At 40.4% G+C, this 72,089-nt stretch overlaps 2 protein-coding genes and 1 pseudogene across 3 annotated transcripts; 2 read left to right on the top strand and 1 right to left on the bottom strand.

The window, feature by feature from the left end:
- Nucleotides 1-21,579: 21,579 nt before the first annotated feature.
- Nucleotides 21,580-22,862, top strand: LOC147449790 (uncharacterized; annotated as a pseudogene).
- Nucleotides 22,863-29,873: 7,011 nt separating this feature from the next.
- On the top strand, nt 29,874-32,025 carry LOC147449789 (uncharacterized). Its single transcript, XM_086522145.1, has 5 exons — nt 29,874-29,963; nt 30,081-30,123; nt 30,185-30,867; nt 30,972-31,130; nt 31,398-32,025. Exons 1-5 carry the CDS (start codon nt 29,889-29,891, stop codon nt 31,629-31,631), a joined length of 1,194 nt encoding a protein of 397 aa, XP_086378271.1. The 5' UTR covers nt 29,874-29,888; the 3' UTR covers nt 31,632-32,025.
- Nucleotides 32,026-44,521: 12,496 nt separating this feature from the next.
- LOC147449788 (protein ANTAGONIST OF LIKE HETEROCHROMATIN PROTEIN 1-like) lies at nt 44,522-46,872 on the bottom strand. Of its 2 annotated transcripts, XM_086522695.1 has the most exons (3): nt 46,783-46,872; nt 44,889-46,352; nt 44,522-44,798 (listed from the first exon to the last, which is right to left on the bottom strand). In XM_086522695.1, the coding sequence occupies exon 2, from the start codon at nt 45,680-45,682 to the stop codon at nt 44,897-44,899; it is 786 nt and encodes a 261-aa protein (XP_086378821.1). In that variant the 5' UTR covers nt 45,683-46,352; nt 46,783-46,872; the 3' UTR covers nt 44,522-44,798; nt 44,889-44,896. The 2 variants fall into 2 exon arrangements, with proteins under 2 accessions (XP_086378821.1, XP_086378822.1); XM_086522696.1 differs by lacking the exon at nt 46,783-46,872 and having other exon boundaries at nt 44,889-46,584.
- Between the last annotated feature and the right edge of the window lie 25,217 nt (nt 46,873-72,089).

Raw genomic sequence — 72,089 nt, 5'->3', positions numbered from 1 at the left:
GAAAAAAGGTATCCACATGCCTTCAACGGGTCTCATATTCTTGGATACAGGGAAGGCTAAGCAACCAGCTTTATCACAAATGGAGATTTCCTCGGTAAGCCCGATGGATCCTCCATATGGTGTTTCGCCAGGGGTCTCAATACAATTTGAGCCGACAAGTGATAGCTTTACCTTTCCAAGTTTAGTTCATCTTTCTCTTGAAGACACCATGAGCTTTACCTTTCCAAGTTTAGTTCATCTTTCTCTTGAAGACACCATGGCTACTAGGCCTACCCTAGCAATGGGCATGCCAAAAAACACGCCATGGACCTCATTTGCTAGTAAAGCACCACTACATGGTAGCCCAATGCCTGCAAAACAGTACCTACAAGTGTGTATCAATCATATGCACCTATAGGTCCTTATACTCATAAAGCTCCTACCCCTCCCATTGTTTCAACAACTTATGGTCCACAAGCACAACATCCAAGCTCTTATTTCAATGAGACCATACTAGATGGCATTAGCATGTCACATCCAACGTCTGCTATGCCTAGGGCCACACATATGAACTTTGGGCCACCACATGGCACAACACCGTACCAAACTTGGAACCCAAGGGCGGCATATACGCCAATCCCAATGCCAACTCCCATTCCACATGCAGTCTCAAGAGCGTATGTCCCCACTATACATGCTCACTTAGGTGACTTTGCAACCTTTGCTCAAGCTCTTGGTCGATCCATTGCTGAAAATATGTGTAACACGCTGGATAGAGAGCCTAGAAGTAAGGCAGTGCAAGCTTACACAAAAATTTAGTGGAGACGGGAATGTGACAAAGCATATCGAAGTATTTGAACAAATATGTGATTCCCTAGGAGAACACAATGACCTGCATAAGAGTAATGCTTTAAGCCTGACCTTGAGTGCAAAGGTGGGGATTGGTATAGAACCCTAAGGGTGGAAGAAAAAATGGTTTACCCTACTCTTAGGAGACTGTTCTTGAAAGAGTACATATGAGAGGGAGTACTTTGGGGTGTAGCATCTCAGCTCCAAAAAGCACAACGAGAGGAAGGAGAGTCGGTGAGGGACTTTATTAGTCGCTTGAAGCATTTGAATTCTTGTCGTTATCCAAATGAGCACTTCAATAATAACCAATTGCTCAATAGATTCATTAGGGGACTACAACATGAGGATATCTACAATGGCCTAGTCATCAGAGGTATCACCACTTGGAAAGCAGTCACCACCAATGCGATCCAATTGGAAGATAATTTAATGATTTAAGGAGAAAGAGTGTCTGTTGAGCCTAAATCTACTAGATCGCAAGCATCAGGACATGAGCCAATGACCATAAAACCTATTGCTAAAGAGCCAAAGATATCTAAGATGACTTTAGCAGATCTCACCAAGGCCATTCAAGAAAGTCTTTTAGACAATTGTGCTCCACAAAACAATCATATGTATCCAAGAAGGGAGCAACAATGGTGCTCAGTTTTCTATGGACCGCATAGTACCAATGAATGCTCTACGTTTAGAGTAAAATTTAATTGCAATTGCAATGCGTGTGGTAGGTATGGTCATCAATCCAAGGATTGCATAGTATTTAAATGCGCAATGGCCAATAGACCAACCTTAGCATGTATGGACACACCTTGAGTGCCTGCATTGATGTCGGACCCACCTCTTGAACAAATATCACAACACATGGTCCCTAGGGCCCAAAATGTTGTTCAAACAACACCCTTACCACCTCTAGTGCTAGGACCGCAACCCCCACATCCGAGAATCACTTCTGTGAATCAAGTGGATTGTGAGTCATCTATTGCTTGTTTGGAAGGCTGTGAGGAAGATATAGACCCTAATAATGCCTATGGGATTGATGCACTTGAAGAAATTCCACAATATTATATGGAGGACCATTGGGGACAAGTGAAACCTGTCTATCAAGTAGTTGCTCTTGCGGCAAGAGGCCAAAATATCAATTACACTGCCAAGAGACCACCTCTTCAACGTTATGAGTGTGAAGGTCCACATCGTGTAGTCGAGTGCCCTATTAAATTACAAAAGAATGCCACATTGATGCAAACCAATCAAGCGAGCACGTCTACAATGCCAATACTCATGTGTAATCGATGTGGCATAGATCCTTTGATTGCCCATTGTCCTAATAATCCTAATGCGCCAAAGATCACGCCATTGAATTTAATTGAGGTTACTGAGGAGCCAACACAAAGTACACATGTGGTACTAGTAAATTTAATCACACGATTGATGCTCCAAAACCAGAATTATATTCTTGAATAAAGAGACATAGCATCAATAAGAAGAAGAAGAAAACACAAAGGAAGAGATTGCAAAAAGAAGCGAAGTCAGACCCCAGTTCAAAGACCAACATAGGGACTGGTGACAACCCCGTATATATGAACGATGCAAAAGAGGATTTTGATTCAGGTGAAACCATGGAGACCAGAACGACCATTAGAAAAGAAAAAACAAGAAAAATTGTTATGACCAAAATGGCCAGGACCCAAAAAGAAAATAGGAACTTACCCAAACCCTACAAAGGAGATTGTCCAGCAATTAAGGAGTTTGGTAGAAGACACCCAAAAGGATCTAGCGCAAGTACCTGCAGGGATCCAAAGGAGGGAAAATAGGGATCCAAAGGGGGACAGTATGCAAAAGAGCAATGTGCTTCAATGGGGCTTAAAATACCTAAGGTTCGGCTCTATTAAGACTTCCATAGGCTAAGGTTCCTATTTTTTTATTCAATTGTTCAAATATTAATGTAAGGGAAAATTGGATGGTCATGGAAAGATTAAAAATTCTTCCTACATCCCTATCAAGAAGGGGGCGAGCCATGAGAGTAAGGGATGAGAGAGAAACACACACACACACTCCAAAGCTCCCCCTTTACACAAAGGGAATACTAGACACGTGTCAAGCTCTTAGGCCAGTTGCCCCCAGCTTCCCTCAAATCCTATTGGATGCTTATAGAGGTGGACCAATGAGAATTAGGCTACAGTAAATTTAGTCTAATCAATTTAAAAGTGCTTGATAAAAGAATCGATAGAAATTAAGCTCCCTAAAAGACTATTGACAGTCTATCAAGGGGTCCAATGAGAATTCATCAACCCAATGGCTTGCCCGATTCCTATTGGCCGGAAGACTAAGAGGTCCAATGAGAGTTTAATTGAATTATTTAATTATCTAAAGCTCTCACGAAAGGGGAAAGGGGGACACATGTCACAAGGCTAGCAATTATGCTTCTAAATTGTGATTGGTTAAGCTTTACAGGGGCCAATGGGATGCCAGCATGAGAAAATAGCAAGAGGGGTCAACCAAGATGAGAGAGAAGGCTTCATTTTACTCTAACTCGATGCTACACATACACACAACTCATATGTGCAAGAAGAACTCCATATCCTTCTCCAAGCATTGAGAAGTAGAGGCCTACACCAACAACTCTTGGCAATGGAATGAAAATCCAACCAAGAGCCAAGCTTCAATGGCATGCTCATCTCCTCTACCATGCTAATTACGAAGCTAAGCTATGCTATTAGAGTGATTAAGTGAGGAGAATACTTCTTTCTCATAAGATATCTCTTCTTCCTTTCAATCTATCCTCATTCCTTGCTAGCTCTCACCATTTTTTAAGGTGTGTGAGGTCTTGGGACTGAGGCTAGGGACACTAGGTGTGTTTTTCAAGCATAATTTGGTGTATGAAGCTTCCATCTTCATTACACCAACTAGTTTTATCAAGGAGCACAAAGATTGTATTGTACAAAAGTCTCCTTTGATGGGAGAAGCTATAATACAAAGCCTTTATGGAGGGGGGACCGGCTCCGTGTAAATCCGGTCCTCAACTATTGTCAATTTTTCTATTTCTCTCTCTTTTCAAGTATTGTCAATGACAAATTAGCTAGGTGTAAATTGCTATGTTGCTTTCTCAAATTAAGTACTCCATCTATGCTCATTAGGAACTTGTTCTTAATGAAATGCTCACTATGTCATCAATTTCCTCTACACACAAGTTATTAGTGCATTAGATGTTACAAGAAAACTAATGCATTAAACGATGCTTTTTTTCTCTTTGAGGCTGGTTCTACTCACAATTTCATATCCACAGAGTTGGCCACCAAGCTAGGAATCCAAGCCTATGAGATGGAAGATGTCCTACCTGCCGATGGTGCTTTCAAGGGACAAGAAGGCTCAGTCACTCCCTTAATTGGGATATTGAGGCTCCATGTACAAAGCTATGTGGACAAGGAGGATTTCTTTATCTCTCCTCTCAAGCACGAGGATGTAATCCTAGGGGCACCATGGTTTGATCGCATGGCTGCCAATGTTAAATTCCCTGAAAGGAAAATTTGCTTTAGGTTCAAGGAAAAAGATATGTACATAGATGCTAAGGGGTTGGGTAGTACCATACCTCTCGTACATAAGCAAGCTTTCAATAAGTCAATAAAGAGCTCTATTTCCGTGTACATGATTTTCATTCTCAAAATGAACCTAATGCTTTAGCAAAAGAAAATATAAACAATCAAAAGGAATTAGAGTTATCCAATTCTCTCAAGGGGTTCCAAGATGTTTTTATTGACGATATCCCTTGTGAACTACCTCCCAAACGAGGTAATGAAGACCATGTAATTGAAATTCTTCCAAGAAGTTCACCGCCTAATAAACCTCATTATAGGGTTTCCAAGCTCAACAAGAGGAGATTATGTGGCAAGTGCATGAGTTAGTTGAGAAAGGCATGGTTAGGCCTAGCTCATCTCCTTTTTGCTCACCAGTGTTATTAGTGCAAAAGAAAGATGGCACATATCATATGTGTATTGACTATAGAGCACTAAATAGGATCACTATCAAGAATACGTTTCCCGTTCCCACAGGTACAAGATCTATTTGATAAGCTACAAGGGTTGACCTACTTCAGTAGAATTGACCTAAAAAGTGGCTACCATCAAATAAGGATAGTTGATCAAGACATTGTAAAGACCGCAATTTGCACTACGTTTGGTCTTTACGAGTACATTGCCATGCCTTTTGGCTTGACCAATGCACCAGCCACATTTAACCGCTTGATGGAGAAGCTATTTAGGCCTCACCGAACCTTTATTGGAGTGTTCTTTGATGATATAATCATCTACTCTAATTCATTAGACGAACACAAGCAACACCTCCAGGTAATATTTCAAGTTTTATGAGATAGTAAACTTTATATTAGTTGAAAGAAAAGTGAATTTTTCTTACAAGAGATTCAATATTTAGGTCACATTATCTCTCAAAATGGCGTCCAAATGGATCCATCAAAGCTAGAGGTAATAAAAGGATGGCCTAAACAAAGGAATCTGCATGAACTAAGAAGCTTTATAGGTATGTGTGCATACTATAGACCCTTCATAGAAAAGTTCTCACAAATTGCAGGACCATTACATGGCTAACAAAGAAAAATGTTAGGTATATATGGTCCAACAAGGAGAACAATGCTCTCAAAAAGCCTAAAGAGAAGCTTATCACTCAACCTATGCTTACACTATCGGATCTCTCAAAGCCATTTGAGGTCCAATGCGACGCTTGTGGTGATTTCCTTGGAGCTGTTTTGCTTCAAGAAGGGCACGCCATAGCCTATGAAAGTCGAAGGCTCAACCCTGTTAAGCAAGTTCTAGGTATATATGAGAAGGAGCTCTTAGTAGTTCTACATGCTCTAGATTCGTGGAAGCACTATCTACTAGGGGGGACTCCTTTCATCTGCAAACGGATCACCAAAGCCTTAAGTACTTCATAACACAGACCAAGCTCTCTGACAAACAAATGAGGGGGGCAAATTTCCTTTTGCAATTTCATTTTCATATTTCTCACATTGCTGGCAAGCATAATCAAGTATTTGATGCACTCTCAAGACGGCCGAGAGTGAATGCGGTATCCATAGCAACTCACAATGATCTATCTTTTATGATAGATGAGTACACTATCGATCCCGATTTTAGAGATGTAATTTCAGCCCTTGCACTAGGGAAGAATGATGAACCATTTACCCTACAAGATGGTTATCTTCTCTATGGAAGTAGACTATGCGTTACTAACTCACTATGAGAGAAAGTAATGTATGAATATCATGCTCCTTCTTATGTGGGGCATAAAGGGATTCTGTCTACCCTAAAAGGGATAGAAACATATTTCTATTGGCCTGCCATGAAAGCAAACATACAAGAGTATGTTTCAAAATGTGTGGTATGCCAAAAAACAAATTTTGATAGAGGGAAGCAACCTGGATTGCTTCAACCTTTGCCAATCCCTAATTCACCATGGGAGAGCATATCCATGGATTTTATCTTTGGATTTCCCAAGTCTATCCATGGGAGTACATGAATATGGACGATAGTAGACATGTTTAGCAAACAAGCACATTTCATACCTATCAAAATGACTATTAAAGCCCATCAAATGGCAACTCTCTTTATATCACAAATTTTCAAATACCATGGCTTGCCGATGTCTATAGTATCGGATAGAGATCCTAGAATGACCAGTAATTTCTAGAAGGGTCTCTTTGAGAATTTAGGTACAAGGCTAAATTTCTCTTCGGCCTATCATCCCCAAACAGATGAACAACGTGAAATAGCTAACCTAAAAATTCTTGATCTACTAAAAACTTATGTCACAGAAGTAGATCAAAAGTCCCAATGGGAGAAGTACTTACCCTTAGTGGAGTATGCTTACAATAACATTGTACATAATTCCACGGGAAAAGAACCTTTTGAGGTGATAGAGGAAAGATCAAAAAGTCCCCTGCTACTCAAGGTACATGGGAAGACCTTCGTTGCAGATAAATATAGTCTAGACCTACAAGAATCTTTTCAAAAGATTAAGGATGCTATATTCATCTCACAGCAAAGGCAAAAGGATGTTGTTGATAAGCACAGAATAGACCTAGCCTTTAAACAAAATGATTGGGTCTTGCTCAAGTTTCCCAAGGCTTGATTAAGGTACACAACGGGCAAGAATCCTACAGAACACCAAAAGTACTATGCTAAGTTAGCAAAAAGGTACTATGGTCCCTTTCAAATTCTTAGGCCAATCAATGAGATGACATATCAACTCAAGTTGCCCAACCATTGGCTCATGCACAATGCTTTCCACGTGAGCCTATTAAAGCCTTACAAAGGAGAGCCACCTCAAGAAGCAATCATTGAAGACCCACCAGAGATCGAAGACCAATAAGAGGTGTTGCAACCCAATTCCATTCTCCGACACAAAGACAAGGTATTACGAGGCGGTAAGACTATCCAACGATACCTTATCAAGTTTAAAAATTATCCTTTTGAAGATGTTAGATGGATGCAAGGCATACAATCAAAGGATAATCTAAACCTTGGCAATGCTTACAATGACTCTCTACGGTAAGCAAATGTAAATACGTATAAATGAACAGAGTTTTTATCTTATAAGACTCTCTTTTTCTTTATTGTGCACACATGTTAATGAATATGCATTCTTAGGATCATGTTTGTGGAGACGACGTCTCTTGAACACCAAGTAGAGCTTGTCACTCTACTACGGAAGATTGATACGGACTAATGTACAGACATGCTTGTGGCAGCTAAGGCTCTCAAGCTGGTACCAATTGGACTAGTCATCCATTCTGGAACGGTGTCATACGGTAAAATAGGGATCCTCTACCCGCTAGCAAACAGACTAATGACTAGGCTTTATCTTCTCTACCTCATAGTCGAGGATGACTATGATTTCAAGAGAGAGCTAATGTCATAAAAACTAATATCTAAATTCTCCCAAATGATTTTCTTATGTTAAACTGATCATTTAATATGGGAAAGTACCAAGGGAGTAAAAGCTAGAATATTGGTAAGGCTGCCAGACCGCTCTCTGCAGGGATCCAAAGGAGGGAAAATAGGCAATGTGCTTCAATGGGGCTTAAAAGACCTAAGGTTCGGCTCCATTAAGACTTCCATAGGCTAAGGTTCCTAATTTTTTATTCAATTGTCCAAACATTAATGTAAGGGAAATTTGGATGGTCATGGAAAGATTAAAATTCTTCCCACATCCCTATCAAGAAGGGGACGAGCCATGAGAGTAGTGGATGAGAGAGAAACACAGACACACACACACACACTCCAAAGCTCCCCCTTTACACAAAGGGAATACTGGACACATGTCAAGCTCCTAGGTCAGTTGCCCCCAAGCTTCCCTCAAATCCTATTGGATGCTTATAGAGGTGGACCAATGAGAATTAGGCTAGAGTAAATTTAGTCTAATCAATTTAAAAGTGCTTGATAAAAGAATCGATAGAAATTAAGCTCCCTAAAAGACTATTGGACAGTCTATCAAGGGTCCAATGAGAATTCATCAACCCAATGGCTTGCCCGATTTCTATTGGCCGGAAGACTAAGAGGTCCAATGAGAGTTTAATTGAATTATTTAATTATCTAAAGCTCTCACAAAAGGGGAAAGGGGGACACATATCACAAGGCTAGCAATTATGCTTCTAAATTGTGATTGGTTAAGCTTTACAGGGGCCAATGGGATGCCAGCATGAGAAAATAGCAAGAGGGGTCGACCAAGATGAGAGAGAAGGCTTCATTTTACTCTAACTCGATGCGACACATACACACAACTCATATGTGCAAGAAGAACTCCATATCCTTCTCCAAGCATTGAGAAGTAGAGGCCTACACCAACAACTCTTGGCAATGGAATGAAAATCCAACCAAGAGCCAAGCTTCAATGGCATGCTCATCTCCTCTACCATGCTAATTACGAAGCTAAGCTATGCTATTAGAGTGATTAAGTGAGGAGAATACTTCTTTCTCATAAGATATCTCTTCTTCCTTTCAATCTATCCTCATTCCTTGCTAGCTCTCACCATTTTTTAAGGTGTGTGAGGTCTTGGGACTGAGGCTAGGGACACTAGGTGTGTTTTTCAAGCATAATTTGGTGTATGAAGCTTCCATCTTCATTACACCAACTAGTTTTATCAAGGAGCACAAAGATTGTATTGTAAAAAAGTCTCCTTTGATGGGAGAAGATATAATACAAAGCCTTTATGGAGGGGGGACCGGCTCCATGTAAAGCCGGTCCTCAACTATTGTCAATTGTTCTATTTCTCTCTCTTTTCAAGTATTGTCAATGACAAATTAGCTAGGTGTAAATTGCTATGTTGCTTTCTCAAATTAAGTACTCTATCTATGCTCATTAGGAACTTGTTCTTAATGAAATGCTCACTATGCTATCAATTTCCGCCACACACAAGTTATTAGTGCATTAAATGTTACAAGCAAACCTTTAGGAAAATTGGAGGCAAAACAGAGACATCAATCCTCCTCCAATAGCATCAATTGAAACGAAGCCTACATGGCTAGGTGGCATAGATCTACAAATTTTACTCCAACTTCATGATGGCTCCACCAAGCGTGCATTAGTGGACACTGGGGCACGAGAAAATGTCGTCAACTACTTAACATTTTTAAAATTGACAAGGGAACCTCTAACACCAAATACTATCGTGTTCAAGGTGGCCAACCAAGGAACAATGAACAACCTGGGACATGTCAATTTAGCAATAATTGTTGATGGAAATTCTTATCCTCATCAATTTGATGTAGTTGCAAATATAGACCTTAATGAGGCATCAATTCTGGGAGTGTTGTGGATGCGCACTTATAAAGCCACACCAAATTGGCAAAATGTTACCTTACAACTCATGCTAGATGACACATCTTTTGCCACACCATTCACACAATCAGATTACCTATGGGAACCTCTTCTACCATCCCCTGATCCGATATCACAATGTTCTACAAAGGTGTCCTAGATTCTTCACCACTTTATCAGGTGTGTTCATGAGAAGGGTAGATGACCCCAACACCTTGAGTCCATATTGCAAATACTCCTTGTGTGAAGGATCCATGACTTCTGATATCCACTGCTGAAATTCATCTTTTGCACTGTCAGAGGTTGATGTAGTGGTTGGATCTTCAAACTCGTGCATTGTTGTTTTTGTGCTTATACTTGGCATATTTTCATGGTGAGTTCCAACGTGAACTTTCCTTGTCCTTCTATTTGAGTGACTTTTACAGGGGATGGTTGGGCTTGCTTTGGCTGCATTGCGATCTGAGCAACCAAGTCTTCCTTTGCCTTGGCTAGTCGTTTCCATAGTTGTTCAATCTCTTCATCTATTAACTTTTTGTAAATCTCTATGCCCTGTTGTTAGGATTTTCCTATCATACTGCTCTTGAGCAAGGATAGTCTTTGTATCTTGTACCTCTTTTATTAACGAGGTTGGTTTAGCTAACATACTTGTTGAGCTTGTCATCTCTTTGGTTAACTCTTCCTCTAGTCGTTGCTGCTCTACCTGCAGAGTTGTGTTAGATTCATTGAATGCTTGTACTTCCTTGTAGTAATAGGCAGCATTCTCTTCTTCTCCAGTGTAGTTCTATCTAGAGTTGTAATTGAACTTTCTATAACTCTTTGATCTTGTTTTGCAGTTCCAGATTGTATTTGGCTGCTTTGGCTACCTCCTTCTTGGTGTCTTACAACTCTAATTTGTGCAGGTTGTAGAGTGCTCTTTGGCATTGAAATTGGAGCTTAATCTAGTCCAAATGTGCATCGATGTCAAAAGACCTGATCAATTGTGCCCCTTCATCTACCACAACCTACAAATGAGGCGACCTTGACTTTTATTGATCTTTTCAACCTTGATCAAAAGTGCCAGCCTCAATCATCATTGTTTCTTCTATTATCTGTGCTTCATGAGCCGCTGAAGTTGTGGTGATCTTTGGTATTAGTATCTCATCTTCTTGAACTATTTGCTTTGGTGACAACACTTTGTATGTTGTTTGTTCAGGAAGGTCCATGGTGCATTCCTTTCTCTCCTTTTCAACCTCTAGATTAGCTGACTCTTGAGTAGGGTAAGGTATTTTTTCCTCAGTTGGTGATGGCATGTTTTCTATTTGACCTTCAATATTGTCTAAATTACCTTCCACTTCTTGGCTTTCTGCTTTGTTAGTGTTGTCCTTCTCCTTTGCCTTGGTAGACTCCTCAGATGATTCAAGATCATCGACGTGTGGGCATTTTGATTCTTCTCTTTCTCTTTGTTCCATCTTGCATTTAAGCTCATTCTAAAATTTTTTGTCGCATCTCGCTGGCAATATTCATATTTTCCACTGCCTCTATTCTTTTCTGCTATTTGATTCTTTCTAGAGCTTCAGCTTTTTTGTGTTGTAGAGGCATGTTCTTCGTGTCCTCTATTTCATCGTCTGCCTCCATTTCAAGACTTAATATTTTGTCATTCTTTTGTTGGAAAAGTCTTTCCCTTTGCGCTTGAGCTTATTCCATCGTCCTTCCTTGAGCTTATTCCATCGTCCTTCGTGCTTTTGTAATGGGAATTGCCTCTGCTGCTCTGGTTGACCTCCTCTTTAGTCTTGTGTGTCTAATTGTAAACTCACATATCCCTCCTCTGAAGACTGATACTCTGAGGGAGTTTCTCTATCCTTTTATTTAGCTTCACCATTATTTGGCACATTTGATTCTATTGCCTTGGTATCAGTGTCATGTTAGGGTTGCAGGAAAACACACACAGCTTGGAGAAGATAAAAAGGAAGCTCAAGGCACACAACAGAGAGTATATTACTGAGTCTGCAATGGAAAGATAAATAGCCCTAGAATGATGGGCGTATATACAATGCATAGGGAAAAAACTCCTAAAGAGGGGAAAATTGCCCCGATGGTCCTAAGTGTTCACACACATCACTACCACATGTATATGGTAACAAATCCCCCCCTAAAGTGATGCGGTGAACAAGAGCTATCACATAGAGTAAAGGGAAGTGCCATGCCTTGAGGACATGATCAGTCCACAAAGGGGAGTAAGCCCAAAGCTTTGCGGAAAGCTTTGAACTTCTCATGAGACAATGCCTCTGTGAAAAGATCTGCAAGGTTTTCCTGTGTTGGCACATAAGCCAAGTTAATCTCTGTTGCTAAGAGCCTCTCCCTGACATAGTGGTAATGCACCTCAATGTGCTTTGTGCGAGCATGAAAAACTAGGTTCCTTGCAATTGCCAATGCGCTCTGACTGTCAATGTTGGTGTCCTGTCCAACACCCAAATCAGCCATAAGGTGTCTGAGCCATACACACTCAACCGTAGCTTTGAAGACTGCCCTGTACTCAGCTTCACAACTAGAAGTGGCCAAAGTAGGTTGCTTCTTTCTCAACCATGATATACATGAAATGCCAAGCATGAAACAAAAACCACTTATGGACACTTACGTGTCAAAACAACCAACCCAATTTGAGTCCAAAAAAGCATGTAGTCTGGCGGCAATGATCCCCCTTGGGATAAAACAAGCCAAGATGTAAAGTGCCACTCAAGTAGCGGCAAATCCTCTTGATAGCCTGCCAATGCTTAGACCTTGGGCTATGCATAAATTTACTGACATGTGAGACATCCGGCCTCGTATTGCATACATAAATGAGTCATCCAACAACCATTTGGTAAGGAGTGACATCTGCAGGATCACCGACATCATGAAGACTCAATTTCAAACCTGTTTCCATGGGAGTAGCAATAAGTTTGCAATCCTCAAGTCCAAACTTACATAGCAATGTTTCTATGTAGCTTTTATGACACAAGGCAATACCACCACCCCACTGCTTAAATTATATGTACCCAAGTAATGATACAACAACCCCAAATCTTTCATCTTGAAAGTAGAATTCAAATCAGCCTTAAATTCAACAATATGTCAATCATTTGGTCTACTGATCAGCAAATCATCTACATAAAGAACCACAATGAGAAGTACATTACCCTCACGCTTTACATACAATGTGCTTTCCGTTGGATTGTTACGAAAGCCTCGTTTGACCAAATGAGTGTCAGCCTTGTCATACCAAGCATGAGGAGATTGCTTCAAGCCATACAAAGCTTTGTTACATTTGCACACCTTATCCTCAAGTGTCCTTTCTTGAGAAAACCGCGAGGCTACATTACATAAACTTCCTCAAATATGTCAACATTCAAGAAAGCAGTAACAATGTCTGATTGATGTACATCCCAACCAAAATGAGTTGCCAATGCACATAGAAAACGCACAATAGTCATACGACAAGTGGGAGCAAAAGTCTCTTCATAGTCTATGCCCTTTTGCTGGGCATAATTCTTTGCAACAAGTCGAGCCTTATAGCAATCAATTTCAGCATCCGGCTTGCGTTTCAACTTGTGAACCCACTTTGTAGCAATGGCCTCTTTTGCCAGGAGGAAAATCACATAAAGTCCATGTGTCATTTTCTATAAGTGCATCAAATTCTGACTGCATGACAGCCATCCAATTTTTTGATTTTTTTGCTTCATCAAAAGACAGAGGTTCCTCAACATCATATAAGCTAGACACAACCAAAGAAAAACAATCTGATGCATAAGATGCATGGCGAGATCCTGAACGAGTGCAAATAGACAAAGGTGCATCCAATTTATTGTCATGCAATGTATGCACCATCCATTTTGGTATACCTCTAGCCTGCTCATTTTCAACCCTTTCCTCATCAAGTACATCATGTACATCTACATCAGTAATAGGCCGATCTGTAACATTTTCAAAAACCCCAATAGGCTGTACATTTTCCTCATTGGAATTTACATTCGTACTTCCACCACTGAAAAGAGGTAACAAAGTGTCATAAATGTCCTCTAAGCTTTCATTATTGTCTCTAGTACATGACAGGAAGGGCTGATTAGAATCTTCCACAAAGACAACATCCCATGAAACCAGAATACACTTTGTTTGTGGATGATACAACCTCTAACCTTTGCTTTCAGCTCTATAACCAACAAAAATACATTTGACATCCTTATCATCCAATTTTTTGCGCTATGTTTGTGGCACCAAAGCATATGCCAAACAGCCAAAAACACGCATGTGCCCAATAGAAGGCTTTCTATCATGCCATGCTTCATATGGAGTAGTAGACTGTAAAGCTTTTGCAGGGCACTGTTTAGTACATAAGTGGCACACATGATGGCCTCGAGCCAAAAAGAATGCGGCAAAGCTTGACTTTTGACCATACATCGTGCCATTTACGCAAGTGACGTGTTTTTCCTCTCAGAAACACCATTTTGTTGAGGGGTATAAGGAATTGTACATTGGTGGTTTATCCCATGACTAGCCATTAATGCATTAAATTCATGAGACATATACTACCCCCTTCGATCGGAACAGAGAGTACATTTTGTGACATTTTCAACCATAGTCAGAAATTGTTTGAAGCACATAAAAACTTTGGACTTTGCTTGAAGCGAAAATACCCATGCATTCTTGGAGTAATCATCAATGAAAATCACGAAGTAAAGGTAATTTCCCAAGGATGGAGTTTGCATGGGTCCACAAACATCACTATGCACAAGCAGCAACCTACATGTGGCCCTAACTGAACCATCCTTTGGAAACTTAGAACATTGCATCTTACCCAAAATACAGCCTTCACAAACATGTTTGACAGGTGCTTCAAGAGGCGGCAAAGAAGAAACCATATCAGATTTTTGCAAATGCAGCAAATTGTTGAAATTCAGAAGCCCAAAACGTGCATGCCAAAGTTTTGCATCTGAAATAGCCTTAGAATCCACAACTGCATTGCGAAATTCTACCCAAACTTGTCATACAAAGTGAGCTTATACATCCCACGACATAAAATGCCAGACGCAACAATTTCATCACCGAAACTGAGATCGTGTACTGTACAAGTGCAGATACAAACAAAAGATTCTTCTTGATCCTAGGTACATAAAGTGCATCAACAAGTGTGAAAGAACTTCCATTTGCAGCAGTAAGCACAATCTTTTCAACTGCCTGAACCGGAATTCCCATAAGGGACAGACGAGAGAGAGGTAAACAAATCATGATATGAGGTAATGTGTTTTGTAGCACAATTGTCAAAATACCACACATGTGAATCTACAGCAAACTGACATACATGCATCATGGACAACAGGATTATAGATACACTCTGCACTAAAATCCCATTTTGTGTCAACATCAACATCACAGTCTCCTTTCACATATGACTCAACAACAATTGCACTTGTAATGGAACCAGCATTTGCAATGGAACCACCCTCTTTCTTCTTAGCCTCTTTGGCCTTCAACTTAGGACACTCCTTGATCAAGTGATCATTAGCTTTACAATAATGGCAATGCATCTTCTTTTTGCCCTTATCACCAAAATTTCCAGAAAAATTGTTGCCAACAGAAGCATTAGGAACATGTGATTTTCCACTCGCAGAAGAACCATAAGAAGTGGCTGCATTGCTGTTACCACCCTTTTTTTGAGCATCAATAAAAGCTTGTTCAACTACATGTTGCGTCTAGTCTTGCTTTTTTTGGAAAGTGACTCTTGCAAACAGAAATGTGCACAATTCATCAAACTTGACAACTTCAGGATTTCCTTGGGTCATAAGTCTCCAAGTACTAGCAAAATTTTGGTAAGAGTCTGGCAAGGCATCAAGAACAGTCTGCATAAGGGAACTGTCTGAAATGACTTCACCTGCAAAAATAAGTTGCTCATTGATATCCTTGACACCAGCAAGGAAACGGTCCATATCATCTTCCTCATGCATAATCTTTGACTCCATCTCTTTACGGAGCAATGCAATTTTTGCCTCATTGCTGCTTACATAAAGACCAACCAAAATATCCCAAGCCTGTTTTGTAAATTTTGTTGAACGGATGTGAGGAGTAGTGGTGCGCTTCACAGAAACACAATCAAAGCGTGAGCCTGTGCATCCTTTACATCCCAACTATCTTGTTCTATCGTAGTAGGCAAAACAACTCTAACAGCAACAATCCTTGCAACAAGACCTGCAACATCCTCATCGCCTACATCCTCAGAACCAGGACGTACATCAATGCCTTGCACAATATTCTAAACGCCCTTTGACACAAGAACATGTTGCATCATGTAAGTACACATAGGATAATTTTCCCCATCCAATCTGTTCTCAGCCAGCAAACATCTTGAACACATCTGTGTTGTTGTCAGCCATGGTAAATGTTGCACCTGATGTGAAAACTGTTAGGTTTAATGGCCATGTGGTCGACTACCCATCGCTCTTTTTTCTATTAATCTAAGTGTACAAATATACACTTGTGTGAGCCATTGACACAAAGTAAAGTGTGTATTGTGCCTAAGTGCATAAAATAGAGAAGAAAGAAAGGGGGCACACAGTGTGTGTCGGCTCTCCCCCTCCAACTTGAGTGTGTGACTATGGTGGTGTGTATGAGTGTGTGTGTATATTCATCTTCCTTTTCCAATGTGCTCTCAGCTCCTTCCTTCTTCTGGTATCATAGATGTTTCATTCTCAAAATCACTTCCACGTGCGTGCACTTTCAAGAGTGCAAATAGGGTTCCAACTTCGGCATCGGCAAATTTAGCATTCCAAGAGCATTTCCAGCACTTGTCCTGGAAGTTTTACCCCCCTTTTGGAGCCATTTGTGCCATCAAAAACCTCATTCAAACTACGGTTTAGGAGATGCATTTTTCAACTCTCTTTTGGTAGTTTGTGTTGTAGAGCTTCCATAGCTATTACAAGTACTATTGTTGCAGTCTCTTCCATCTACGAGAGCCCATGGCTCATTTGGGAGTGTGTAGCCTCTTCGGACTGGTCTCATACACACACATAGAGTGGGAGTTTAATGGCATTGTCTTCTTTAATTATAGGTAGAGATACAGGTACATGTACAAGAACATAGAGAGAACGGCTTGGTTAGCTTCCTCTGTGCTTCTCGACCTCAATTTTGGCTTCATCTACGACATTGGCATTGACTCACAGGCTACAAGTTTCAGTGCTTGCGATATTCTGGATCGAGTGGGAGTAGTTTTTTATGCGTACATGCATGTGTTGGCACTTTTGATAGTGTTTGAGCTCTTTTGAGATCAGTTTGACTCCTTGCAAGGATATTTCTTTGCATGCACATGCTTTTGGCACATGTTTGAGCGTCGTGACAAACTTGTACGTCTTTGTGGATACTACCATTATACACTTTTGTGGAGCCATCTTTTAGCTAGTATGGCAGTCCTGCCATTTCTAAAACTTGGTTCATGATAGCCATTCTTGAGACTTGGCTATACATTTTGCTACATAACCTATGTTGTTGAGGGTCGATAGCGTGATGTTTTCATTGAGCTAGGGTATTCTCAAATGTGGAGATACCTTCGGTGATACAAGTAGCTGGAGCATCCCTTATGAGGCCTCGCCATAGGACGTGGATAGAGTGGTATAGGTGCTTTAGACGTCGAGTTGGTGGTCTATGGTCAATTTGACAGTTTATACACCTCAGTTGGTCTCTATACAATGTGCTTTTAAGAGGCATTCCCTCTTTTGCGCTTTGTAAGTGACATACTTGGTCATTTTGTCTCATATTTTGGTTGACATAGTCCCAAATACAAAGGAGACTTTGTCAAAATTTTCCTAGAATCTTTTGGTAGTTTTGTCACCATGTCTACTAGCAAAGACCGTGACATTTATGACATAAAGAAGTTTGATTGCACTAATTTTCAGCTTTGGAAGAACCAAATGCATGATGTGCTTGTCCAAAAGAAGCAAAAGTTGCCTATTGCCTATGCGGCTAGAACTGAAGATATACACATGACTCAGTTTCAGTGGGAGGAGCTTGATGAGCTATGCACGTCTACAATTAGAACACACCTTGGTGAATCGGTGTACTTTTCAGTGTTAGAATGAAAGACTGCTCATGCTTTATGGTAGAAATTATGCGACACTTATGAAAAGGATACGGCTAGCAATAAGGTTTTCATGATGCAAAAACTTTTCAACCTTCATATGAAGGAGTCAGCTAGCATTGCTAGCCATATCAATGATTTTGATTCTCTTTTTGCCCAAATTTGTGCATAGCGCATGACCATTAATGATGAGATGAAAGCAATCTTTTTTCTTTGTTCGTTGCCACCCTCTTGGAATATTTTTGCACAGCTATTAGTAACTCTGCTCCTAATGGTACGCTAAAATACGATGATATTACTAGTGCACTTTTGTCAAAGGAGATGCGTCAAAAGACCATGACTAGTTCACATTATGGTGTGCAAAGGGATGATAAGCAAGGTAGGGGATGCTCTTTGCAACATGAGTCCAAGAAAGAGGACAATAGAGATGCATCAAAGGGTAGATTAAAGTCTCGTGGTCGCCACAATGTTCAATGCCATTATTGTGATAAGTTTGGTCACATAAAGAAGGAATGTTATGCTTGGAAGCGTGACAAAGAGAAGGGCAAAGGTAAAGGGAAAGATCATGTTGATAAAGAGGAAAAACCAAAGAGTTTGGTTAAGATTGAAGAACTGAACAAAGTTTAGGATGACAGTGATGCACAAGACATTATTATGTTGATTGAAAATAATGATGTCTTTTATGATGTAGAGGAAACTCTATCTTTGCAGAGTTCTATGCCAGATGAACTCCTTGTTAGTGGTGAAGTATCCCATACATGGATTCTTGATTCGGGGGCTTTGTTGTATGTCACACCTCATAGGCATTGGTTTACTACATACGAGGAAACCATTGACTCTATTACACTTGGTCACAATTACTCTTGTGACATTGTTGGCGTAGGTGATATTGCCATGGTTATGGAAAATGGGGTGAAGTTTATCATCCATAATGTGTGTCATGTTCCATCCTTGACACACAATCTGATTTTGGTTGGACGTCTTGATGACTTGGGTTACAAAGTCACTTTTCATGAGCAGTCTTGGCGTGTTGCAAAGGCCCTCATCTTATTATAGCCCATGGTTCTAAAGTTGGTTCACTTTATCCTCTTTATGTCTCTAATAAAAACAGTGCTCTTTCTATAACTGAGCTGCCAACCGTTGCTTTGTGGCATAGCCGGTTAGGACATATGTCAAAGAAGGGAGTGGAGACACTCTTTTGTTTGGGCTCCTTACCGTCTTTGTCATTTTTTTATTTTCCCTTTTGTGAGCACTGTCAATATGGAAAGCAAATACAGACACATCATACACATTCTTTTGACAAAGAAAGAAAACCCTTAGATCTTGTGCACAGTGATTTATGTGGGCCTATGCCTTCTAAATCCCATGGACCTAGTGCGTCCTATTATGTTATATTCATTGATGATGCAACACGGCATGTTTTGGTCTATGCCATGAAGTCTAAAGATGAGACCTTTTCTTGCTCAAGAAGTTCTTGTCTAGTGTTGAAACTCAGTCTGAACATAATTTGAAAGCTTTGCGCTCAGACAATGGTAGAGCATATGTCTCCAAAGAGTTTATAGACTTTTGTTCAAGTAGGGGAACTAAGTGTGATTTTACAACTCCTTATACCCCTGCACAAAATGGTGTTGCGGAACAAATGAATAGGACCATCCAAGAGCGGCTTATGTCTATGCAATCACATGCTAATTTACTGCAAGCATTTTGGGCTAAAGCATTATATACAATCGTGTACTTGATCAATAGATCACCACATGCTTCATTACATTTTTGTGTACATTTGGAGTTATGGTCAGGACATAAATTGTCTTATGAAAAACTCCACACATTTGGCTGTGAAGCTTATGCACAAGTACCCAAGGAGTTGTGTGCTAAGCTAAATCCTAAGTCCAAGAAATGCATCTTCATTGGCTATGGTGTAGATAGTCAATATGGCTATCCTTTATGGGATCCAAAAATTCAATCAGTGATCCGTAGCAGTGATGTTGTCTTTAATGAGACTAAGATGCATAGACAGCCAATGAAAGAGGTTGAATTCCCAAAAGTGATGTTTTTTGATGTATCACCTCCTGTCCAGACAGCTCCCGAGACACTTACTACACAGGCTAGTACGAGTTTTGATCAGCTGCGGAGATCTCAAAGAGTCTCACATTCGCCAGAACGTTTTGTTCCAGGCATGGATTTTGCTTTGCTGACACATAGTGGTGAGTCTTTTTGTTACATAGAGGCTATGCTAGCCAATGATAAGGTTCAGTTGGAACATGCTATGAAGAGGGAACTGTCCACTATTGCAAAGAACAAAACATGGGAACTTATTCCATTGCCAAAAGGTAGGAAAGCATTGCCTTGTAAATGGGTTTACAAGAAGAAGATTAACAATTAAGAAGCTCATTTAGTGGCCAAAGGTTTCAAGCAAGAATACGGTGTCCATTTCCAAGAAATATTTTCTGTAGTGGTCGAGATGACCACGCTGAGAATGTTTCTTGCTTTGATTGCCATTGAAGATATGGAGCTTGATCAAATGGATGACATTACATCTTTCTTACATGGTGATATCGAGAAAGAGATTTGTATGCAGCAATCTGAAGGGCTTGTGCTAAAGGGCCAGGAGCATTTGGTCTGTAAGATTTTGAAAAGTCTCTAAGGCTTAAAGAAATCATCCAGACAATGGTATCAAAAGTTTGATGCATTTATGCGTTCCCTAGGCTATAAGCGCAATAATGAGGATCCATGTCTTTATGTGAAAAGACAACCCAATGGACAACTTATTATGATTATCCTTTATGTAGATGACATGCTTATTGCTAGTCATTCCAAGGACATTGATGACTTGAAAACCAAGCTGAAAAGTCAATTTGACATGAAAGATTTGGGTGAAGCCAATCACTTTTGGGTATGCGCATTACTCTGACCGTAAGAAGAGGTTGTTGTACCTTTCTCAAAAAGAGTATGCACAGGGTTCTTGATCGTTTCAACATGCAGAAGGGGGAGGCTTTGAGTACGCCATTGTCTGCATATTTGAAACTTAGCAAGAATGACTGTCCCAAATCTGCTGAGGAAAAAGATGCAATGGCTAAGGCTCCTTATGCTTAGCTTGTGGTAGTCTCATCTATGCCATGGTGGCTACAAGACCTGACATTGCACATGCATTGGGAGTTGTCAGCAAAATTATGTCTAACCCTGGTAAAAAGCATTAGGATGTTGTCAAGTTGATTCTTAGATACTTGAGTGGCGTTGTAGATAGACAATTATGCTATGGTCGTGGAGAGTCATCCATTCAGGGATTTTTAGACAATGATTATGCAGGTTGTGTTGACAATCAAAAATCAACAACAGGTTGGATTTACACATTTGTTGGTTCTGCTATTTTTGGAGATCCATTTTTCAAGACTGTACATGTGTGTGAGAGAGAGAGAGAGAGAGAGAGAGAGAGAGAGAGAGAGAGAGAGAGAGAGAGAGAAATTGGTTTTTACAGCAGCAGCTCCGTAAAAAGCTTTATGTGTGTGCTTGCTTAAAGCTTTATGTTCTTTTTTTGCTTTAGTTAGAGAGAGCACGCATACATGATGGCTTCGGTGAAAAATAGTGCGAGAGGTGCGGTCAATAGCGCGAGCGAAGAAGGCGTCCCCGTTACGAGGAGGGGGCGTCCTCAAATGACCGTAGAGGAGAGGTCCTCAAATGAGTCGAAGAGGCAAAAGAAGTTAATGGAGGCGAGTGTGATAATCTCCGTGAGAGGGGAGGACATTGATACATGTCTTCTTCCATGCGTTGACAAATTCTTGCAGAAGGAGACATTAGCGGGGATGTGTGCAGTGGAAAGAGAAGGCAGTGTATTCCAATTGCGTTTTCAGATGGGGGTTCTTATGCTGTCGTCGTCTCTTATTGGCATCAACAAGAAGCTGAAGTCATACTTGGGTTGGGACAAGGAAGGTCCGGCAGGTGCGAACATCCTATGCAGAGCTCTAAAGCAGAAAAATATGCATACCTTCCAGGGGATGGTAGGCTACTGCATGAAGGACGAAGGTGAGCCGCACTTCCAAAAGCTGACTCACAATGTCACTGTTGATGATATCAACAAGGGCGTAGAGTTGTATACCCTTTACGGTGTAGACGACCTCAAGAACAGGGTATGCCTAACTCCGAACAATATTTTTGACCGTGCTGCAATGTATTGGAAGTTCAAAATGCGGCACTCTCTAGGGAACGATTTCTTGTCCACCTTGCACATTATGGTGCGTACCGGAAAATACTACCCTTCATCGTCGTGGATCATTCCTTACCAAGGCCAAGGAATGTACCTGAAAAAGATAAGAGCGATGTGGCGCTTGATGGCTTTTCCCTCAACTGTGACTTACCAGGACATAGTGAGCATTTTTGTGGCCGATGACTTGTACGCCAATGCACAACCAAGAGCCGATTGGTTTAGGTCCCAATGGGAGGCTATAGAAAGGTTAGCATCATATTATTCTACTTTCTTTTCCATGCGTTCATTGCTTTAGGTACTTGTCACTGTCTTTGATTAGCAAGGAGCTTACCGATACGACCGCATTTAAAGAGATCAACGTGGACGATCCAAAAGCCAATGTTGTTATCATTGATGAAAGTGGTGATGACAACGATTGCACACAGATAGGCGATGATTTCATGCCTCTCGTGCATCGCACAGAGGCAATACTTGTTGCATCTTGAAGGTTTATAATTCATGACTATTTCTTTTCCTTGAACCACATTTTTTGCCGTTGGATTCTAACTTGTTGGGCTCATTCTTTGTTATGCAGATCGTAATGGAGGAGGGGGGTCATTTGAATGCTGTGGAGGCCATTGACACGCAAGACAAGTTCGAGGGAGTCAAGGAAGATCTTGTTGAAAGATTAAAGGCAATCCTGCTAAGATTTGGACTGAGGTCCATGGCCATGACAATGGAACCCTTAAGTTCTTCATAAAAGAGTCTGTAGAGTCAATAAAAAACGTAGTTCAAGATTGTCAAGTAAATGTAGCGGATATCCAAGTAGCTGAACTAGAGGAGCAAATAATGTCATTACGCAAAGAGGTTTCATCTTTAAAAGTGCAATTGAATAAACTGAATGCACTTGTGATAAGACTGAATAATGTAATCGGACGTTTCCGTTCATGAATTTAATGTCATTGCTTATCATTATCTATCGGATGTGTAATTGTCTTTTCTGTTTACTTGTCATTACAAAAGAACTTCAATTTATGCCTTACCAATTTTTATGAATTGTTGTTTGTTATGGCGTTCCTTCATAAGGTTGGATCTCATGTATCTGCTCCATGTGAAATTGTCGCAGATCATTACATTTCTTACTCAGATCTCGAATGACTAGTTTTAATGCCTGTTAATACTCTTGTTTAAATTGAATGGATTGTCACAAGCCCATCTCTCTCTCTCTCTCTCTCTCTCTCTCTCTCTCTCTCTCTCTCTCTCTCTCTCTCTTTCTCGCTTTTCACCTTCAAGATTCCTTGGCATCTTCAAAGAAATGAATTTATTTTCAAGTCTACCAATATGTACCAGTATGAGGAGCCTCTTTTTGAAGAAGTTCACACACACACACACACACACACACACACACGCGCATATATATATATATATATATATATATATATATATATATATATATATATATATATATATATATATGTGTGTATGTATGTATGTATGTATGTATGTATGTATGTATGTATGCATGCTCGCCTCTCCCCTTAAGCTTCTCTCATCACCATAACCCTGAGGGAGGCAAATTGATCACGGTGGTCGCTACACCAACACAACGCCCAGGGGCCTCATCAACGCTTCCGGGGGGGAGCGGAGGGAGGGAGGGAGGGATCTTGGGGGCACAACCTAGTTGGTATGTGGCTAGGACGCAAGAGAACTTGGATCGTGGGTGAGGTGAAGCAGGCTAGTGGTGATCAACATTGTGTCTCACAAAGATAAAAGTAACCAACCATAATATGTGTGCGGCATCGTGCACCAAGAGAGAAACCAGCAATCGATCAAAAGGATCTTGAAAATGCAAAATCGTGCAAGGAGAGAAGAACCCCTCAATGCCTCTTGCCACTTGGTGCATGGACAAGACACGTGATGCTAATGCATGGTGGTGAAACCGCTTCACAGACCAATGTGAAGGCTGTGCAAATGTGTCTGGTGCTAGCGAGCGAGAGAGAGAGAGAGAGAGAGAGAGAGAGAGAGAGAGAGAGAGAGAGAGAGAGAGAGAGAGAGAGAGAGAGAGGAATAACACCACAGCCATTTCATACTGCCGACCATGTCGCGGTTTGATGGTGACAGCATGTGGTCATATTTACATTCGTTTTGCAAGTGCTTCCGTATTGTGAATGGTGTTGATGTGGTACAATGGAACATGACGTTGTGTATAGATTGCGAGTGTGATGGCATAGTGTTATAGCATAGTATAATACCACAACCATTTCATATTGCCGGCAATGTTGCGGTTTGATGGTGACAGCATGTGGTCATATTTACATTCGTTTTGCAAGTGCTTCCGTATTGTGAATGGTGTTGATGTGGTACAATGGAACATGACGATGTGTATAGATTGTGAGTGTGATGGCATAGTGTTATAGCATAGTATCATTGATATACACCTTGTGTGGCATGTGATTTATTGAAAATGACTCTCTTCTCCCATTCTTGTGCTAGTGATTGTGGATTATGATACAACGATGTGCTATTTTTGTAGTGCTATCGTGCTCTTTGTTTCGCCTGAGAGTGACCTCTAGACCCCTTTATATAGCAAAAGAGACGGATTTAGAGATATTATTTTAGTGAAAATATTATCCAAGACATGTGGGACCAAGAACATGGCCCCGATGCGCACCAAAAGACCACTGTCCTCGCTTATTCGGAGAGGAGGTGCAACTAGATTCTCTCTCTAGTGTGTGGGTGGCCACCGAAGCTAGAGAGAGGAGGAGAACTTAAATTTTTTTTTCTTTAATTCCAAGAAAGAGTAGGAAAAAATAGGTAATTGCATGTTTACCTGCCATTTAATTGACTCCTAGGTGAAAAGGATGACTGATACTAGTGCCAAATGGTCGGATCTTCACAGATCGATGTTCTTTTGGTTTGGTGCTAGCTTGGGCATGCCTCCAGAACCGTCGTGCCATTGGGGACTTCTTGGATGCAATTTTGATGTTTCCTTTTTGCTATAGTAGTCGTCGTCCTTATTCTATGCATAAAGTGTGTGTGCATGTAGATAGTGAGGTGCATAATGCTTATATTGTGCACATGTGGGTAGGTGTATACATGTAAATTTTACAAGAGAGTTACCAATGTGCGTTTGTGAGTGTATACAAGAGAGAGGATGGCAGGGGGATGGCAGTTTGAGAAGGGAGAGATGCAACGGAGTTGAGAGCGAGAGGGTGAGAGATGGGATGAAAGTGTGGATATGTGTGTGTGAATCGGAGAGAGAGAGAGAGAGAGAGAGAGAGAGAGAGAGAGAGAGAGAGAGAGAGAGAGAGAGAGAGAGAGAGAGAGAGATGAATTTTACTTCTTGTTGCCGACACGCGCGCCTGCGCACGCACGCGCGCGCACACACACACACACACACACACACACACACACACACACACACACACACACACACACACACACACACACACACACACAGAGAGAGAGAGAGAGAGAGAGAGAGAGAGAGAGAGAGAGAGAGAGAGAGATTCTTGTGGTGCTATCTGAGAGAGGGAACAAGTAAGAGGGAGAGAGCTGGGGGGAGAGTGATGCATAGGGATTGGGGGGGGGGGAGGCCCCCCCCTCCTCTTGGCACTTTGGGAGGGTTCTTATCAATAATGTTCCCATGGGCTAGTTTCCATGGTCAAAGATGAAACAAAACTTCCAAGATCTCCTTAGTCCGAGGTTAATACCCGGATGCCTGTCATGCCTTGGACAACTTCTCAAACACGGATCTCGTCAAGCATTTGTGCTATCTTCCATTTTCAGCCTTCAAGTTCCATTTTCAGCCTCCAAGTTGCTCAAACTTCTAATTGCCGTCGAGACACAATCATAGGTGATTGCACTTGGAGGAAGAACCTTCCCTTGGTAAAAAAGGTCTCTTTGTGAATCCTTTTGCTTCTTAATTCGCCGTATTTAGTATACAATTCAACCAAAGAATTGCGGAAAACTTCTCCCCCAAAAGCCTTCCGACTAGTACAATTTGTTTCACCCACATTGGCACCTCAATAGTGTCACATTCCTTCAAGATGCAAGATAGAAATTTATTTTTTATGTTTTCATGTTTTTCCTCTTATCTATGTATAGGTGATGGCTTCTAGGGAGGGTGGTGAAAAGCACGCATTATATAGCCCTCCCCCGATGGCTGGAGACATTCATGTCTCTAGCATCTTGAATGTCTCCAACATTCGTTCCAATTTCAATAGTCATCCTTCAAGCATAGACTAGTGCCGGCACATTCCTCAATTTGTGGGTCCAATCTGCAGTTGTAGGGTTTAATCCACCATCCATTTATTGGGGTGTGATGCAACTCCTCATCCAATTCCCCCAACCTATAGCTACCATTTAGGAACTTTTATACTACCACAAAAGATCCTTTCTATTTCAACAAGAACTTACCATCCTTCCTATGGTCAAATCGATTGTCATACCTCAGCACAAGAGAGCCCTCTTTGATGCCTTTCTTTATCATCTGGATGTTGAACTTTCTTTGTCGCTTTTTTGCATGTGTAGCATAGTGTTGAATTGTTGATTCTCTGTCTCGTTCTAGCTGCTCCAAGTCAATGATTCGATACTCCACCTTCTTTTGATCATCCTCATGGTAGATCTTTAAAACTCAAAGACTTGCCAGTTCTACCTCTATGGGAAGAAGAGCCTCTTGTCCATACACTAAGTGAAAAGGGGTGTATCCCAAAGATGTCTTGAAGCCATTATGTACATTCTTTAACAATGTTTGGTGTGTGGGTGTGAGCAAAGTTGGTAATGCATGCTCACCTTCATCTACTAGTGCCACACGGGGGCAAACTAAGTGAGTCATCTGAGGTGAGAAAAAGTTGAGGAATCATATGGTGGTGGATGTACTAGGTTCACCTCTTACGAATCTTGTTGCCCAGGGTGGTCACTTATCAAAATCTCCCTATATCATGTGCGTTCAAGAGATGATTATTAATAATACCTATACTATATTTACATTATGGGCTTAGTTAAAAATCCCCCCCCTCCCTCTAATGTATACATAAAAGTATACATTTTGGATAATTAATGATCCTTTTCAGTTAACTCATGTGATATGATACATTTTTTGAAAAGTGATCGCCTTGGGTCTTGCTGTAGCTAAATTTTTAGGTATGACTCCTCTAATCCTCCATTAAGCTATGATTATCTAGATTTTTCTAAGCAACTAACCCTAGATGCAACAACACACATAATCCACATACAAGAACCCATTTATGTTTCTATGTATGGATCACACAATATAATATAACTAACCCTAGATGTTGTAGCTATTTTTTAACACGGCTAGATATAGTTATGATTTCTCTTACCTTCCATTAAGTTATGACCATCTTGATTTGTCTACGCAAACTAACCCTAGATGCAATAATACAACACACAACAACACACGGACCACATATACAAGAACCCATTTTATAAGTTTCTATGTGTGTAAAGTTGGATCACACAATACAATACAACTCTAAGAATGCAGGAGAGGAAAGGACATGTTACTAGCATGGGATGGAGGTTACCAAGCCACTATAAAAGGACAAGCACATATGTGATGCACTAAATACACCTTCCTTGTAGCCGTTGGCATGCCATTCACAAAATTTTCAACATACGTTAGCTCTAAGCTACATGGCTTCTTCTCCACCACAAGCATTCCCTCTTATATTAGTACTCATAATGTTAGTCGAATGATATTTTGTTTAAACTCTTATCTATCTAATGCAGTTTTGCTAAAATGATAAGTAAATGCAAAAATCCTTTTTTTTTTTTGGCTTGCTCAAATGACGAGGCCTTAGAGTTGCCTTTGGTTTTAATAACTTTTGTCCTTTTTTTTTTTTTTTTTTTTGAGAATTGCCTACAACTTCGACATTACAAAAAACACACACACACACTCGTACACGCACACGCATGCAAATCCCTTACGTGGAAGGAGCCTAACTCTTAAGGTGAATCTTTTCGACTGGATAAGGTTGGCCAACCCATCATATGGACTAGGGGAAGAGCCTCTAAGAGATACATGTCATACGAGCTTTCAAGGGGGTTTGAACCCAAGACCTTAGACACAAGGGGTTTAATGCTTTATTAATGAGAATCGAGAGAGATCCGCAAGTGGCGACTGACAGGGGAGGCAAGGAGAGGGACCTTTCAAGGCTTCAAAAGACAGGCGAGGAGGGGCGCAGGCTTCAAATCACGATAGGCAAGGAGAGGCAGCAGGTGTCTAGCTACAATGGCCACGTGTAGGGGAGGTGGTTGGTGGTGCAAGTTGTTTTTTTTTATAAAATGTGTGGCTTGAGATGCGAAGCAGCAATCGCCGGTTGTCAGGCTGGTTATGCGAATAATTTTATGGGTGTGACTCCTCCAATCCTTCTTTTAAAAGATGGGTTCCAACGTTGGCTATGAACCGTAAGGAGGGGGAGGAAGAAGGAATTCTTGAATATATGAATATAATAAAGAGGTTGTCAGTATGTCGTACCCATTTCGGAAAAGGAATTAATAACCCGAATCTTTCAAAATGCTCATTGCCAAGCTTGTCGCCGACTGCCTTGCCTCTCCAGAACATGATTCAGCCAACGCATTGGTTGAACGAGCAGGGTAGCCACAGTTGCGCGCGGCACCAGGGGCCTACTGCAGGGTAGCCATAGCAGCTACGTGCGACGCCAGGGGGCTACTTCATGATTTTTTTAAAAAATTATTTAGGGAAACGTGAATCATGCAAGCCAATCGCCCGCATGGCTTAGAGCAATGACTGCTGTTTGTGGCCGCCTCCGTTTGAGCCCTGCAATCTATCCCTTTTACAAATGGACTTCAGACGAGATGAAGAGGTAATAACCTTCGTGTGGAGATGCGAATATTCCTAACTATTGAATAAGTTGAAGAACCTACCAGCGTGGAGAGGTTGTCAGTATGGGGTACCCAATCCTAGAAAATGGGAAAATAGGTCATTAGTTGGAGCTAGAAAAGGGAAGGGAAGGGTGAGGGAGGGAAGAGGGGACAGGCCACGTGCAAGGCATGCCCCTCTCTTGCCCTTTTCATCTCTCTCTCTCTCTCTCTCTCTCTCTCATGCGTCTTGTCGCCCACGATTGCAACGTAGACCTGTCTCTCTCTTTCTCCCCCCCTCCCCCCCTGCGAGGTAGCTCCTCGACAGAGCCCTCTCTCTCTCTCTCTCTCTCCCTAGTGCTGTGTGCTACAAGCCTGCGGCCTCTCGCTCAAGAGTCTCTCTCTCTCTCTCTCTCTCTCTCTCTCTCTCTCTCTCTCTCTTTGTGGGGGCAGCGCCTCTGGAAGGCAACGCAGCCCTCTCTCTCACGCAGGCAGAGCTCTCTCTCTCTCTCTCTCTCTCTCTCTCTCTCTCTCTCTCTCTCGCAATTTACGATGAGGGCAGAGGCAATGGGGGAAGTAGGCTGGATTGCACGAGCAGGGAGCCCCAAGGAGGACTGAACTTTAGACGAGGCTGAGGAGAGGGGGGCAATCTTGTTAATGAATGATTTTAATATCATTCATCCAAGTAGGGAGAAACTTTATACAATTCGAGGTTGTTAGTAGGTCCCCAAAACGACTTTTTGAGAAACCATTAATTAGTTTTTTGGGAGGGGGGGGGGGGAAGAAAGGAAAAGGGAAGGGTGGAGGGGAGGGGGTTATTGTTTTTTTTTAGTTCTTATGGACACCTCCAAGGGTATCTTAGGTTTGTAGCCTAGTGGTTAAGGTTAAGTCTTAAGATTTTATGTAATGGAAAGTAAAAGTAGAGCCACTAGAGACTATTATAGCAGGTGAAAATTTAAACACGGTGCGTATATGTTCAGTGCCACTTTGGGTGATATTTGAAAATGTCTTTAGAGTTCAACTCTCCTCGTATTCTTCTTCTTCTCTTGTGTCGCCAGGTGTAGAGAGAGGTAGAGTCTCGTAGAGATGTCACCCCTTGCGTAAGCGCTCTAGAGCCTAGACTCAGGGGCGATGAAAACATCACTTTTGCCTCGTAAGTTTCATCGCCTCTCGCCCACCTCGTCCAGCAGCCCGCTCCTTCAGACTGTAAGTGTGTGTGTGTGAGTGAGTGAGTGAGAGAGAGAGAGAGAGAGAGAGAGAGAGAGGTGCGTTCTTTGTATTGCTCTGCATGCGCTTACTCTGCAGTATTTCTTGTGCTTGTAGGAATTAAATGGAAGCATTGAAGGGTTGTCTTGTTCTGCTATTTGTAAGCACACTTGCGACGACATTGCCCGCCTTTGCCACACACATATTTCCTAGTGTTGAAGGGGATGTGAAGACTGCCACATTCAGGTCTCCGGCCTTCACCCTTGCACCTGGCGAAGTGCAGAATACCTTCTATTTTGGATCTACTTTTGTGGAAGGGCACATTGGCATCAAAGCGTTCGACGCAGAAGTGATCGATGAGGATGGAAACTCGGTGCCTCTCAATGAAGTTTATTTGCATCATTGGGTTGTCTACAACTACTTGAACACTAGCGCTAGCTCAAGTAATGGCATGTCATCGTCAACAATCCTGGGTAATGATGGTGTTTGCCCTGACTATGCACTATGCCAGCTCTTTGGCCTCGGGTCGGAAACTCGCTTGACAAGTACATGGCTTCCTGGCCCCTATGCAATTGAAGTTGGACAGTATGATAATGAGGCATGGCTCTTGAATGTGCACGCCATCGACACACGCGGCACCGTGAATCCCCTTGGATGTTTAGAATGTCGCTGCGATCTTTACAATGTAACTGTTGGCGAAGATGGGAGACCCATAAAGGATGGATACCAAGGAGGCCTCCTTTGTTGTTATGATGGAGTGCACTGCCAACTAAAGGATGGATATGTGGGTGAGAGTCGGACTTATTATTTGCAGTATACGGTGCATTATCTGGATTGGAGCGATGCCATTTTGCCTGTGAAAATCTATATTTTTGATTCCACATATGAAGCCTCTCTATGCAAGGTAAACATGTTCTTTGTTGTTGATAGATTTTGTAGTACATCATATAGATGAGTCTTTCGTTGCTTGGTTGGGGTGTTGATGCATATTCTTTTTTGAATGCCCAGGTTGAGTATGATGTCCCTTCCTGCTCTTCACAAAATGGTGGCACATCCGAGTGTACGCATGTGCAGGAGTCGGTAATGGAGGTTCCTATTGGTGGGGATGTTGTATATGGGGTTTCACATCAGCACGCAGGAGGAATTGGTGGTGCCATGTATGGTCAGGTAATGTGTACAACTTGGTTGAAGGGCCTATAATGAGCTTTAGTGGCATTTTTGGTTGTATTTGGCATGTACAAGCATAGAACGTCTTCTCTTGTATGATGTGATCATCTCTTTGTATGAGTATAATTAGTGCATTTTGAGGTATATAAGCATGGAGCATATAAGCTACTGTATGTAGCTTATGCAGAAAAATGTATGTTTTTCCTGCCGTATATACCCCATGCATGTGCATTGCTGTAACCAGGAGCTCTTTTTGTTTTTTGATAGGATGGCCGAGAGATCTGCACTTCCATCCCACTCTATGGAAATGGGACTGAGGTGGGCAATGAAGCTGGTTATATTGTGGGAATGACGACATGCTATCCCGAGCCTGGATCTGTACAAGTCGTGAGCAGGGAAAGTATTCGAATGCTCTCCACTTATAGTAGGTCGATAAGCCATACTGGGGTTATGGGGCTCGGCTACATAGCTGTTTATCCTCATTCAGAAGCAAGCATTTAATAAGGGCAAGCAAAGCCTCATTTACATAAGGGTAGTAAGTACTCGGGTAGTAAACAGGAAAAAGTTATTGACGCTTTTGGAGACGAGTCTCTGAGTATTGAATAGTAGTGAAGTCATATCCATCTGTCGGGGTGCTTGCTTGAACAGTGGGTAATGTGTAAGTTTTGTGTATTGACCTGGTGATTCCCTTTTGGGGGGAAAATGTCGGCATGGATTGTTGCTCTTGTGAGTTGTAATATTACTACCTTCGAATATGGACATTGGAGCAAAAGGGTTGTAGATATTGATCAAAGATTTACAATCCGTGAGCCCTTTACTAGGCTTTGGTAATTTCGGAGTAGACATTACAGAGCATAGCTTCTCTCTTGAATAACAGGTCTTGAGTTCAACTCCTCGTCGGTTATATTTTTAAGGTCTCTTGGGATAGTTTCCTAAGACGTTAAAACTCTCTCTCTCTCTCTCTCTCTCTCTCTCTCTCTCTCTCTCTCTCTCTCTCTCTCACAGATGGCCGCACTATGTACGAGAGACCCACAAGCTCCTCTCTCTCTCTCCCTCCCCCCTCCCCCCCAACACAAGAGCCGAATTTAGAAGGGCTTGTTTCCTAATATAGGTATCGGTATTTCCCATTGGGAGGGGAGTACCTTGAGATGGCATCTGTGTTACATCTAATTCATATAACACGGATACCTTAATAGGCTATAACAATGAAACTACCAATTTAGGAGTCTTGTTTAATCTTTATGTATCTCCAACACTCTAGTTTGACCTACACAGACTTGTAAATAAAAAAATTCACTAATTTTATTTTCCAAACACGATGTTTTCATATATTCTTCATGAAACATTTCGCTATGTTATTGCAATCTACTTGTGATAGTTATGGTATTTGTCTAGAAGGGGCCCTTCCATAAGGAAGGGTAGTGCTTCCCACCATGCCCATCTTTAGAAAGAACCGGGGGAGGCCTTCAAGTCCTAACATTGGAACTTATAGCACTACTTGTCACAAGATTTTCTCCTTGTGTATGGCCCAGTTCTTGCAACCATGCATTGAAGGGAACCTACACTTTTGTGTGCCGTTACGTGATATTATCATCCTAAAAAGGGTTTTCATGGAAGACTAAATGAACTTGCATGGGAGGCAACCATCAACGAATCTTGGCAATATACTAAGATTCGATGGATGTGTTGCAAGAAGTGCTCACATCAGATTTTTTGTGCAATCTTCAAGAATCATAAAGGATATTATATACATGTAAATTATAACATAGGAAGACACACACACACACACACACACACACATGATATGCATAACCATGTCTTCGTAAGTTTGTAACTCAAAGATGAAGATAATTAGCCTTCGCTTGCGAGTACATCTTGAAAGCCTCTACAGTCCTTGTCAAGTGGTGGATTAAGGATACACTAGCTCTTTCCCAATTTGATTGAGTGGTGGATATAGGATTCACCCACGCTTACAAAACTTGTTGAGAATGGCCAGATGGTAGATTTTGGATGCATCCACAGCTTTTGAAAACTTCTCGAGAGTTGCCAATTTGTGGATGTGGGATGATCCTTCCTTACACTATTTGTTTAGAATGTGCAATTGCTAGATGTGGGATGTACTTACTTTTTCACAGCTTGTTTAGACTAGCGTAGTGGTGAATCTACAATGCATCTTCTATTCAATAAATTTTTTGAGTGGCCATGTCATGGATGTAGGATGCATTTGCTTTTTCAAGTGTGCTCAAAATGACCATGTGGTGGAGGTAAGATGTACTTGCTCTTCACAAAATGTTAAGAATGGTCGAGTGGTGCATCTTGCATGACGCCTTGCTTATTAAAGTGGCCAATTGATGGATTTAGGATTCACCCACCCTTTTAAGAATTTTTCTAGAATGGACAAGTAGCTGATATGTGATGCATACAAGCTTGCACATTACTTTTAGAATGTCCAAGTGGTGGATCTAGAATGCCTCCACCCTTTCATCACTTGTTGAGTGACACAATGATCAATTCGGATGCATTACCCTTCTATGAACTTGTTTAAAATGGCCTTGTTGTAGATTTAAGATAAACTTGAACTTCTATAGCTGGTTTAAAATGGCAAAGTAGTGGATTCAAGCTGCATCATCTATTCAACAACTTGTTGAGAATGCCCAAATGGTGGATCTAAGATACACTTACTCTTCCACAACTTTTTTTTTGTGAAAAAGGTGGTGGGTTTAGGATGCACACAATCTTCCATAATTTGTTTAGAATGGCCAAGTAGTGAATTTGGGATGCACCAACCTTTTCACAACTTGTTGAGAATGGCCAAGTGGCCGATCTAAATGCATCACCCTTGAAGGAGCTTGTTTAGAATTGCTATGTTGTGAATTGAGGAAACACTTAATCTTCCATAACTAGTTTAGAAAGGACAAGTGGTTGATTTAGGATGCACCATATATTCAACACCTTGTTGAGAATGACCCTAAGGTGGATTTAGGATACACATGCTCTTCTATATTTTATTTAGAATGGCTAAGTGGTGGATCTAAAATGCAAACACCCTTTCACAACTTATTGAAAATGGCCAAGTGGTAGATCTAAATGCATCACCATTTTAATAACTTATTTTACAATGGACATGTGGTGGATCTACAATACACTTGATCTTCCACAAGTGGTTCATAATAGCTAAGTGATGGATTTAAGATGCTTTGTCTATTCAAAAGCTTGTTGAAAATGTCTAAATTGTCAATTTAAGAGGCACTCAATCGTAAAAGAATTATTTAGAATGGCCAAGTAGTGGATCTGAAACATACCCAATCTTTCACATTTTGTTGAGAATGGCCAAATGGTTGATCTAAATGCATCACCCTTTTTAAAATTTTTTGGAGTGGCCATGTGGTGGATTTAAGATACACTTGATCTTCCATAGTTGGTTTAGAATGGCTAATGTGGACTTAAAATGATCCAACTAACCAACAACTTGTTGAGAATGACCAAATGGTGGATCTAAGATACACTTACTCTTACGCAACTTGATCTTCCATAGTTGGTTTAGAATGAGCAAATGGTGGATCTACGATATGATTACTCTAAACACCTTTCTGAGAACGGCCAAGTGGTGGGTTTGGAATGTACCCATCTTTCACAACTTATTGATAATGGAAAGGTGGTTAATTCTTGAAATAATGCATCACCCTTCTAAGAACTTGTTTAGAATGGCCATGTGGTGGATTTATGATGCGCTTGATCTTTAATAAATGCTTTAAAATTGCCAAGTGGTGGATTTTCTTTGTCTTGAGAATGGCCAAATGGTGGATCTAGAATGCAATCATTCTTATATAACTTGTTTTTAAATTGCAAAGTGGTGGATCCAAGGTGCACATGCTCTTTCACAACTTGTTTATATTAGCTAAGTGGTGAATTTCGGATGCATCCACCCTCTCACAACTTGTTAATTGTGACCAAGTGGTCGATCTAAATGCATCATTATTTTAGGAACTTGTTTAGATTGGCCATGTGGTGGATTTAGGATACACTTGATCTTCTATAGTTGGCTTAGAATGGCTAAGCAATGGATTTAGGATTCTCTATCGTCTATTTAACAACTTGTTGAGAATGGTCAAATGGAGGATTTAGGATACATTCACTCTTAAATGATTTGTTTAGAATTTCCAATAGGTGGATTTAGAATGTTCCCATCCTTTGCAACTCGTTGAGAAGGTCCAATTGGTCAATGTAAATGCATCATTCTTCTAGAAACTTATTAAGAAAGATCATGTGATGGATCTACTTCCATAGCTGATTTAGAATGGCTAAGGGATGGATTTAGGATGCTCAATCATCTTTTCAAAAACTTGTTGAGAATGGCCAAAGGGTGGGTTTAAGATTGGATCACTCTTACATAACTTGATTTTTATGGCAAAGTGGTGATCTAAGATGCATACACGCTTTCACACCTTGTTTAGAATGGTCAAGTGGAGGATCATGGATGTATCTACCCTTTCACAATTTGTTGAGAATGGAAAAGTGGTAGGTTTGGATGCGTCACCTTGACTTTAGCTATGGGCTCTACTAAGCATGTATATACACTCTATGCCCAACACTTGGTTCAAATGTTAGATTTGGGTCCACAAGTCTAGTATCGTGATGTTAGACTGAGCCCACATTTAGATCTAATGTCACACATTATTTTCATGTCAAGAGTTTCATTGGTCCATCCATTGACCCAATCTTGTGGTATCAAGTCATCAACTTCTCTGGCTTACGATGGATTATTGTGGAACCTCTCTCATTATGTGTGCTACCGATGAAAGCTTCTGAAATATCCACTTTTCCCTAAATTTGGGCTTATAGTGTTTCACCAAATATTCTTGATACAAAGTTTTCTCTATATCCTCCCAAGTAATGGATGTAAGCCCATTGTTTTTTTCATCCCAAAACCTAAAGACAAGCATAACTCCTTTATCTTTCATAAAGATGTACACTATGTTGCTATCTTGAAGTGGTATAGGTATTGCATTTTTTACCCATAACTCTTGTGTATTTCATAAAGATGTACACTATATTGCTATCTTGAAGTGGTATAGGTCTTGGATTTTTTACTCATAACTTTTCATTTGACTCTGTATTCTTCCAATAAAAGATTCCTAAGCTATGTTGTCCATTTCCAAGTGTCTCATGATCCTTGAGTTGTTTAACTTGAAATCTTATAGTCCGGTGGAAGGTGGTCCTTCTAGGATGTCCTCTTTTGGAATTTAATAACTTTCAGCCTTGTTTCCCCATTTGTCCACAATGCTTAGATTGTTTGTAATGTACATAGTCCCCTTATGGGTCCGTATAAGATCCTCCTTGTTTGTTAGTTATAACTTCTTGTTCAAACTCTATTTCATGGTCATCAATTTGCAAATAGGTTTTATGTTCTACATCAAATATATACACACCATTGTCATTTTTTTCCGAAAAGGTTAATATCTACTGATATTTGTTACCATCTACATCTTGATATGCATGTGTGAGCTTGGTCACATGCAATTGCTTGAACACTATGGTATTTGTCGGCTTTTGACTTTGACTTGTGGAGACCAGTTGAAACTTTTGTCCTTGATGATCTTCATAGAAGCATTTTTCATCAGATTCTGAGGAAATCTGGGTCAACGAGAAACTTCCAACAACCATATGATCTTTCAATAGTTTTTGTTTTGAAGGGGTCTATTGGCTAGAAGTTCTAGGGATCCTAAATGGTGCATTTCCTAGTACATGAGTTGAGATTGATGGATTTGCAGCTCCCCCCTTCTTAGGGTGATCACTAAAGCTTTCTCCATGAGATGGGCTCAAGATTGTTTGACTTTGGTTTGATGTCACCTTTTGAGACTGTGAAGGTACACCGTGGGACTTTTTATGAGGGTGAGGCTCTCCCTAGTCATTGTAACAGCATCCTGACAACCAAAATGATGGGGTGCTTCCCATGTAGAATTGTGTGAGAGAGGAAAGAAACTTGCCGAGGTATCCCATCATGCCCGTATATACTAAAAAAAGACTAGCCACTTGTATGGAATGTAATCAAATGCTAAAATGAGCTCAAGAGGAGCTGCACAAGTAGGATATACCTTTTTTTTGGGGGGGGGTTATCACCTCTTATAAGGGGAGTTTTTTTGGAATTGTAAGAAGCTTTTTTTCCAATAATATTTTTACCATTGGGGCATTTGGGCTATGTTTCTTTGTGGCACTAGTGAGGGCTGCTCGTGCAATTTCTTGAGCTCATCGATGTGTGTGCTGACGGATCTGAGTTGTAGCCAAATGTACATGGTTGTTTGGATCAAAGTGGAGTCGTCATTTCTACATTTTGGTGTCAATTCGTCCTTCTCTTCTTTACTGTTGTACGTGTGTTTCCAGGTGTGTGTTGGTAGGTGTGCCCCCCTGAGGGTGTGTTGTGCCTAGATTGTAAAGTCAGTCTGCAGACACAAACTTGTTGACAAATTGAACAAAGTTTATCCAAACTTGATGAAACTTGGCTAGGGAGCTTAAGTTGAGTTGCTTACCTTGGTTGTATCAACATTTTGGCAAAAAGTTGCAAAAAAAAATCCCATAAGTAAATAATTATGATTATTTACATCTGCTTCATAATTCAACATTTTTGCACAATTGAGTATACCACAAGCTCAAGGATATCAAGTAGAATCTAGAAATTAAATTTGGTGAAATTTGGATCACAAAGTGAGACTTAAGTCTTGAAAACCGAGTCTGCGAACACTAAACAATTGATAAATTGGTAAATCTTATTCAAATTAGAAGAAGAAATCAAAATAAACAAACAAGGAAAAATGTATATGAATAAAAATGAGACTCAGTACCATAAAGGTTGAAAATCCTGATGTGATAGACAAATGGGGGTTAGAAGTGAATACCATAATTCCAAATATGGTAGCAAAAGAGGATCCACCGACTTTAGAATTTGAGGGATATGATCAAGTTGATCTAAAACCTTTGAAATGGCTTAGCAGAGATAATCCTAGGATCGGAGTCTATTGTTGGGAGGATAGGAACGTCAAGGATCTTTTATAGACCTCTCATGCCAAACAGGGCAATTAACACCCATGAAGATCATCTATTTCTTCAAAATCAAAGATAAAGGTTCAACATATCTACCAACTTACCTATTTAGGGATTGTTATAAAAATAACTTTGTTATGATGAGTCATGAGGAAGTAGAATATACCAAATACCAAGGGTACTCTATAAGAGATTGGATATTGGGCCAAGGACCAGAAACTATTCCAAGAGAGGAACTCCGCGAGAGATCTTATGGGTGAAATGTTAAAAAACCCAAACCTACCTCATCACAAAGAAAACCAAGTGACATTAAAGCCAGTCCAGGACTACATGAGTCACTATTTCCACCAGATTGTTTTGAAGGACTCAAGACAGGACCAACTGCCAGAAGAGTTGGAGCTAAGCCAAACAGATGTGTCAGACCAGTTGATTTTAAAAAATGGGTCAAAAAACACAGTGGATTTGGGGATCCATATGACCACTTAGCAAGCTTCAAGCAAGTGCTAAGAGCAGAATGCATATTTGATTTTCACACTCAATTTGAGAGATTTGGAATGACTTTAGAAGGAAAATCTTTGACATGACTATAAAACATTCCACCAAGGTCAATCATGGATTTAAATACATTAGCTCAGGGATTTGCAGCTGCATGTTTCAAAATTGGGATCAAACATAATATGGTAGCTCAAATTTATAGCTTCAAATAGAAACAAGGTGAGTCTGTTAGGGATTGTGTAACTAGGATGAAGCAGTACATTGCAAGATGCTCAGAACTAGAAATACCAGTAGAAAAAATATTAGTGTCATTGTTTCTAGAGGGATTGCTAAACAAAGAACTTCGTGCTATATTGTATAGCAAGAAGCACATGACCTAGAAGAGTGTGTATCAGATGCTATTGACTTGGGAGACAATTGTGATATTTTCAATGAAGAAGATGTCCCTAAGGATACTCAGAGTGAGAAAACAGCATCCTCAAAACCCGCACAAGTGGGAACGGCTGTTGCAGCACCACTTGTAGCCATAGAAGACATGCTCAAAAGGATAATATGCAAAAAGCAGCTATGAGAGGACTAGGGTAAGGGATACCTCAACAGGGACAACCATTAGACCACAAAAATGGTGAGCTATTGAGGGTAAATGGACAAACCATGAGACCAATGAGTGCTATTATCGACCAAAGTATGATGGAAATGTTCAATATGTGCCCATGAGGCCACAAGGACAACCCATGTACAGATATCAACCGAATATGGCCCTAGCACAAAGACCACCGATGGGTATGGAAAGACCACAACCAGTTTTGGGTCAACAACCTCCATATCCTCAACATAATGCAGTACCTGTAAAGTACATGTATTCAGGAGGAGTCATGGATGAACAAGCACTAGTACTTGTTACACCTTATGTTGAGCCTAGTCCATCTACAGTAATGGTAGAAGGGGAGTGGTATAATTCACATCCACCTTCAATGAAAGAACCTATGACTTATACTACACCAGAGCTTACACCGATATACTATGTGGCTAATCGAGGTGTTAGACCTCCTATGGTAAGCCAAGGACTGGAAACTGTCATAGTTGTGGTGCAGATGATCATTCGAAAAATGAATGCCCAGAACCTGACAAGAACATTAAGCCAATTGAAGCTTTTTGTACACAATGTTGCAAAAAGGGTGGACACTTCCCTGAAGACCATCCAAAAAAATCCGTTAAATAAAGAAAAAACAGTGGTGAATATAGTCCAAGTGATGCCTAGTAGCTCTTTAGAGAGTGAACCTATTGTTCCAATTAAGGTGATCACTAGAGGCTAGGCTAAGAAATACAAACATAACTCCTCTGATGAATCGGAGAATATTAAAATTTCCTCTCAAAAGACCAAGAAAAGAAGAAGTCGAAAGTATGAGATGAGAAAACAGAAGCAAAAGGATGAAATTGAAGAAAAAGCCAAAAAACTATTCCAGGAAAAAGTGAAAGAAACTGGGAGTGAAATCAAAGAAACCACAATGAAATCTGGAGGATTAATTTTGGTAGATAGAATTTTTGAACCAATCAATGTAGCCTTGGAAGCTTTCCAAGCAAAACTTAAAGCAGGCCAAAATATGGAAAACAAATGGAAATACTATCCTTCTCCAGACATGGAGGCAGCCAAAGTTTGAAGCTTATCAAAATTTGGTAAGGATTACTCAAGAATTGCTGGAGAAACAAAAACCCAAGATTGAGAGTATAGCAAAACCCAAGGAGCTTGTGGTAGAAACCAATAAAGAGAAATCCAAAGTGGTGGTAGAACCCCACCTTGAAACTAAAGAGTCAAAACTCTTAGTGCCTGACAGTGAAGATGCTTTAGATGGAATTCTGTTTGTGGAGGAAGATTGGCCAAGACATTTATGGAAAAAAGTAAGAGAGATTAATAATGGGAGCATAAATTTGAATTTAGCCCCTATAGAGGAAGTTTGGTTAGACAATTTACTGCAACAAACGGAAGCGCGGAGAACCCTGCAAAATACGGAGAATCGTGCACTACAAATCATAAACAATAAATATGCATACCTGGAAGATCCACAAGCACATAACCCAAGCTATACGCTGTTGGGCGCATTTCTGACACCCCGTTTTTTGTAAATTTATACATACGGACATGAAGCTCGATGTCAAAAGTGTGTGTGGGATTTGTTTTTGTGGGGTTTTTAGATTTCTTTAGCAAGCACATGTACATGCACTGCAAGTCGCTAGTCTAGTGACAGCTGTTAGGCTACTGTAAGTGCCCGTGAGTGAGTTTTTTGAAGTGATCCTTGTATATAACTTAAACTCATGTACAAACTTAAAAAGTTCAGCCAAACATCAGAAATTTGCAGGTTTTGGATCGTTGTGGATGCTTTTGGATGCAGTTTTTTGCCCCGACTAGCCTTCTCTACGTGTAGTCGTGCTGGGACAGCTTTTTGTTTGCGTCAATTTTGCTCATGGTGGCGTATGGAATCAATTTTGGTCATCTTTATCTTTCTCGCCAGTCATTTTTCAAGCTTTCTCTCAAGCTTTAAAGTGTCCCAATTGGAGTTGTGCTCATCAGGTTACGGCTAGTTCTCTGCAGGGTTATGGCTATGGCAGCCTAGTGGCAAATTGTGATTCGGAGGGCATGTATCTATGAATTGTGGAATTGATGTTTGGTTTTGTGATGTTCAATGGTGAAAGGGGAGGCCCTTGTCTTCATATGCATTGGTCGGCGTGTGCTGTAAATCCGTGCTTTGACAGGGTTTTGCTCCTATGTGACATAGTCTCTTGGGTGGGCGACGGCTAGTAAATTCCCAAGGGTCTACTCTTAATGGACTTGTGGTGTTTCAAAGGGATTTTGCAAAGATTTTGGTGTCTTGTAATTCTCTTTCAACGCTCTCGGGTGACATCACTATAGAGGTGTTTCAGTTTGCTTGTTTCCCAACAACGGGAATAGAGAAAAGACAGCGAGCGACAGAGAGTAGGAGAACCACGTACAGGCGCACCTCCTAGAGCGGTGTGCTACGTCGGCACGCTGAGAGAGAAGAGAAGAGAGGAGCGAAGAATACACAGACACTGGGTGCAATCTCCCCCCGTGCAAGAGTGACCATTTCCCTCTTGCACGTATTTGTTTTATAGATTTCTTGAATGGTCAAATTGGTTACAAACTGGCCGGCCGGTCATAAATGGCCAAAGCTCATAAAAGAGCACTTGAATAATAAAATGTACAATGTATATGTTTTCATTCGCATAGGCCTAGCTCGGTCCAATCTTTTCCACCTATCACAGCTACAATAAATAATAAAATATCAATTCCATAACATACCTCTCCGTTGCAAAGCAATTGTCCTCAATTGCGAAGATAAAAATCTGCAAACAGTACTTGTCAAAAACAATGATTAGAAATCTGTAGCAAAAAGTAAAAGAAAAATCCATAAAATTGGACAACATTTCTTATGCTTGCCGTCATCCACATACTACCTATTCTAATGTCCCATACCACTAGAATAAGCAGTATATGTCATACCCTGATGAATTAGGATATCATTGGTCACACTCATAATCATCATAATCAATTCTCATCAATCTCAAATCCAATTTCATAAATAGTGTCGTGATAACCCACACAAAAAATCCGAGTCCAAATATCTGCCAACATATATCCATTTCAAATCCAAAATCCAAAATCCAAAAATCAAACTCCAAAATCCCTGGGTAACAAAATCATGCCAGTTACACTGGTGGCCAGCCACTGCAACATGATTCCATACGTGATACCCATTGTAGATAAATTGTAAAGGATCTCAATTTATCCCCCCACTCTCAAGCCCCCCCCCCCCCTCCCCCCCCCAACAAACCTCCCCAAGCCCCATGCATCAACGTAAGGGGCTGAGGAAATTCTTTATTTTTTAAAAAGGAGGGTGTGGGGAGCTACCCACATATTCTCTCTCTCTCTCTCTCTCTCTCTCTCTAGTTAAAAAAAGGCAGACCCTTTGAGGGAGATTTTTTTAAAAAAACACACATTGAAAAGTTTCAAGAACAAAAGTCTATTCATTTTTGGATTTGGTATAAAAAGGGAGAAAGAGATAAAAAGAAAGGTCTATTTATCTACTACAAAAAGAAAGAAAAAGAGAGAGAGAAAGAGAGAGAGAGAGAGAGAGAGAGAGAGAGAGAAAGTTTCACAAAAGTTTTTAAGGTATTCTATTAAGGAGAATCTAAATAGAACCTCTCATCTCTTTGAGGGACAGAGATTGTTTTTCTCTAAATGGTCTCACCATTGTGTAGGTAGGGGTGGAGGGCTACCATCACTACATTCATCTTGCACTACGACATGTGCAAGCCATTATGGAGACAAGATTGAAGGGCATGGGGTGAGAGCAGAGTCTCAACATTACAATGGTCTAGTGAATGATGTGCACTACTTGCATAGTGTCTTGAATTGCGGCCCTCCATCTCTACTTTATTCAAATGCCATTATCTAGATAGTGTCTTGCATCGCAATGTCTTACCCTTGGACCTTGGCGTGCGGTTTGGAAGTGCATGCTCTATTAGCCCGCGACGACAATTTCAAAGAATTGCATGCATATTAGCGAGCAAGAGGGCATGTGGTTTCTAGGACAAGTGGGGCTATAGAGCATGAGAAGATAAAGCGGGCAAGCACTGTGGACTGCGAGCGATGGTGAGGTGGGCTAGGGGTGCTGTGTAGAGCGTGTGATGGAAATGGGGCCAGTGAGTTTTATTTTCTAGTTCACGAATTGCTTTAGAATATTAAAAGAAAATATTTTGGTGATGGTTAAGTTGCCCCAAAAATAGGGCTAAACCCATTTCTTTTGACTAAGAATCAGCAAAGATCCCCTTTGGATAAGCAAAGCAAAATAAAATTGAGAGGGTAAAGTTAAGACAAGTGTCGTAACCCCCCCCCCCACACACACACACACACACACACACACACACACACACACACAGGGTTTTAAAAAAAGATTGCCTCAAAGGATCTGCATTGACGTAGATCCTTAGAGGGAGGTTTCTTTTGAAGGTCAACAAACTTAGCACTAGGGTAAAAGGACCAGTAGTGGAGAATCTAACAGGGTTCCCTTTTCCCTCTCTGTCTATTGCATGAAATTGACCAAGAATGGGTGCAATCAAAAGAGATTTTCCCTCTCTGTCTATTGCATGAAATTGACCAAGAATGGGTGCAATCAAAAGCTCTCGAGACAGGGACCTCACAACAATGGTCGTACCTCCATCAAAGGAGTATATACGAAATGCGAGTAGCTAATATTTTTCCTTTGTTAAAAAAACAGGCACCATTAGGAAGGTGAACCTAGGGAGTAAAGAAATGAGTAGGGCCAAAAAGGTTCGAATATCATTTTGATTAATCTACTAGTGATACGCCACTATCGAGATGACCAATATTTATGTAACCTCCTCTTGCTTTTGAGTCGCAAATAATATAGCTTATTGGGAGCATATCCGGTACATTTCAAGGGACCGACCACTTAATGGCCCCTTTTCCCGAAACTGAATAAACCTTTCTTTCTTTGAGTAAAAAGAAGAGAGAGAGCGTTTTTGTTGGTTAATTAATTTAGAGCTAAAGTGACCTTTCTTTCTTTGAGTAAAAGAAAAGAGAGATGTAGTGCGCACATGTGCGCACACGTTCGTTCAAAAAGTGCTGTGAACGTTTCGATCGAAAAGTAAGGTTCACGCACATGCTCCACGTTCGTTCGAACTACGAACGATTTTCGTCCGTTTGTGTTTCGTGCACATGCATTTCGATCGAACAGTCCGATCAACCCAAAATACAACATTGTCAAAAGAATTCCACACATAATCAACGTAACATATATACACATTTGTCCCTGCAAATAAGTACTTTCAATTACCATAGTAAAAGAATTTTGTTGGAAAAAAACATCGCATCACAACACAACATGAAAGTATGTGTGACGCGCAAGAAATAAACAACAGCTACATGCTAAATAATTGATACAAATTGCCATAAATATCGATGACGATAATAAAATAATGTGAATCAACCACTGAATACAAAATACAATAATCTCAATATGGTAGCTGCCCATCATAATGTCCTCCAGCAAAAAACGCAGCAGAATCCTCCATGACCGCACTCCCTCTTACGAACACCTACAAAAAACATAAATAGTAATCAAACGCACACTTCATAAAAGAACCCTCCTAAGAACATACTTAATGTGTGTATAGTGTAAAAATTACATGATCCATCACCCTCGCTGATTTCGAGCAGCTTGAAGGCTACTATATCGAAATATAGTAGCTCTTACTCGTGAAGCTAAATCGCGATGGTCGAGAGGGCCATCCTCATGCAATGGCTCCTCGTCATTAGGATGTGGATCGTCTTGCTCTTGCGGTTCAACCTCTCCACATAATTGGACATAGTTATGGAGAAGACAACATGCTCCTACTACAGTCGGGGCAAAAGTAATGTCGACATTCAAATCCCGCAAGATCCGCCATCGATTTTTCAAGAGACCAAAAGCATTTTCAACCTTCACCCTACCTTTTGAGAGTATTCTGTCAAACTCTCTCTTTTGTCTGATGAATTGTCCCGCCTTAATGCGAAAAGGTTTCACTAGGAATGTCTTTGCTTTGTATGCGGAATCTCCTAGAAGATATGGCCGAATTACTTCACCTTGCAACAATATGCGAGGACCATCAAGCGCATCACCACGCTTCAATTTTCCGTATAGCATGTTGTCCTTGAAGTGAGTAGAATCATGCACTCCACCTGCTGCCTTGCAGACTACACTCCAGAACAACTTATTCAAATCCACCACACCTTGCAGAAGGATGCTTGGAAAACCATGTCGACTAATATACTGGAAAGGATGAGGGATCCACTTGCGGATTTTGAGATGAGGCTCCACCCTCTTGGTTCTCACCATCAATCGGAGTGTCCATGGGTGTAGCTGTGGATGTAGCCCCACGACTGTCACTATCAAAGGCACCTGCAATCCCAGTCGCTTTTGGAGTCCTTCCCCATAGCGCATCACACATATTGAATAGTGGCCAAGAACTAGGAGATGCCCCAGAGGAATTCTGCTTGTTAAGCTCTTTCTTGTGCGTTTTTTTCAAAATGTCAATGCGATTCCGGGCATGCTCTGGATTGTAGTTGCCGCTGACATCCCTGTTTAGTGCAAAGGTAAGGTCCTCCCAATCTTTGGAGCGGAAGTTCCCTTTCTTTATGTGTGTCCAAGTCTCTTCATACACTCGCAAAAGAGTGTGTGTACTCTTGTCATCCCAATGGACAACAGCTGCTCTTGGCCGCTTAGAGCCTTCGCAGTTGCTGTGGCTCCTTGGGTGTCTCCCATAGGTGTAGAAGCATTCCCAACTGGTGTAGTCATGTCCTCCTGTATACTATCATGTAAACCGTCCTGAAGCATAGAGTCAGATGGATGGTCATCCTCAACTTGGGAGAGGTTAGCCTTGATGCTTGATTTCGGAGGAGTGGCCATTGCTTCATCCATCATCCCGATGAAAGAGAACTTATCAAGCGAGATGTTCTCTTGTGAAAGAGGAACATACTCCTCAAGATCATCATGGAGACCTGTTTGCAACGTTGTTTGGTGGATTGCCCAACTAGGTAGAGAGGAGGTGGACTTCCGCCCTTGCCTCGCTCTACGCAAGCCCGCAGTAACAACGACTGGTGGTGTCGACATCCTGGTGTAGTCACAAAATCATCGACAAACGTTGATTAATTTTGATATGAAATTTTTGATCGACTGCATATCTGATTATGTGTGTGTGCAAACGATTGTGTATATTTTTGTTGGTGTGTGTGTGAACGTACTAATATTTTGCTAAAGTTTAACATAAAGGGACTGTTCAATTCCATCTTCCAAAGCATTTACACAGTATGTGTGAACTGAATTTCTATGTAAATTGAATGAAAAAGCAAAGGTTTGAAGAAGCACCATCGTTTTCAAAAGTAAGGCCTTTCTTTTTGTATTTGATTTGACACTTCTTTCTCACAGGTTTGCTACAAACAAATTATTCTCAAAAGCCTTGTGCTTCCTTCCTGTGCGCATGCTTCGTTATGTGTGTGTGTGTGTTGTGGGTGGGGGGGGCGGGGGGGGCGGGGGAGGAATACCTGGTTTAGGGGGCTTCTTGCGTTACTTCAGAGTGGGCTGAGAGCTCCTATCCTCGCATGCGTTCTAAACGAGCGACTCTTGGAGAGCCACAAAGTTTCACTCGTTGACAACGATAAACGTTTAAAGTGAAGACAAATTAGTGGCGGGCTCATGTGCAAAACAAACGAAAAGTTGAACGAATGCACATCATGTGCGCACCCTAAGAGAGTTCTAAAAAAAAAAAACCTCCCTCGAAGGATTGGGTCGATGCATATCTTAAGGGAGGTTTTCTTTCTTTTAAAACTCTCTCTCTTTTTCCTTTTACTCAACTTATTACCAAGAATCTCCACGGATTCCACTTGAATCATTGAGTTAAAGTAAACTCACTTTCTCAAAGTGAGCTACATGCAACAATCAAACTTTCAATGTCGATGTCGTCCTAAATCATCATTTTTTGTTGTCGAGCTCATTGTGGTTGCAAGGCTCCCCTATATTTATAATTAAAAAATAAGAAAATTACCAAAATATCATTCTAATTTGTGAAAATTCCCAAAATACCTTTCAAATTTCAAAAATTCCCAAAATACTCTTGTATCTATTTTGGTTGGATTATTCAAGCTTAACAGTTCTTTATTCTTTTCTGACAATCAAGATCCAGCTTTGAGTGCTTAGCATGTAATTTTTCACAAATTACCTCGCAAAAAAGGGCAATTATATCTAAAAATAAGGAAGCAATTATATCTAAACAAACGCAATTATATCTAAAAATAAGGCCGACGTAACCTACTCAAATTCTAGTTTTAGTATCTTGTATTGATAGATAATCAGTCTTCTTATGAATGGTACAAATTTTTTTATCTTTGGAAAAATTTAATCTCACAACCAGGGGTATTTTGGGAATTTTGAAAAATTTGAGGGGCATTTTGGGAAATTATGACAAAATATCGGGGGTATTTTAGGAATTTTTGAAATTTGAAGGGTATTTTGGGAATTTCCTCAAATTAGAAGTGTATTTTGAAATTTTCCCTTAAAAAATCTATTGGTCACCTACGTTGCTTGTCTCTTGAGATAGCACTTTCAACTATCACTCAGAGTTTGTCTCCCATCCACTTGCATTTTTGTTTCATTTCCACGATAGCCTCTTCCTTTTCATTTTCTTACCCTCCTTCGTTTTGTGTCTTCATATTCACCATTGTTTCCTCTCCCTATTTCTCTCCCCTTCGTGTGCCACTTCACCCTTTTTCCCTTAAAAGCCATGGAAGGCTTCTCATATGATTCCCCCTCAAAAGAACGTTGTGACACCCTACTCGCTCCACAGAGTCCTTTTGGCTTCCCTTGTCTAGCTGCCCCGCATCCAAGCAGAGGTCTTCCCTGCTGCGTACCTACCGTTTTGCCTTTTCCTTTCTTTGCTTCTCCTTTTCCCGTTCCAAGGCATGAAGGTATCTATCTACCTTAGAGCGTGTTGACCTCCTATTGGTCTTGCCAAAGCCTCAGGAATCTCATGATTGTAGTTCATTTAACAAGTCTAGTAGTTTATTTATGGTCTAGCCTAGGTACTTAATAAGAAATGGTGGATATTCTTGCCAACGTTCCATGAAAATCAATTTCACAAACATACAAAACTCCCATTAGGATAGATTCAAATAGGAAACTTTCTAAATAATCGGTATATTTTCTTATATTTACCAAGTGGATTTTGTGCTTCTCCCCCTCCCTTCAACCAACTGTTTTGAATTTTCAACCCGCTCAAGGCTAAAGTGAGGCACACTTTTCTCGAACAATGATTCTTGTGACTAAACTTTGGGGAAGCATTTGTGTGAATTTTTTTAATGTTTGTTTTTCCCATACAAATAGTGAGTGGAGAAGGTATTGATAATCAAAAAATTTACAAGAGAAGCCCTACTCAATCCTAGCCAAGGCAACTGAAGACCACATCACAAGAGACTGCTGACAAGGACTACCTTGCCACTTCAACAACCACAACCAAGGGCTAATAAGGGAGACCCTTACTGAGAAAAGACTAATTTATATAAGAGCCACCTGTAGAGAGCACACAACAAAAAGAAAAGTTGAGCAAAGGATGTCAATCAGCTAGGAATGTTATCACCCCACCCTAGAATGTCCGTTGATTGACCACAAAGGCATCAATAGATAATTCCGAGAAGATCTTGATCATCAAAAGGGACAAAAAAAAAATCTGACACAGATCCTTGCACCTGACTAGAACATGCACATGAGGCCCATCAATAGATATCGAACCCTCCATAAAACTACCATGTGCGAGCAACCTGCCACCATAGGGGCCAATTGCTCGCACTCTCCATAAAACTACCATGTTCAAGGAACTGGCCATAGGGGCCTTCTATCAGATTTGTGAGGCCCTACACCCTGTGGATAACTTTTCCCATGGCCAATGAGTAGAGGCGTGTTGGAGATGAGCCTTGTCCGAGAGGAGGGGGTGTGGATAGAAATATTCCCCTTTGTAATAAACTCCCCATTGAAATTCCTGGCACCATCCCCATCTCTTCCACCCTGAACTAGAGCTTTCCTTGCTCTCTGCGCATTAGCTCACTTTGAGATACATAAGGTTTCCCTCCCAATAGGAGGAGATTGCCAAGCAACCTCGGTTCCAAAAAAAGGGACCTACAAAGGAAGAGACACAATGGCCATTATATTGAAAATAGTCTTGGTTCTAAACCCATGAAAACATTACAGCGAAAACATTCTTGGCTCTAAAATTCATGAAAATGTTCTTGGTTCCGTTTTCCCTTTTCTTTCACTTTTTCTTTCATCCACTAAGCTTACAAAGAATCTACAAAATGGGCTCAATAGTTAGGCTTTTGATACATGGCGCTTCTCAAGCCCTCATTCTCCCTCTTCTCAATGCCCTCATTACCTATCTCTCTCAATTATAAGAGTTAGATACTATAAATATTATAAAGATTCTCTTCTTCTCAATTTTTTTCTCAACAAATAACCCTCACTCACACATACGCCTTGCCTAGTTTGTGTAACATTGCACCTTGGGCCTTGGCCTACTCCCCTAATAGCTTCCACGTAAACCTACATTCATGAGCACATGTGCAGATATGAGAGAGAGAGAGAGAGAGAGAGAGAGAGAGAGAGAGAGAGAGAGAGAGAGAGAGAGAAAATACATAGTCTTCTGTACTATGATCAGAAGGAGAAAGAAGGTGCACTTGTAGCAGGAGAGAAAGAATGAGGGCATGCGAGAGGAGAGACAAAGAACATGTGGCATGTATGTTATTAGGTTTGATTTGGTTTCTCTATTAGACAGGAGACTGCTCTATTAGGCTTCAAGGGTGGTTTTTCATACTCTATGGAGAGAGAGAGAGAGAGAGAGAGAGAGAGAATAGAGGAAAACTATAGACATGGTCCCTAGGTGGCATGCTCCCCTCTAATTCATCCTTGATGGTGAGGATGGGACCCTAATAATGCTGAGTAGAGAAGTGGCCCAACTGAAATTACTACATATAGGACAACATGGGCCCATGCTATATAAATATTCACTCAGATTTTGGTTCGCTCGAAAAATGTTGCTCGGTGTATGGTAAGACTCACAAGAAATATACTCTCCAAGATCGCAAAATCATAGTCGAACAACCTGTAAGGGAATTAAGAAAACAGGGTAAGTCATATGAAGGACCTGAAAATGCAAAGAAAATAGATCTAGCCAAATCGAAAGAAGAGCTTAGACCTGCCTACATTGCAATGACTTTACGGAAGAAGAAGAAGAGCTTTTGCTAAGCTTACTGAAAGAATACCAAGATATATTTGCTGCTTATAAAGATCTCAAGGGTGTTGATCCAGAAATTTGTCAACATACCATACTCATGAGAGATGATGCAAAACCAAGTAGACAAAGGCCATATACTTATAATGAAACATTTTTCAAAAAGATCAAAGAAGATATAGAGAAGCTCAAGGAAGCCAAATTCATTTATGAAATTGAACACACAGATTGGGTGTCTCCGATTATGGTGGTACCCAAGAAAAATGGGAAATTACTCTTTGTATGGACTGATGAGTGTGAAGAATCCTTCATGAAGCTTAAACAAGCTCTCACTTTAGTTCCAATATCAAAAGCATCAGATTGGAATAAGATATTCCATATACATGTTGATGCTTCCAATATTTCCATTGTATATAAGCTCAACCAGGAGACGAAAAATTTGATTTTTCCGTTTATTATGCTAGTAGACAGCTGAATATGGCAGAGAAGAATTATACAACCACCAAAAGAGAAGGATTAGGGATGATCTATGCCATAAAAAAGTATAGACATTACCAGCTAGCCAACAAATTTGTGTTCTTTGTAGACCACCAAGATTTATTGTACTTGGTCAACAAGCCACACAACACATGCAGGATAATGAGATGATTCATCATTCCTCTGGAATTTGATTTCACTGTAGTTGTTAAAAAGGGTACCACACATCAAAGAGTAGATCATTTATCAAGGATTATTTCAGGAGAACCACGAAAAGGGGTAGACGATGATCTACCAAATGCATATCTGTTCTCTGTGGAAATGATACCCCGTTGGTCTAAAAATATGGTTTCATTGATGACCATAGCTCAAGTGGACTCTCAAATACCGCTTCCTATTACACCAAGATTAACTGAGCAATTGGCTATGTGTCAATTACTAGGTGGAAGACTATACAAAAGAAATCAAGACGTAATATTGATTTTGTGTATTAATTTTAAGGATAAAACCCAATACTTAAGTCAAGCACACATTACCATAGTAGGACTTTACTTTATAGAAGATCAAACTATGCAACGGATCTTGAGACTTGGAGTATTTTGGCCAACCATGAGGAGTGATGTTCACTCATTTGTAAAATATTATCTTCAATGCCAGAAACAAATACCCATACCTCATGTGACAATATTTCAAATATCACTCATTCCTAAGTGGAGTAACTATCTAGTTACTTACTTAGCAAGCATAACATTTTCGGAGGATATGAGTAAACTCCGCCAAAGAGCTATTGAAATTGAAGCAAGAGACTATGCTCTTATTGGAAACCAATTGCATCGGAGAGGAAAGGATCAACATTTGCGTCTTTGTGCAAATGAAGATGAATATATACCCACTCTAGAACAAGCACATGCTGGATTAGCTGGAGGTCACTTTTCTAGTGAAACCACCGCTTGAGCAATTTTAATGGCAGGCATATGGTGGCCAACAACACTTTTTGCAAATACCAAAGAATATGTTCGAAGGTGTGATACATTCCAACGAGCAAAAATGCCAACAAGGGTAGATAGCATGCCTTTAAGACCAATGATAGGGGCTAGAGATTTTTCAAAATGGGGCGTAGATTTTGTCGGTCCAATACAACCACCTACTTATAGAACTCAAGCTCAATATATCATTGTAGCTACAGGCTATTTGACCAAGTGGACGGAGGCTAAGGCAACCAGGAAGAATGATGCTAGAACCATAGTTGCATTCTTGTATGAGAATATATTCACAAGATATGGACTTCCAAAAGAAATTGTCAGTGATAGGGGAACTCATTTCCTCAATGAGGTAATTGAGTATCTGCTGAATGAATTTATGGTCATCCATAACAAATCCGCCTATATCATCCACAAGCAAATAGACAAGTTGAGCACACAAATAAAATTCTTAGCTCGGTATTGACTAAAGTGGTTAGTTCAGGACAAACTGATTGGGAAATGAATCTGCATGCCACTCTATGGGCTTATAGAGTTTCATTGAAGACAGCTTTGAATGCTACACCCTTTAATCTTGTTTATAGTCTTGATACCATACTACCGATAGAATTTCTATTGTTGACACTAAGGGTAGCTAAAGATCTTAAATGAATCGGACATGAATTGTCAGAGAGGCTTGAATATTTAGAAAAGCTTGATGAGCAAAGGCTAACAACAACTGTAGCTCACATCTATGCACAAAAACAAAAGCAAAAACAATTTTTTTATTCATATCTAGTCACAAAAATCTTCAAAAAGGGGACTTAGTCTTAGTTTATTCACTTAAGCAACACATTCCCAAGTTCAAGAAAAAGGGAAATGGACCGTTTATCATTGAAGACGTATCTCCAAGTAGAGCAGTTAAGTTGTCCACCCTAGATGGTGAACCAATGGATAACTGGATTAGTGGATGCTGCTTCAAGAAGTACCATTTGCCGCTAACCAATGAATTGCTAGAGAAAGTGCATGCAGCAAAGCAAGAAAAGATTAAACGATAGCAAGTTATTGATGAGGCTCAACGATTTTGATTACTGAAGAGGAAAGCTTCTTTCAAAAATAAAAAAAACACCTATTGCTATCAACACTTTGGAATAAGATGACAGACTATGGGAATTAAGAATGATGCAGTATCAACGGATGATGAATGGTTGGATGGAATGGACCTTCGCATCACGATACAACTGAACAATCATAGCACAAATGCATTAGTAGATACCAGAGCTCGAATGAATGCAGTCAATTATTACACTTACAAGAAAGCTATGAATCAGTATTTAGCATTGGGAATATCTGCTATCAAGGGATGCAACAAAAATCCAACACCGGCATTGGAGTAGTCAACTTGAATGTGATAGTAGATGGATTCTCATGCCCACATCAATTTGTATGTATACCAAACGAACATATGAATGAAACGATGATTCTTGGAATCTCATGGATGCAGACATACAAAGCAGTGCCAGATTGGGACGCCAATCAACTCAAGCTATCACTTAAAGGAGGACAACTCTAACAATTGCACCGAGTAAAGAGGAATGGAAAAGAGGTCGCCCACAAAATAAACCAGGGAACAATCAATCTAAGTCAACCTCTAGACAAGAAAATGCTACAAGTAGCATGCATGGAGTCAGGTAAATTTGGGTACCAAAATCACAAATCAAGGACAATCCGTCTCAAATTTGGGTGCTCAAAAACTCAACTGTCATACTGAAGAAAGTTTCACATCTGACAACTCAGAGAAAAACATCTTTCAGAAGAGACACTAGCACTCGATGGGTTTGGAAACCAAAGGAGCATTTATCTTCTCCACCAACTGTAAAGCCAATGAATCAGTGGAGGGTTAAATTTTAAAAAACTCAACCACAACAATTCACCACCGGAAAACCAAATTATGCATGGAGAGTTAAAGCTTAGAAAACGTCATCATTGATACCTACAGCTCAAGAAATCAGTGTGGCAAAGCATCCATATGGTACAATTAGGCAAAGAGTACACAAATTACAAAATCTGCTATTTAGAAAACAACAACAAGAAACCTCGACCACGGAAACCCTTGAGTTAACTACTCAAGACCCAACTCTTGCACCCCATACTGGTTTGAATTGCATTGACCTTCAAAGCATGGTAGAGCCAACCACCGCTATGCATAGACACAATTGTTCAACCCATGCACACAATCGTCCCGGAGTACTTCATCTAGGAGAGGTGGATGGAAACTTCAGTAAATAATGGCACATTAGGAGAAAGTTGGACTCAATTTTGGACCCTGTAAGAAAGCCAACTCAGCATAGAGAGAGGTAATCCTGAAAAATACAAAAGTAGTTTTTTTGGAATTCTATTTCTCATAGTACATATGTAAAAGTTTGCTCGATCACTTAAATGCATGTTCATACAAAATGCTTTTCAAGAGCCCAACTCAAGTGTGCACCAAAATCCATGTCCGTGAATCTTAATGAGTGATGTGATGTGCAATGAGAGAAAACACATAAGAGATGTTTTCAAAATACAAAAAGAACACCATGGATGCATTCGAAACATCCAAAAACCTTAGGATAGCACTTTAAAACACTGAAATCCGGTGTCTCTAGCTCAAGATACAGCTGTTTTAAGCCTAAGGCCTCATGAGGTCAGAACCAAGCGAATAGAGGCCCCCAAGACCCCTCATGGGCCTTTATTCGCTTGGTTCTGACCCTTTCACAGTCTTAAATAGTACCTATCAATCAATATCAAGTACAACCCGTTCGAATTTGAATTGCGAGTACCTCATAAAAAGGTGATTGATGCTTGTGTGAGATAGCAAAAGGCGCTCGACGCTTGTGCAAGATGTCACTATCAAGCGCCTCACTTTTCTCATGATAATGATATTTTCACCAAATGTTTTTCATGGATATTTTCAAAAATGAAACAAAAGGCTTTTCAATGTAACGTTAGCCTTCTTCCTATTGGCTAAGGAGCATTCTCTCACTAGAGCTGGCCCAAAAATGAGTCCATTTCTTTCCTAATGATGCTTGAAGAGAGAGGAAAAGTTGGATGTTAACCTGTGGTTTTTTGCAAATTACCTAATAATGTCCTTAAACATCATCAACAACCGAATTCCAACTGATAACATCTCCTTGATGAGTGTAAATAGTGTATGTACTATCAAAAAAATACATCAAACATTAGCTTTTTTTTGCTTATTTTCATCAACTTTTCTTGATATTGGAGCTTAAAAATGGAAAAATTTACCAAAAAGGAATAAAATAGTGCTCTTCAATGGATTTTGTTAATTGTTGATTTTTCAATTTTCTCTTTAGTGCATTTTGTTATTTTCTTTGATTTTTTTAATAAATAGGTCAAAAATTAATAATATATAGCCTTTTTTGCTTATTTTCATCAACTTTTCTTGATATTGGAGCTTAAGAATGAAAAAATGCACCAAAATGCAATAAAATTGTGTTCTTCAATAGATTTTCTTAACTGTTGATTTTTCAATTTTCTTTTTAGTGCATTTTATTATTTTCTTTGATTTTTTCAATAAACATGTTAAAAATTAATAATAAATAGCAAATGAGCTCATATGGAGAAATTGAAGATATGCTGATGATCAAAAGAACAAGACGGACAGGCACACAAAATTTCAATTAAAAAAACAAACGAAAGCGGGAAGCCTAAATTAGGCCTCCAAGGCCTGTTTTTGCAAATTCTTGCAGAATGAGCTAACGGAGTCCGATTGAAGAAATTTTTTAGTCTGACGTAGATTTCACGGCCTAGTAGGACTAACAGGGGAATCTAGGGAAAATAGTTTGGGGAGTCCAAGTATAGATATCCAAGGTAGGCCAAAATCACCTCATTTCCACTAGTCAGTCTTGGAGAAGAGAGCTCTCTACCTCTTCGCACTTGATTTTTGGAGTTCACAGTCGCCCATTTTCAGCGGCGTCTCACACGAGACATGAGGGGTAAATTCTAAACTTATCAAAGATACGGTCACAAAAACCCAAAATACCTTCATATCTACTGTTTCAAAGTCTGAAGCCTAAATCTGGCACGATTTCCACCCAGTGCACTCAAATGAGCCCACACTTCACTCACCTAAATCACATATGTTTCAAGCCTGCGGTGTCAAAAATGCAAAAAGTTGGAAAAATTTCCTAGTTGTAAATAATTGTGATTATTTACTTTGGTTGAAAATTTTGCCTGGATTGCATGGTTTTGATCTTTACATGTTTTTAAGCATTCATGTATTCATCTTTACATGTTTTTAAGCATTCATGTATGCTCCAAAATTGATTTGAAGCAAAATGGACATCATTTGCCTACAATTCAGACATAGGACATTTCAGAGCGAAAATTTGTGGAATTTTCTAACTACAAACTGTAATCTCCTAATATATGCAATGCAAACGGCTCAAAAGGCAAAGAAGAGGATGACTCAGAAAGAAAAGTTGCAAGAATTTCCACCATACCAGTTGGAGCCGAGTTCACTGAAAACAGGCAAGGTAACCTATCTATCAAAGGAACAGCTTGAAGAACACAATACAACAGTCTTCATCGGTAGGTTCAAGAGTGAAGATGGAAATCAGGTAGAGTTGCAGATGCTACCAAAATAAATCTATGATGTAGCCATGAAGCCAGCCACAAAAGAAGAAAACATAAGTTTAGGGCTTCGAGAATTCTATGATCAAGAGCCTAGTGGAGTAGATTTCTAGCGAGCTTATGATTTGTTGTCCACAATCAAAGAGGATGGATCAGCTCAGATCACGGATCAGCAAGCCCAAAAAGTCAAAGTGGTCATTAACAAGGACATAGTGGCCGAGTCATTAAAGCTGCCAACTGAAGGAATGACAATGAGGGTCAGAGATAGGAAAACAACGGGTACATTCACTAAGAATACAGCTACTGCCACCTTCTCTGACCTAATACTGAAGCAAGTAGAGGATCCCGCCCGTCTTTATCACACCAACACTTCCATTTCCTTTTAAAGAGACTGCCAAGGTACACTCTTTTGAATTGTGCGGTTGCAACTACTTTCATGCAAGTGTTGAAGTCAACAACAAGGAAAACAATAGATCACGTGCAGTACGTGCTTACAACACTCAAGAGCACAAAGAAGGAAGGAAAGATCACATATCTAGGCCCTCCAAAAGTTCTAACACGAATCACATACCATGCTACTGGAATGGCCGACAACTTGCCATCAGCCCCGGATCAGAATACATGAATAGTATGAACTCAAACTTCTCCACGAACTACTAGATCAAAGAAGAAAGTGTATATAAATTAGATGAAGAATTAGCAGAAAGCTCACGTGAAGCCCACGATAGTGAAAGCTTTGACAATGAAGAAAAGAGGGCAAGGAGAGAAGCAGTGGTAGCACATCAAGAAGAACCACAACAAAAAAAGGAAGATTTAAAAGAGAGAAAGAATATTTGAAAGAAGTCACCAAGCTACAAGAGAAAACCTGGAGTCATGGAGCCTCAGGGAAATCAAGGGTCCTAGGACCAATAAACCCACAAAGAAGATATGAAGGATCTGCTTGAGTGAATGTATGCAGAAGTCGAAGCCTTGAAGGTACAAGAAGCTCCAGAAGTACAAAGGAAAGCTAGAGAAGAGTTGGCTACACAACAAAGGCAAGAAAAATCCGCACAACAAAGTGAACCACAATATGAACAAGGAGAGATGTCTCCAAGACCCACTTCACCTACTACGGAACTACAAGACCATCCAATGCCGAGTCCAAGCCCTTCACCAACTGGAAAATACAATGAAGGCATGGAAGCAAAAGGAAAAGAGAAACAACAAGAGGAAATCAGTTTTGAATAGCCCAAGGAAGCAAACAAAGATGAACTTGGACCTTCTACAAACACACGTGTAGAATCAATTGAAGCATCAACAAAGCCTCAAGAAGATTCAATTGAACCATCTACCAAGCCACAAGCAAAATCTGTTGCACCGCCGAAAGAGCCACATGCCAAATCTGTTGGGACTTCTAAGCAGCCTGAGGTAGACGCCAAAGAATGGGAAACAATGGATGTAATGATCATCCAGGTTAATGAGTATACAAAGCAGATGCAGCTAATGACAAAGAAAATGCGAACAACAGCTCTTAGCCGTAGTGCTAAAGCTAAGGAGTTGGAATAGGTAATTGATGCTCTGCAAGATGAGCTTGAAGACAGGATGAACATCATCAAGAATCTTCGAGAACAGATCAAAGAGCTCAAAAACAAAGTAGAGCAACACTAAAGTGTCATGGAGAAGCAACAAAAAGACATGGAAGATTTAGGAGAGCTTCTCACAAAGCTGTCAGATGCATGCAAAAGCAAGGATCAACAATTGACTGCAGTAACCAATAAACTTTTAAGAGTCACTACTCAGTCATTACAGAAGCTCCAAGTGCAATTAAATGTAGAAAATGCTTCATTGCAATACTCAGAGCAGAGAATCAATGACCAAGCGGAATTCCTAAAGCTAGGAAAAACCCAGTCGTAGTTTCACTCAAGGGAAGAGATGAAGTCTACAAGACTTTGGAAAAGAGAAACAAGGACCTAGAACTTGAGTTAAAGTTGGAACAGACACAAAGTCGAGACCTCGCCTTAATGCGGGTACAAAGAGAAGAGCAATTGCTAAAGGAGATAGAAGATATAAAGAGATGAATTCTACAAGACTTTGGAAAAGAGAAACAAGGACCTAGAACTTGAGTTAAAGTTGGAACAGACACAAAGTCGAGACCTCGCCTTAATGCAGGTACAAAGAGAAGAGCAATTGCTAAAGGAGATAGAAGATATAAAGAGAGCCAACCAGTTGCTGAGAGAAGGGCATACGGAAGCTCAAGAGGAGGCAGGTACCTCTAAACAACCAAATATATACATACCATCAGTCTCCTTTGCAGATATGAAAACACAGCCAACAGAAGGGCAGATAGGAGAGTCTGAATTCCAAGTACCAACAATCACTGAAGAGGAACAAGTGCCAATGGTCCAACTAGCTGAAGAAGATTCACTTAAAGAACAGATTGTCCATGAAGTGGATGATGAATGGAAAGAGGCAATGGATTGAGAGTTGAGAGTTCTTCACTCAGTCAATGTAACAAAGCTCGCTCCCAACCAAATCACTGCTTAATGGCATTAATAGTCGTTGCCCTACACTGTGATAAAGGTGAAGCTACTGTAAGTCAAAGAAAGGCTGTATAGAGATATGCAAGAAGAAGGGTCAGATGCTCTCCATCGCATTGAGAAAGAATTGGATCAACAAAAACCCAAGATACCTCATTCTGTTTACAAGAGCACATGCAACAATCTAGAAAGACCCTACATCCTGTCATGTACCAAGGGTAAGGACATGGCAGGCACACGAAGCCTTAAAGAAGAAGATGCCGACTTGGCTCAATTACCCTAGACTGCGAGCTCCAGAGCAAGGATTGGCAAACTGATAGATACATGGTGAAAACCCTAACGGGCACCATGAACTTCTTCAAGAGCCTCTCTGACCTCTCATATGCAATGCTATATAAAAGCTGTAGAATGCTACTCACATGCATTCAAGTTTTTCATGAGCCTGAGCAAGCAGGAACCCCCTAGATGTCTTTCTTAGAAGGTAACAAAGGCTTGTGCTACGATTTGAGTGGACAACCTTCATAAGAAGTCTTCTATGACTTCTACGCCAGATGTATGTTCTTGCCATAAAGCAATATGTTGGCATTCGAAGAGGCTTTTTACATAGGATTATTCACATGGCGTACAAAGATATTTGGGCCAGTGATCAACAATCTAACAGCAAGATTTGTTGGCTATTATTCCATCAAACTTAAAAACAAAATCACTATTCAGTTTTTGCAAGTCCCTTAGAAAGAACGTCGCATCAGATATCAAAAAGCTCTACAAGCACTTAAAGATCGCCTCACCAGCCGTCAATCCAAAGCCTATTTCAGTCCATGAAACTGTGTCAAAGGACGACACAGTCGAGGAGGGGGGGAATGTTAGCAGCAAGCTAACCCATGTAACATTTTTTGAGAGCTTTTATTGTAAAAACACTTATTATTCTTTTGATAAATCGAGAATATTGTAACTCCTATTTTCCAAGTGGATATTGTAATCAATGAGCTGGGCCTATAAATTTCCAGATTGTATCAATTTATCCTTAGTTAGAACTCCCACATTATTAGTTTTTGACCAAAGAAACCTTGGCTAAGGTATAAAAGCCAATTTTTGTAAGTTATTGTCAAGTTTTGGATAAGAAATACACAGCATGAACTAACGGCGCTCACTTCTCTCCTTCTAAATTCTTCGTACTCCCGTGTCGGTTGTCACATTGAAGTGCCGTCTGTTGTGTTGCAACCGCAGGTAAGAGCTCTATGCGTTGACGTAAATGTATCATGGTAAATTGTAGCTTTTGGCATAGCTAACCCGCGGGTAACCCGCGGCCCAATTTCATCATAAGTAGGAATTTAAGCTAGGAAATCACAAAGTAAGCATAGGTGGGGTATTGGGGCGTCATTGCTAAGCATTTAGATGCATTCGGGGTAAAAAATGACTAGGTCAAAATCTCGTTACTGTTAATAATTGTGTTTTTTGCACGTCATCAAAAGTAAGGTTTGATACCATAAGCATGTGTGCTTAGGTCTTATATACTTGTCCTAGAAGTTTCATAACATTTGGATGTCGTTTGATGCTGTAACGGTCATGTTTTGTTTGCCGATTAGTGACTAGCTTTTGATGACTTTGGTCATTTGAGTGTAGATTGAGTTAGATGCAAGTTGCATGTTGTTTTCCAAGATATTGACACCCTCTTGTAGCCTATATGCACTAGTCAAGTCAGCTTTGTCCCATGGATTAACAATTTGTTCATGGTTCTCGCTATGTCTGCAATAAGATAGAAGTGAGGTAGAAAACCCATCCAACACAATGGAAGTTCTTGCTTTTCCTTTTTACTTTTTCTTTTTTTCACATTGATTCAAAGTCATTTGAGTTGTGTGCCTATTTTTTATGCCGTGGGCTTTTTGCTTCTCAAGGAAAAGAGCCCAAAGTGGGAACCTCTGATTTTACATTTGTGGCACTTTTGTTTTTTTTTCTTCCATTTCCTTTATATTCTCACTATTGTCCTTTGTTGTTTAAGTGAGCAAGCCTCTCTATGCCTAAAACACTCCTAAGGTCTTAAACACTCAAATAATTTTACCAACTAGGACTAGCAGTCCAGTAAATGAGTTAACCTAAAGTCACTGCCTCCTAACCTCAAGGCTCATCTATAAGACTAAAATCTAGGTCAATTAACTAAAGTAAGGACAAATTTATACATCTATAATGACAGATAACAAAACATAACTAAATGCACTCAATCTAACAGAGGATATGTCTAGCAAGGGCTGGACAAGAATCTTTGTATTTTTTTCAATGTATGCAACAAGAGTCCATTTCCTAGATACACTTACTTTTGTTAATATGATTGATTCATGTAATCCCCAAGGTCTAGTGGATAAGGTCCTTTGATTTTAAATCACATGAAAACAAAATATACAAGTACACCAAACAAAAAAAAAATAGCACTTGCATGGTTGACTTTGTTGGATGTGTAGGGCTCTTTGACAAATGTGTAGGGCTCTTTGACAAATGTATAAGAGAAATTATAGGATCATTTTATCATCTCTTCTTTGGTTTACTATTCAGGGCTCTTATCAAAGATGGATCTTGGAAGGTTTTCCTACTATGACCTTGTTGTATATGTAACACAGTAGCATTTGTCTAATTGAATAATATTTCTACAGCTCTATTGGCATTCAATGCAAAAAACAAGACATGCCTATTTAGTATGTTTTTCATGATTCAAGGAGCAACAGGGAGAGTATCTATTTCAATTCCTTTCAAGATCACAGACCTACAAGATAACACACAAGAGTACACTAAGATAACACACTAGAAGATATAGAGTATATAGAAAAGTTTAGTTGAATAGAAATATGAGGTACCTTACTAACTCCTCAAATTTGAAAATAACTTCCCCCACTTTCTTGTCCTAGCACACGCACATACTCACCGGATCAAAAGATTAAAATATCATATGATTTTAGTCTTGCACAAAATTCAATATCTAAACAAAACGAGGGAGAGGATGGATAAGGAAGGTAGAATTACACGTAACATCATGTGCCAATCATGGGTCGTCAACCCATACAATTGGACTCTTTCATCTTTCTTTGCTTTTGTGAAAGCTCCCTTTAGTGACCTCATGTGCCGTGTGGGTGTGCAAATAGATACAATGGAAACTTACCTCAAGCTAGCTCAACTTTGTTTAGAATCCATGGAGCTTTATGAAGCACAATCTTCCCATTTTGTGCTTGATGTGGAGTGGAGGAGACGGGAAGACGTTTCAAGGCCCTCAAATTCTCCCTAGCACCCAAAGATCCCTTTTTACCTGCAATGTGGTTCCATAGGGCATGAGAAACATTCTTGAATATGTGCATAGGATCCAAGAGATGTTGTATTTTGAAGTCCTTCCAATATGGAAGCCTTAAAAATATGGATTACCTTGACATACCTTTTGGTGGAGTAGACGGGGGTGGATCACTATTGTAGTGCTCTTCCCAAATGGTCACCCAATTTACCATTTTAAGCTTTAGAGGTGTCTTTCCATTTGTTGGAGCCTTACATTTGTTGTGACTTTGGGGCTCGGGGGGGTCACTTAATAATTATGTGACTATCATGTGAGTGCAGTAGAAGGGATCATTAAAATTTATTTTTTCTTACATTTTCACATACAGAAGGGTACGATAAAATGGAGTTGGGAAAAGAATTTACAGATTGATTAGGAAAAGGGTGTTTTTTATCTATCAAAAATTCACAAATAATGAGTTTTAAAAATATTCCTTCAACGCGCATGATATAAACAATCTATACATAGTGACCCCCCTGAGCTTTGGGACATGAAATGATGTGTATTTGGATAGATTACCTTGTGTAAGGCATCTAGCCGCTCCGTCACCAATGATGGCCCACAATTAGTATAGGCATTGTTACTCAATGTGGACAACCTTGTAGTCATATCATCTCGTCAGAGAAACACTTCAAACATCAAATGGTAAAGAGAGAGAGAGAGAGAGAGAGAGAGAGAGAGAGAGAGAGAAGAATCAAGAAAACATACCAGAAGTCTCTCCAACTCGAGGATAGTCGTACATGGTCCACATAAGGATACCTTTAACAATGGCCTCTCTCATTTCCTTTGGAGTTGAAATGTTGACAGCACAATGAGATGCTCAAGGTAGACGTCCATATTTTTCACTTTGTACTTCCGTGGCACAAGGAAAGAGAGAATTATATTTCCCTTCTTGGTAGTCTCCCATGGTGGAGTATTGTAGTTCATGATCACCACGAGCCAAGTGCTCCATCATGTTGACTTGGTGCCAAAGGGATTGACACCATCACCTGCCAATCAAAGCCTCAAGTGTCAAGTCTCTAGCTTGAATTCAGGCCAATGAGTCTCGATGTGCCTCCATGCAAGTGATAGAGGGATATATAGATTTAGAGAGGGAGATTGATATATATATATATATATATATATATATATATATATATATATAGAGAGAGAGAGAGAGAGAGAGAGAGAGAGAGAGAGAGAGAGAGAGAGAGGGGGGGGGGGAGATAGAGGGATAGAAATAGAGAGAGATAGAGAGGGAGAGAGATAGAGGGAAAGAGAGGAAGTGATATATAGAGGGAAAGAGAGATATAGAGGGGGATAGAGAGGGAAAAGAGGGAGATAGAGAGACAGAGGGAGAGATAGAGGTGGAAGAGTGGAAAAGAGAGATAGAGAGGGAGAGGGGGAGAGACAAGGGAAAGAGAGGGAAAGGTAGGGAGAGGGAGAGAAGAGAGAAAGAGGGAGAGAGGGAAAGAGATAGAGGGAGAGGGAGAGAGAGGGAGAGAGCTAAAGGGAAGAGAGGGAAAGAGAGAGATAGAGATAGAGATAGAGGGAAAGAGAGGGATAAATAGAGAGGGATAGAGAAGAGAGATAGAGGGATAAAAAGAGAGGGAGAGATAGAGTTGGGAGAGACATAGAGGGATAGAGAGGGAGAAACAAAAAGAGTGAGAGGGAAAGAGAGGGAGAGAGATAGAGAGGAAGATGGAGATAGAGGTGAGAGAGAGGGAAAGAGAGATAGAGAGGTAGAGAGGGATAGAGAAGAGGGAAAGAGAGGGAGAGAAGGAGACAAAGAAGGAGAGAGATAGAGGGAACAAGAGGGAGAGATATAGAGAAAGAGGGGGAGGAATAGAGGGAAAGAGGGAAAGCTATACCCTAAATAGAAAGAGAGAGATAGAAAGAGGGACAAATAGAGTTATGTGGTTATGTATGTGTGTGTACAAGATATATTTTTTAAAAACACCAATTTATTCTCTAACCCATGGAAGCACTGGTTTACGCATTTTTGTTGGTAGCCACTTTAGGTATAATTTTTTTCGCAATTTTTTTTTTGAGAACCTCCTAAGGTGCCTCTTTTGGTGCAAAATTATCCCATCATTTTATCATTTCCCTAATCACAGTTTGAAAAAGTTTTTGAATATGGATTGTGATCCGTGTCTCCCAGCTTGCCAGACAATGGTAAGAAGTGAACACACAGTTGGATGCGACCTTGGGGGATGTGCCCAACAAATTTGGGAAAAAATGGAGTCATGACCACACAAAAACCATGGCAAAACAAAAACTCATTCTACAAATGGTCATTTTGATCCACGAAGTGTAATATTGTACCAAATCCAAAAATATGTTGACCAATAGCTTAGGGAAACATGCACATATCCATCCCTTGAAGTTTGGTCAAATTTGATCACCAAACAGGGATCGCGATCCATGTACCCTCACAACAGATTTGGCAAGAATTGGTTGCAAATTGGTTGTACATGTCAATTATAAAAGAACATGTCATTTTTTAGTGTATGGATGCATAAAGTGAGTCATGTGGTAAAGTTAAGCAATTTCAAAGTGTTGGTGCAAGAGTCCATGAAATTGGTTAGGTTAATGTATTGAAGGAGTTGGTATGGTCAATGTATCAAAATAGTGCAAAAATTGCTTGCCAAATGGGTCAAACTTGCCAGCAGGGCTAGGATGGTCAAAATAACCCCAACATTTCTAAAATTGGATAAACAAATAGAGTGGGGACTGAATTTCAACTCTCAATCATCACATTTCAAAATTCGCAAGCATTACAATCATAGGGAGATGTCAAAGCTGGGATCAAAAATCCAATATGGCGAGTCGGACCAAATTGGGCCATAAACTGGGAAATTGGGTAAACTTAGGAAAACCTTGTCCAAATTTGAAAAGATTTCACCAATATACTAGAATAATCCATAGGAACATGTGTGCCAAGTTTACCCCAAAAGGCTAACAAACATGGATCGCGATCCATGTACCTTTTCCACTTTTCCAAGCCAAAATCTAACCCCATCAGGTCCTAATTACCAAATAAAGCCAAACCCTACAGCATCAAGTCATTTGGATACCAAAACCCTAGCTAAAGGAAGTTTGCAAAAATTCTCCAAGAATTGGCATAGCTCTCAAACCATTGATCCAAATCCACAACGTTTTGGACCATGGTACCCCCATATCATACTCTATTGGATGGTATCAACATGGATTGTAATCCATGTACCTCTGGCACAAATCTGGCATGTAGTCACATGACCTAGTGAATGTAGTTGTCCTAGATGCATTGGTGAAGTTTGGTCAACTTTGGACTTGTTTTGATCAAGTTATGCTCATTTTTCATTTTATGGTCAAGTTTGTATTTTTTTTACTTTCTCAATAACTTTTTGACAAATTTTAGGAGTTAATCAATTGGTTTTTTGATCCCAAAATGCCTCAAAGAAGATCTCCAAAAGAGTGGGAAGTAGATCTTATGAAGTCATCAACATATCCTCAAACAAGAAAGCACACGTATGAGAAGAGGAGCTGGTAAAGATTCCAAAAATTGTATTTATAGAGAAGTTTCAGGTTACAGATGGCACAAAATTGAAAACCACAATCTTTCCAAAAGAATTGTGGACCCTACACCAACAAAAGAGGTGCTTGGAGGCTCCAGGAAACTTGACACATTCTTCCGACTTCTGTCATGGGCACCGACCTCTAGAGATCCCATGAGCTCATGAGCTCCATCCAATACAATGGAGAAGCTACATTGCCTAATAGATACGGTGCAATAATCAAAGTCACAATCATCAATATGTTTATCAATCACGCACTTCACATACCAGCTGAAAACCACAATCTGTTGCACAAAACAAAAGACATCATCAATGATGGAGCATTCATCAAGCTCCAAGGGAGTTCACTTATAAAGACTTGATCTATTCAGAGACAGATCTTCCACTAAGGTTGATACCCAACACCTCAAGGTCCAAAAGCCACCCCGTTACGCTGAGCAAAACTTGCACATACTAAAGGTCATCGCCATGGGACGACTGGCAGAGCAAAGGGTCATAATATGCGACCTAGGAAATTTTATCCTAAAAAACCTAGTCAAAGAAAACTTGAAAGGAAATGAGAAGAACAAGACATACATGAATGTAGGCCCTATGCTCATTAGAATTGCATATCAGGACCTTGGTATGATTGACTAGTTTCCACCATCAGATTTGCAGTTGGACCTGTTGCATAAAGCCAAGCACTCAATCCACTCAGTTGGAAGTTCATCTAATACCACAACCAAAAGACATACGAGAGGACAAATCTCCAGGGCAAAGACTCATAATAGTGAAGTTGCTGAGTCTGACATAGAATTAGTCGGAGAGATCAAGCCAAGAAATAGAGATACTCCATCAAAATTCCAGTCCGCACTAGATGATGAGGAGTAGGATGACATCATTGTCCCCCTAGTTAGAAACAAATGAAAACCAATGAAGAAAAATCCCAAAATCACAAACTTAGAGATATATGGAGGAGGCTCAGTGGCTGTAAGAAGAGAGGCTTGCAAAGATTGTTGCGAAAAAGAAAAAGATGGATGAAGTGGGCTCCGATGTTGATGATGAAGATGATCTTGAGCTTGATAAGAATCTAGAGAAAAGGAAAATTAGAGAAATACCAACAAAGGAAACCTACTAAAGATGTTGAGTGAGCAAGAACATTCAGACAACACATCCACAATGTGCTCAAGAGGAACGTAGAGCACCGGGAAGCAGAGGATTCAAAGAGGCAAAAAATAGATAATTTGGAACCTCAGGTGGAATCACCCAAATACCATCACACTACTCAAGAAGAACCATCAAGAGATGAAACTGTTGTTGATCAACATCAAGAAGTTGATGTAGAGACTGACCAACAAGTCTCACCCAAAACTTCAACACCACCTCTTGTTGATGAGAACAAAGAGGAAATAGAAGAGGACCAAGAAAGTAAAGCGAAAGCTAAAGCATATCTACAGAAGGCTTAGAACGGAGAAGACTCCATAAAGAACAACCAAAATCAAATAGAAGAAAAACAAGAGCATGGAGCCAGCCAGAGAGAAAAGATTTAATGCCAAGACATCCCGGCCACCAATGACTGAAGAGGGAGGTCTAATTTTTCCGTGTTCAAGAGCCACCATTGAAGAAGGCGACATGCTTCTTGGTGAGCATATGGCAGGTTAGATCGGGAACATCTCGCATTTGTGTGATGGTCACCTATGGTGTGCACCATGTATAATTCCGTTGACCTATAGTTATTCATTGGATTGGAGAGCATCGGATAATTAAGCACTGAGCATCGATGGCTTCTCCATGTGTAGTAGCTATCCTTGGATCATTGTCTAGGGATTGGGCAGAAGGTTGGCTCAATCTTGAGATGTTGTGGTGCATTGTGGTAAATTGTTTCATCTTGCAGCCGCTTCTCAAACCACTTCATTTGTCAGACTGGTTGATTCTCTAGTATTGTGAGCACTTGATCAGCCTGTGATGGGTACATCTTTGTAGTTACCTCTTTGATTTGGCCTGAGCACTGGCAAAAGATTCTTTTTCTATAGCGTGCTTCCTTCTTCATTAGTGGTAGTGAAATAATTTTGTGGCCAAAGTTTTTGACCACTTCATTTGGCTTGATCATGAGTAAAGTTGCATATTCTAGTACTTTGAGCTCATATAGCATAAAGTCTCTATGAGAGGGGTCTAGAATGCCTGCAATCCATTTCCTTAGCCACCCTTTGTAGATGTACTTGGTATGTCCAATGGGGGTAGGTATACTCTTTCAGCCTCTATGGCTTGTAATGTTGCTTGTTGAGTAGGTACCAAGGATTTAGCCTTGATGGCACTGATTGCTAGCTCTTTACTCTGTAGATCTTGTGTATGTTGTTTAGCTTAGGTGGCTAAATTTGCTTAAGCCTTGGCCAATTGTTCTTTCAACTCTTTGATTTCTTGGTCCTTTTGTTTTTGAATGGCCATATGGCCAGGTGTCATCACTTGTCTGTCATACTTTTCCTATGCAAGATCCACCTTTAAAGCCTTGATCTTGTCTAGTATGGCTCTGTTGGTGCTTGAGAAGTGGAGGCCGGAGCAAGCACATCTTACATGGCTAATATCTAAGAAAGTGTGCTCTTAGCAACATCATATGAGTCACTTAGTTTTTCACTCTTATGCTGCTCTCTTGATAGCTCTTCTTCCAGGCATTGTTGGTCCACTTGCATTTCATTGTTGGCTGCAATATGATCTTGTAGAGCTCGGTAGAATTCTTTTGCTTCTCTTTTTTCCTATTCCAGTGCATCTTGTAGGTTTTTCTTGTCTTCATGGAGGTTGTCAATTTGTTCTTGTAGCCTTGCATTTCTCCAAGTGCTGCTTTCACTTTGTCCTGAGCATACATCTAAGTCTCTTAGCTGGGACATGACCCTTTGGCACCAAAATTGGATTCTTATGCATTCTAGATGATCTCCCAGCTCAAATTCTTACCAAAATGATCATGACACGCATTTGTGCCTTCACACTTTGAAGCTTCAGAGCATCCGTGGTTAGTGTTCTTAGAGGGCACCCAAGGAATTGCATGGAATTTAGAAACAAAATGCCCAATAGAAATATCATTCTGAGAATGTATGCATGGCTCATGTTTTTTCCCTTGCAGTACATGCAAACAAACCTTCAAAGAGGCATTCATGACCAGGTTCTTTGAAATGGACATCACAATATTCAACCCTCTTACAAAATACTTGCAAGCGCATCATATCACCTATCAGAGCGTCGTCCTCAACAACCCAAATAGGCTTTGTTAAGGAGCACAGTATCCTTGAATACATCTTTACATTGGGGGGCATTTTCCCTTGCATGTCTCTGAGGAGAGTATATTGTGATATTCCTTCTCAATTCCGAGAATTCTTATGAAAGAGTTGACTAGGGATTCTTGGAGGGCACTCTACACAAGATGGAGTTTTTAGATGCTTGGATTAGAGGAGTGTAGAATCTCTATAGATGTGTACACAATCAAGTGCACTTGGCAAGGGGAAGAGTGGAATTGGAGCTGATCTCTTCAGATAGCTAATTCCAGTGTTAGAATTTACAGCTACTGAAATCGTCAGTTCAGTCAGCAAAATTGGAATGGAATATGGAAACTGAACAGGAATGTTAACTAAACTAAAATACTCTACTGGGACTAGAAACAGACTGAATGACTGGAAAAGTGTTTTAGGTTCAGATTCAGAGCTTATGAAGAACGAGTACAAGGTATAAAAAATTGAAGCCCAATTGACTACAGTAGTAATGATTACAGAGTAGAATTACAAGTGAAGAGATTGTAACTCAAGAACAGCTTCGGAAACTAAAACCAAGAGACTTGGAGTAAGAAGTCAAAGTACAAGCAGCCCAATTACAATGTAATGGGTCCTATTTATAGCCTCTCAAAGTTACTGTGGTAACTGCTGTGGTAATTATTGATTGATCCACCATTCGGCTTCCAGGAGACAGTTCTCGCCTGTTGAGACTGTCCATCTTCGCCGTCTACATCCTTCCCTCCTTTCTTGAATTTTGGTATGACTCCAAATTTTCTATTAAAAAAATGCACCGTTTGATTCTTTTGAGGTGTTGAGGAACCTCTTTGCCTGCTTGCTGGGTTGTCCGATGTTCCTCATGAGTTGGCCTATGTTCCTCATGATAGTACTCTTTTGAAGTTTCTAACTCTCTTGGTATTGCTAACTTTATACCATACTTCATGCTTGTTGAGTGCTTGACACCCCTATAATTGTAATTCCAAGGGTGTCCATCCAAAGAGATTCCAGCACCTTACTGGGAAAATCCACCGTCTGATTTTGAAATTGGCTGGAAAAATCCACCGTTCGATTCTGAGAACGGCTGGAAAAATCCACCATCGGATTCTGAGATGGAACTACCCAGTATCCTTCCACTGAACCTGCTTCCTCTTGCCCTTCGGTCGTGTTGGTGTTTCAGAAGTCCCAGTGCCAGCATTGTCCTTTTGGATAAGTCTATAAATGGCCTCCTGCTCAAGCTGATCCCGCCTTTCTGTGGTCATTTCCAATTCATAAGGCGTGAGAGGATGATAGGTTTTGGTGTCAGGATCATAGAGCGTGCGTTTGCCTTTTGTTAGACGAATTCTAGCCAATTTATGACAATGCAAAGCTATATGGATCCATCCTTCTGGAAGAGGCTGATTTGTTTTAATCCTAGCTTCAAAGAGAATCTCGGCCATCTCTCTATACTGTGGTCCCAGGCCTGGTTTAGCCGTAACATCCTTTTTAGGGATTTTAGAGGACTCCACAGTAAGTTGCAGCAGCAGCTGGTTTGTGATCTTGGTGAGACCTCTAAGCTGGGTTTTCCATTGTCCCATACACAGCTTAACCCTCTGTATCTCCTCCTTTTAGTTCCCCTGGATCATTTAATTGAAGAGCATCATTGAGCAGTGTTTGCCAGGTTTTCCATTCTACAGTGGATCGCTCATACCAATCCTGAAGATCATCAGTAATATTATAGTATGTGAGCCGATCTACTGGTTCTGGATGTTGAGGATACAATGCAAGGAAAAACCTAGGCAGCCCAACTTCTCTAGCTGGTAAAGAATACAGGAGAACTGGGGAATCGGGTACAAACTCCAAAAAATTGAGGACAGCCTAGTTCTCTTGCTGCATCGTCTTTCTAGGTACTCTGACCAGCTAAAACAGTCTTTGAAGAGCAGTTGTTTGTTCTCCTATTGTCATTTGAATCGGAGGCCCCTTACTGGTGGTAGCCTGATCTTCAATAATAGCTTGTACCCTCTGATCCAGAACTCCCCTAGCAATTTGCATTTGCAGTAAAACTTCTTTCCATTGACTTCTGACGTCTTTCATACATTTATATGTTGGCTTGTTCCCCATCAAGAGTTCTAATTCGATGGCTAGGAAATGACAGTCTGCATTAGACTGCCGCTGCCAGTGTGGATTAGCTAGTTTTTCATCAGAGGTTAGTACCCATTCAGGTACTCTCTCTAGCAATTGAATTTTGCTAGGATGCTCAAGCAGTTGGCACACCTCTTGGTCATGGAAAGCAGTTGATTTCCAATGTTGGACCATTTCTCTGACGCTGACATATAGTCGTTGAAATCGTTCAAGATAAAAAAGAAGAACATCATCCTCCAGATACATCCTAGTTATAGGAGCTTGCTGATGTCTTAGTCTCTTGTTCAGTGTGATGAGATGTAACGAATGTAGCTATCACCTTCCAGAACCTCAGTCTCACAGCTACCTTTCCCTTTCTCATCCAAACTGTGCTATGACTGGTGTACTGGTAAATTCCCAGTATTACCGGGTTTTTGATCTCCAGCCTGCTGACCACTCGACTGCTGACCCCTATACTGGTCTGGTTGGTCTGTATTGGGCTAAATTTCCCCTGTGGCCCTTGCTCCACCATCACCGGATCCTGAAGGTGGAGATGGAGGAGAGTCATCATCTTCATGCCTTTCTGCTTGTTCATCCTCCTTCTCTTCCTCTTATGCTACTTTATCATCATCCTCATCGAGGTTGTTCTGTTGTTCAATATAGTCCAGATAGCTTGATTTGCCAAAGCACTGTTGTATTTAGAAAGTTTATCCTGCAAATCACTCTGCATTGTTTCTATGAGCGCCCTCAAATTATCTATATTGAAAACAGCATTCCCCTCTGGATTCAGTATCTCAGTCAAATTATTATAGA

This window comes from Adiantum capillus-veneris, chromosome 10 (genome assembly GCF_014529385.1).
Source record: "Adiantum capillus-veneris isolate H3 chromosome 10, ASM1452938v2, whole genome shotgun sequence".
Lineage (NCBI taxonomy): Eukaryota > Viridiplantae > Streptophyta > Polypodiopsida > Polypodiales > Pteridaceae > Adiantum > Adiantum capillus-veneris.
The sequence above is the reverse complement of the archived record's forward strand: the minus strand, read 5'-3'. Positions and strand labels throughout refer to the sequence as shown.

Coding starts and splice junctions, on each gene's coding strand:
- LOC147449789 (XM_086522145.1), top strand. CDS start 29,889: ATGAAAACATCACTTTTGCCTCGTAAGTTTCATCGCCTCTCGCCCACC. Junction 29,964..30,080: donor GCAGCCCGCTCCTTCAGACT/GTAAGTGTGTGT, acceptor TTGTGCTTGTAG/GAATTAAATGGAAGCATTGA. Junction 30,868..30,971: donor ATGAAGCCTCTCTATGCAAG/GTAAACATGTTC, acceptor TTGAATGCCCAG/GTTGAGTATGATGTCCCTTC.
- LOC147449788 (XM_086522695.1), bottom strand. CDS start 45,682: ATGCGCTATGGGGAAGGACTCCAAAAGCGACTGGGATTGCAGGTGCCT.